This window comes from Lytechinus variegatus, chromosome 9 (assembly GCF_018143015.1).
Source record: "Lytechinus variegatus isolate NC3 chromosome 9, Lvar_3.0, whole genome shotgun sequence".
Taxonomy (NCBI): Eukaryota; Metazoa; Echinodermata; class Echinoidea; order Temnopleuroida; family Toxopneustidae; genus Lytechinus; species Lytechinus variegatus.
Window position 1 is genome coordinate 30,947,760 of NC_054748.1, and position 72,089 is coordinate 31,019,848.

Genomic DNA, 72,089 nt, shown 5'->3' on the forward strand with positions numbered 1-72,089 from the left:
TGCGATCAATTGCAACTCTTTCTGCAACGGGCCCCAGGTATGACTTTCATTGAAAGTGAATTGACAAGTCACAGAATTGAATGAAACATTCCCATATTAATTTATAACTAATAACGTATTTTTCTTTTGATTTATTGACTAGCATGTAGCTAACTAAGTCAGAACTCAATAAATTTTATGAAATTCGATTACAAACACTCACCCGTCGGCAAATAAAACAGACTTTCGGTTTTGCTTCTCTTCTCAGCTCAGCAGGAAAGGCGAGAGTATGATGCGAGCGCTAGTCGAGGTTCACTTTCTACACACAAAGCCGCTCTCGTAAACAGTCGCAGTGTACGGGCGAGGCATGCGCATGTTGAAAATGCCGAGGGTTGGCCCCGGGGATCTCCCTATCGGACCTTCCCTGCCCTGGGAATATGGGCCGAGCTGGTTGGTACTCCAGGGGAGCGTTTCATCAATATTTTCATCCGACAAGTTGTCAGATCTGACATCTTTCCTTGATTCTGATTGGCTGAGAGGCACTGTTCCTATGGTAACTGTCGGATAAACTGGTACTTGTCGGATAAAATGTCCGACAAGTCCTTTCATGAAACGCCCCCCGGGATGCTTTGTCTAGCTCTACGGTCTTAAAAGTCTATGCTAGCGCCCCTAGGCTAGCGCTATACACATCTTCTCTTTTCATCCTCCTCCCGATCCTTTAAAGGACAAGTCCACCCCAACAAAAAGTTGATTTGAATACAAAGAGAAAAATCCAACAACCATAGCACTGAAAATTTCATCAAAATCGGATATGAAATAAGAAAGATGGTGTTTTAAGTTTAACACAAGTGGAATGCCTCTGGCCGTCTCACCTGCATCACGCGGTTCAATATAGCAGCAGTGCTGACTTTAAATACTATTCTAACTCGCACAAGATGTTCAGTGATACATGGTTACTCTTATGTCCACTTTTTATGAACGAAACCAATAAACTTACAGAGATATGATGGTTATTCAACAAAAACCCCAACATGGCCAAAGTTCATTGATCTTACATGACCTTTGACCTTGATCATGTGACCTGAAACTCGCACAGGACGTTCAGTGATACTTGATTACTCTTATGTGTAAAAGTTTCATGAATCAGATCCATAAACTTTCAAAGTTTTGATGGTAATTCAACAGAACACCCAATTCGGCCAAAGTTCATTGACCTTTGACCTTGGTCATGTGACCTGAAACGCGCACAGGATGTTCAGTGATATTTGATTACTCATATGTCCAAGTTTAATGAACTAGACTAATAAACTTTCAAAGTTATGATGGTAATTCAACAGATACCCCCGATTCGGCCAAAGTTCATTGACCCTAAATGACCTTTGACCTTACTCATGAGACCTGAAACTTGCAAAAAATATTCAGTGATGCTTGATTACTATTATGTCCAAGTTTCATGAATCAGATCCATAAACTTTCAAAGTTATGATGGAAATTCAACAGATATCCCCAATTCGGCCAAAGTTCATTGACCCTAAATGACCTTTGACCTTGGTCATGTGACGTGAAACTCATGCAGGATGTTCAGTGATACTTGATTAACCTTATGTCCAAGTTTCATGAACTAGGTCCATATATTTTCTAAGTTATGACATTTCAAAAACTTAACCTCAGGTTAAGATTTCGATGTTGATTCCTCCAACATGGTCTAAGTTCATTGACCCTAAATGACCTTTGACCTTGGTCATGTGACATGAAACTTTAATAGGATGTTCAGTAATACTTGATTAACCTTATGGCCAAGTTTCATGAACTAGGTCCATATACTTTCTAAGTTATGATGTCATTTCAAAAACTTAACCTCAGGTTAAGATTTGATGTTGACGCCGCCGCCGCCGCCGTCGTCGCCGCCGTCGGAAAAGCGGCGCCTATAGTCTCACTCTGCTTCGCAGGTGAGACAAAAACAGTTATATGCACATCCTGGCCTGTATACAAATGAGGAGACTGATGACGTCATCCACTCACTATTTCTTTTGTATTTTATTATATGAAATATGAAATATTCAAATTTTCTCCTCATTGCCAAGTGAAACAACAACTAATTCCTCCCTTAACATGTAGAATCAGCATTGTTTAATACTATCTGGTTCAGTCAAATCTGTCCTTATTGTCAAATTTGTAAAAAATGAAATATTATATAATTCAAACAATAAAAAACAAAAGAAATAGTGAGTGACATCTTCGACTATCTCATTTGCATGTCACTCAGTTGTGCAAATCACTGTCTTGTGAAAAAAATTAAGAAAGAAACTTTATAATGTCTTAACTTTCTTATTTTACATCCGATTTTGATGAAATTTTCACTGGTGTGCTAGTTTGATTTTTCTCTATTCAAATCAACATTTTTCTGGGGTGGACTTGACCTTTAATACGGAAAACAAACTTCTCTTTTTTTTCCTTTTCTTTTTGCCTTGCTTGCATGAGCCATGAGTCTCTGCTTCCACCCCTCCCCTTTCTTTTCCCTTCCTGTTCTTTCAGCCCCTCTGTTCTTTCAGCCCCCCCCCCATCTCTATTTTCCATACCAAATTTTTTAACCCCCCCTCTTTCCTTTGCTCCTATCTCTTCTTTCCTTTATTTTTCTCTGTCTACCTTTCTCTCAACCAGTCTCCTTTTCCTCTCTCATCCCTCTATCCCCCCACTCATGCTTTTCACACTGAACCTTGTTTCCCTTTATCCCGGGAAATAGGTGGGGCTAAAGGGGGGGGGTAGCCCCACCAATTTCCCAGGGTTAAGATTAGCCCACTTTGGTTTCACACTAAGTTTTAGCAAAGTGGGCTAGCAAGGTACCATCTGGCCCTGTAAAAAAGCAGGGATAGCTGGCTTATTGCAGTGCTAGCACCAAATAAAAGCAGGGTAAGCCGGCTTGTAGCGGTGCTAAGAGATGCAGTGTGAAACGAAACGGGGCTAAGGAAAACTGGGGCTAAGCTTTAGCCAATCACAGAAGTAGAAATAGCATGTTAATTACACGCTGTGTGGCAAAATCATCAATATTCATGAGCTTTTTGATAGTCCGGGTTTAAGCCGTTGACCCCAGCTAAGCAAATAGTATGGGGTCAAGAAAGACAGTGCGAAACCCCAAAATATAGCATGGAGTTAAGGATAGCCCGGGGTTGAGGTAATGCAGTGTGAAAAGCATATCTGTCTCACTTCTCTCCTCCCTCTTTCCTCTCCCCCCCCCCCCCCCCCTCTCTCTCGCCTGTTTTTTTCTCCATCATATGAATTTTCACTACCATGCCCACACCATCCCTCTTCCACAAATATATCAGATACAATCCCAAATCATTACCCAACACTGAATTCCAAAAGTTGGCGATTCCAGACAAAAATTGATCAATTTTTAATACCCTATACACATTACAATTTTCATTTCGGCGACTGGAGGGCACGTACACGGGTTTGACTCCACTTCTGCCCAATTAGTTGAACATTCTTTTAATATGGCATATATTACAATTCATGAAGACACATAATAATAATGACAGTAATAATAATAATAATAATATGCAATCGGTTCACAACTATTCCACAGGCCAGCTTGACATAAAACAAAGCCTGAAATAATCTCCTTACAACAAGCATACATTATTTGGGAAGGTACTCGGTTTATACAACGTACTATATAATAATCAATCTACATTTCTTATATTCCAGTAAATATAAATGATTTTTGTACAATAACAAATTCATTATATTGCTATGCAAAGCAGGATGACCAATATTCTACAACAATAAGGTCTTCGTGGTCTAATCTCCAGTTTGAATTCCACGGGGTGTTTCACAAAGATTTACATCAGACACTGGCCCATATTCTATAGTCAGGTTTAAATTTGTAGAATGGGAAGCCAAAAGTATAAAAAATTTTGTTAAGTTTTATGTTTCTTATGTTTACTGTGCTCTTTCCTGATTCATCGATGGTGAAGACAATTATCTATCTACCTTTCCTAGACAATTACGAATGATTTGAGAGCCAAATGAGCTGAAATATGATATCTCTACTGTTAGTGATTTATGTAACAATTGGCTGTCCATACTTAAACCACAACTTTAAGCCCGAGTTTAAGTTAAAACCGACTTCAGAATACGGGCTACTGACTCTCTGACTAAATCATGGCTTTGAATTTCTAGACATAGCTTGCGGTATGTAGCACATCATCGCACTGATCAATTCATGCTCAGTGGACACAATCAATGCTTATGAAATAACATGCGCATTAGAGGACAGATGGCGCTTAAGCATGTCTTACATTTGATCCTTTATGAAACACCCTCAGTCAACGCATTATGAACAATTAAATATTGGTTGGATCAACAAAAACACGCTTGTTGTACATATGTGGAGCTTGATAATGCAAACTTAAGCCTTTTAAAAGCAAAACGTGCAAAAAAAGAAATGAGTAATCGACACCTAACACCAATACGGTGCGCTGCAAATCCCAAACACCATACACCATTTAACACTAACACCCTGGTGTATATCCTTCATTGAAATTGAACTTATAGCCCAGGTGATCTACATGTAAAATGGTAGCTATTTTCTAAACCAAGGACCCAAATTAGCCTGCATGTCATGATTACATTGGATTTCCATCTACGGTATTGTACAAATTCTAAAAAACAAGTACGGTTTCAATCACTCATCCTAATTACTCTACACTTTCGCAAACAAAAATTATAGTTTGAGGTTCTTCACAAGTATGGACGATGAATATGACAGATTAACTTTTGGGGGCAAACAAGAAGTCTTAACACCAAAGAGCCTTAAGTACATGGCAACAATCATTAAATCAATGACACCAATGCAGCAAAGTTTAGTGGTCAAATTCCAAGCACGAGCACCGCGCTCTTGAAAGATGACACTCACGCCGATGATGTCTTTTATAACAAGGAAATCATTTCAAGAATCGGTAACGACAGGCGCACTCCATTTCACTTTATACAATTAAGCTGTGTATACACATTCCACATGTAGATGACAAATTATTTATGACCTCCTTTGCTTTCCATAGGTACGGCTGACTTAAATCAGTTGTAACTCTTTACAAAACGAGTCCCAACTGTACTGAATAAAATGATAGGGATATTACATGGAGATTTGTGAGGACTGCTCAATAAGATAGCTGAAAAGGGATACATAAGACACGCAAAGTATATATTCATATAACAAGATATCTCACTGCCAATTGTATACCTTGGCTAACTAGGAATAAATATTGTACTCATATAACAAATATTATTACTATATTCCCTGCCAACTTCAGACACAATTAATTCTTTTACTACAGCACAGAGAGAGATGGGCTGGATTGAAAAAGGGTGAGGGAAAGAAAGACGAAAGATTGATAGAATGTGAGAAGAATGGAGGAGAAATAGATGAAGGGTTTAAATACATTATGCCTGGTGAAGATTACAAGACAAAGGATCGATAGAATGTGAGATAAATGGAGGAGAAATAGATGAAGGGTTTAAATATATTATGCCTGAGGAAGATTACAAGATGATCGATGATTGATAGAATGAAAGGTAACTTATGTAAGCGGTAAGTTGAAATATTCTAAAGGTATCAATTGAGGATAGAGGAAGGAAGGAGAGAGTGAACAGATGAGAACAAACATGAGAGATGGAGAGAAGGGAAGGGAGAGAGGTGTGAAGAAAAAAAATGTGAAGGGGGACGAGGAAGAGAGAGAAATGTACAGAGGGAGAGAGTAGATTGGGGAGAAAAACGGTGAGAAGATAATAATAATAATAGACATTTATATAGCGCCATCATCTAGAAATATTCTATTCTGAGGCGCGTTGTTCTTATTATTATTACCCCGGCTTTAGCTCGAGCTGCCTCTCAGCGCTCATGCATTCAAGGAATTAATCCTGCCGGGTACCCATTTACCTCACCTGGGTCGAGTGCAGCACAATGTGGATACATTTCTTGCTGAAGGAAATTACACCATGGCTGGGATTCGAACCCACGACCTTCTGTTTCAAAGTCAGAAGACTTATCCACTAGGCCACAACGCTCCACAAGATACATTCAGATTGAGTGTGGGCGGGGGGAGGGGGCTCATTTAAGTGAAAGAGTGCAAAAGGGGAGACGAGAATAGGAGAAAATGAATCTACACAATACAACCTAACAGAAAAAGAAAGATTGAAGCTTTAGAATTCAACTTTGCAACAACCCTAACATTGTATTTCAATAGCCTATAATGGAAACAGAAAAGATGTAAGAGCCTTAATCACCCCTTTAAAAAAGTCTTCACTATTAAATTCTTTATCAAATAAACTTGACTATCACTTCAACAGAAACTTAAATTGTTCTCGTTTTTTGTTTAACTCCCAACTTCAAACAAAATAATTTGACATCTTTGGTGATTCATATTAAAGACAAGCATTATCTCATTAAGATTTTTTTCATCAACAAGGAAAAATTCATCCCACGATTTTATTGAGCAGAGTTGAATTACTTCACATTACAATAACAATAAAGTCAATAGGATCACAAATTTCACAATCTCTATTTCATAAATGTCAAACATACCAATCAATAAATGTTAATTACATATCTGCCGAGACAAGACCTCTGGTATCATACAAAAAACAATAAACATTCCATATAAAAAAAAAATATTTAAAAGTGTAAAGACATATCTCTTCTCAATGCAATTTCATTGCAGTATGTACATATATATCTATCATAAACATAACAAAGTCAAAATCAGACATTCCAGTTAGAAAAAAAATCCTTTTTTGTACATCCTAATCAAGATTTGATGGGAATATTAAAAATTTCAAACGAGATTAACAATTGAATGCTTTAGGGTACCCAAGAATAACAGAGCTAGGGTCTAAAAGGAAATGTATAGTATATAGGAATCAAATTGTGTAACACACCAAATCTATTGTTTTCTATCAGGGGCACATGTTCAATCCATGAAAATGTTTTACTTTTGAGATTGTACAAGATTAACAAAACTAAGAGTTTGATCATCGCTTTACGTAACTTGATTTGATATATCCTGTGTGTGGCGCAAAAGAAGTTAAATTGATATTAATCACATCAGGGAAGCATTCCACTAAAAATTATTTTGGGCGACTTTTGTTACAAGCTACTAAAATCCTTGCATCTGACTGGCTCACAACAAAATTGTTAGTGAAAAAAAAACTGACAAGAGACTCCCATGAAAACCCTCCCCAGGGGCACATAACACAAAGCTTAGCAATGATCGTACAACATTTTTCTACGATTGATTGCATTGACTACAATGTACAATCAATCGTGAAAATCAAGCGTACGATTAATCGCTAACCTTTGCATTACAGGACACTGGTCTACACAAGTCCAGAGCGATCCTTTTCCGCAAGTAGGACACAATATCCTCAACACATTCATATGTCAGGTGTGGTTCCAGTTTTCACAATTGAAGAGTAAGAATGGTCATTTTATCAAAACTTATCATGGGGGGGGGGGAACAATCATATCTCCATAAAGCCCGAAACGACTATGCGCAGCTTACAACTACAACGCTAAATGAAAATGAATGGACACCATAGAATGAAAGCAGCATTTAAGAGTTGCACTTATACATGTATAGGCAGTCCATATGTAGATGATAAAGGGTACATTCTATACATATGCAAAGGAGCCATGAAGCTTTTGTGAGAATTTTTATATAAAAACTATAAAGTCGAAGGAAATTAAAGAAGCCGCTGAAATCTAAGTGACATGAAAAGAAGAGGCAGAAAGCCAGAATGGCAGCAAAAAACACCAGACAAGGAGCAATGTCAACAAAATATCGAAGAGCTCTCAGAATTTGCAGAACCCCTTGAAGTTGCAAATTAAATTGATGCATAAATTGGTAAGAACTGAAGGACAAAAATCCCCATACAGAAAAAAAAAAATACACATCACTTTTCCCCTGTACTTGGTAGTATTCATGTAACTCTATTCTTTGGCAGATACAAGATATGAAAATATGCCATTCCATTAATACTTTGTAGTGGATATGAGTCAATTTTTGGAAGAACTGTTATACCCTATGTATGAATGTGAATGTAAAAATTGTATTATGAAGCATTCATTTCTGGTCAATTCTGTCTCATAATAGTTACATTTGGAATTAAAACAAATGTTAAGATAGGCCACTTGAGATTTACTGCTTTTCAGACATGATTACACTGATGTCCTCTACCATAATATTAATTGTTATGAAACTGCTGCTGTATTAAGATACTCCTAAAATTAAATCAACATAATCAAACAAGGGAGTGATTTATAAAACACAAGAGTAGAAAACATTGTTAGTGAAAAATAAATGAAAGCACATATTCAACAAAACATTGTCATCATCACATAACAATCATGTTGGGGTTTTCCCCCTTCTCAGTACAATAAATATTCAGTTTAATTAATTGAGTTTAAAAAATCAAACATTTAGAAACTATACTATTATTGACTGATTATATGAATTACCACTGAAACAGACAGAATATTGACATACAGCATTAAACTAAAGTATTTGAGAGACTAAAAAAATACATTTTAATATCAAAGCCTGTTAAAGGAGAAAGACTTACAGTTTTAGATAAAATCAAACATAAAATTTAGACTTATAATTTAAGGAAGGATTTTTATTTTTAAAAAATCAAAGCATATTTATGGCAAAGAAGAGGTTTCAGTGATTTTTTGATAAGCTTTTATTTGGGCAATTTTGATCAAATATGGCAGTTTAATTTTTTTTTTCAATAATTCCTATGCCAGCTTTGATTCCTTTGAATAACTTTCCCTACTGAAGCAGACCTATCGATAAAGACCACCTACTCGTAAGACGAATTTTCTACTCTCCATTTGGAGATCTTTATACAGAGTTCACTCTACGATAATATTTTATTCAAATTGAATCCTCATGATCAGACCCTTAGGAAAGGCTGTAAAGTAATTGGGTCATATAGCTGCTTGCTAGCTAAGTTACTAATCAGCATTTATGCTTCCCAGGCAGGCAAATAAAATAAGGTAATGGCTGGAGACAGTTTCTAATATCTTAATCAAGTTCTCCCTCCTCCCGTATATAAAATATTTAACACCTGAGGGCGACATTTCCCATACGCTGGATAGGCCAGACACTTCCTGTTGCCAATAATAATGTAAAGTCGAGAAAAGCAATAATTTTCATGTTACCTGCACAGTTCGAATGGTATCGCCTTGATATTTCACAAACCTAAATACCTCAGTCACATTTCCTCTATGCGAGGAGAAAACAGCCATTCTAACATTTTTTGTACCAGCTAAATATAGGTGGTTTGAATAAGACGGCCATTTTCAATTCACAATAGGGCCGCCGTAGGGGAAATGTGACCGAAGCATCACATATCCTGACATCGGTTATTTCATTTTACATGGCTACATATTTGCTTGAGAAGCAGGATTTAAAACCTTTGTCAAATAATCTTGACTCGACAAGCATGTGCACGTGTGCTTGCCTACGCAGTGCATGGGATGTGTCGCCCTCTATTGTTGAACCTCATATTTATAGCAGGAGAATTACATTTCTCAATGGAAATGTTCTAATAACATTCTTATTGCTGCGCTAGTAAGATACATTTTATAAAACATTAATCTTAGAAGGGATTTGGGGTAGGTTAAATATTACATTGAGTTCAAATGTTTGAAGTTTTACCTTTAGCGTACACACAAACCATACATAACATCAACATGTATAATAGTTTATCAAAAACACAAGATAGGGTACAAAAATGATTAAATCTGTCGTTTGCCTCTAATTTTTTTTTGTCCATATTTCATTATTTTTTCTTCAAAATGTTACATCACAATATCCAACATTTCTTAATTCCTATTTACAATATATACTCCATGTGTTGTTTTTTTCTGTATTCTAGCTGTGAATGGGCCTTCTCAGCTGACAAAAGTTTGAACAATGCTTCTCAATTTAAACATGCACACTGTCAATATCTAGGAATTGATTTTTAACTTCACTCACATAAAACCGGGTCATTGTTTTTTGCTCTTGCCACAAGCAGGATCCTATAAATCTATAAAGGTTACCAATTTGTAAGTCTAACAAATACTACATTTCACCTGTGATATTTCTTTTTCACTCAGTTTCTCTTCAGAATATCAAATATTGCTGTTATTATGCCAACCTAGGAATGATGATTCTAATTAAGCATGCCTGTGTACTGCAGTGTAGAAACACAATTGAAACCACTACAGTCATTTGAATTCGTTTTTAAAAACAGGAGACCTTCCAAATTTACAAATAAATCAAACAAGTTCTGTGTTGTTTTCATGATGTTTTATGCATGTTGGAGCCAGTTCAAACTGGTTTAAAGCAAGTTGAACCAGTCATATCCAGATTCAGCACAGAACACATTAAATCAATATTGGTGATGTGGATGGTGCTACGATACATGTATATAATTCACAGGCAGTACAAACAACTTGACTCGGAATGACCTTATTTCTGAAGATGTCCAGCTAAAACCGGTTTGAAGCAGATATAACTGGTTTGGGCTGGACAGAGCTGCCTAGAACTGGGTTGAGAACAAGTCACACAGTACCTTTGATACAACAGGTTTGCTTGTCCTTAATGTTAGTCTGTACATCTGTGAGAGTAAAGAGAAATACAACACATATTCCGGATTACATGAATGTCTCGCTTATGGTCAGAATCACAATAGTCACCAATTTCTTAAGCATCATCATAATCATAACCATAATCAAAACCATTATAACCATCACCATTATCATCATCATCATCATCAACACCATTATCATGTTCACCATCATCATCATCATCTTTATCATCATCGTTATCATCATCATTATCATCATCATCATCGTCATCATCATCAATATCATCATCATCATAATCACCATTATCATCATTATCGTCATCATAACCATCGTCTACATCATCAGCACCATCATCATAATCATCACCATCATCATCATTAAAATCACCATAATCATCATGATCATCATAACCATCATCATCACCACCATCATCATAATCATCACCACCATCACCATCATGAGCGTTGTGGCGTGCGCCTGTAATCCAAGCTGTGGGGAAGTTACAAATTGATGCAGAGGTTCGAGACCTGATCACATCTTTCGGATGGTGACGTTAAAGGTCGGTCCCATATCTGATTAATACACGTCTTACAAAACTCAAATACGCACGCACGTCATCATCACCACCATCATAATCATCATCACAATTTTCATCATCAGTATTATCATCACAACCATTATCATCATCACCATCATCATCATCATAATCTCCATCCTGATCACCACCACCACCAGCATCATCATCTTCATCATTGCGGTCTTACCCTAGCTTGTTGATTTGGTTCTAAGCGCATCAGACAACCCACTTGTTGGTTCTTTGTGTGGACGATGCCTGCTCCTACAAAATTTTCAGGGTTGGGATCCACACCATCTAGAAGTCCTATACCCGTCCCCATCAGCTGAAAAGAAGAAAATCATTCGATTTTAAAGTTAGGATTTTCCCCCCTTCATTTTCAAACTGAACTTGATAGAAAAAATCAAGTCTTGCTTATTGATTGATCTTAATTTTTTTTTTCAAACTAGGCTCTAATTTGAATTCGTTTCAACAAAAAAATCAAAGGCAGTTAGACACCTCTCATCTCTCTTCAATAATCAATGTCTTTTTTTTCACATTTTTTTTCACGTTTTTAATTTGTGATGTCATACATGAGCAGCACTCCCATGTCATGTAATAAAAATCTAAATTTTGAATGGAACATGATAAATAATAATTTTCTTATCAGAGGAGAAAGAAAAGAAGTGGAAGCGCCATGGTGTAGAGATTCTGATTTTTGCCTGAGAGGGTCGTGTGTTCAAATCCCACCATGGCCTAGCATCCTTTGGCAAGGCGTCAACATGCCAGCACTGATGGCACACAGGTTGTCTGGGACATAATCTACAAAATTGTATAGTAATTTATTTATGTTTAATTTATGCGTAATTAGTATGTGAAATCATACTTTTTCCTCTAACTCCATAAATAAAGATCCAAATGTATTAATTATTGGCATAGAAAGCCTTTGTGGTGTTCTTAGCAAGTTTACATGAAGAAAATTGTGATATCAGATCAATTTCTTATGTATTATATTGCATTTTGCAATTTGTTATATATTTCTTTGTTTTTTAGACCCTTTGTTTTTCATTGTTTTTCCATAAAATTTTGTTGGGGACTCTTCTAAGATCATAAACAGCATATAATACATACATTTAGACCAGCAAAACTGAAAATAATCATACATTTATGATTTTTGGTTGAAAACACAATTTACATTAACTTCGTACACAAAATCACGTTTTTGAGCAATTTTTGGTCTGACATGCACTTACATAATGTTGCGTAATTTCGGAACCGTGTACCCGGGTGACGCAAAATTGGTCTCAAAACTTGCACAAGACTTGAAAGTAAAAAGTCAGCGAGCAGCCCAGTACAAAAAAATTGCCAAAACCGCCAATATTTTCCTCTAGTTTTTCTGATTTTATTAATAGGGTGAACTTTCCCCCTAGTAGTCTCCCCAATCTTTTTCAGCTCCTCTTACCTTGGTCCTATTCACAGATGTGTCCATCGGAAATTGGGCCTCAAAAATATTCTGTGACTCTTGTCCAGGACTGTTAATACAAAATAGAAATCATAGATATTTACATTAAGTACATGTACCTGAAGTTACAGCAAATAATGACATCATGAGAAAGACTTTGAAATTATCGTTAAATGTCACTCTATCATGTTTTGACCAGATCTCTGTCCATTCACATAACCAAACTCCCAGGCCCGTATTCTGAAGTCGGGTTTAACTTAGGCCATGGTCTGACTCTGTGTTAAAATTATTTGAAGCCAAACATGTCAAAACTTTTGTTTACATGGTATGTTTTTCTGTTTACTTTGCACTCTACTTCTTTAATGGTGAAGGCAAATATTTTAGATATCCTTGCCAGACAGTAGTTAAGAATAATTTAGGAGTCAAATTTAATGATTCATTTAACATTTAGTGTAAGGGATTTTACAGAGGTATTTCCTAAAGCCTGGAGCACACTATACAATGCAATTGCATGAAGATCCAATTTTAACAAGATGCCAATCGCATCTCAGTTTAATCACACCGCAGGCCAGCGCACATATTGCAATAGCTCTGCAATGCGCAGCATCTCCATGGCAACTAATCTTTTATACACGAGTCGTCTGCGCTTCAGCAGCACAGCAAACTGGTCATGACATCATTGTCTAGGACCAGTCTGATTGGCTGAAATCATCAAACAGAAGATTTGCAAGAAGAAATGACATGCCATAAGTCACAGATTTGGGCTATCATTCTTCTGCAACGGATTGTATTGCAGTTGCAGCACAACATAGGTTGGCGCACACTGTGATATTGTTGCAATAATGTGCACTGGGGGCCGTTTCATAAAGCTGTTCGTAAGTTAAGAGCGACTTTAAGAATGACCGGTGATCATTTCTTACGCGCTAAACCATCGCCAATGAATATACCATTTACCACAAGAAGGGATCACCAGTCGTTCTTAAAGTCGCTCTTAACTTACGAACAGCTTTATGGAACACCCACCTGGTCTTAAGGTGCAATTTCTGAAACTTGAATTCCTTTTAATCCTAAAATCAGTAACAGTATCAATTCTAAATTCTCTCATGTAGCTAATACAAAATTTATATAGATATTTTACATGTGTATTAGGTGGATTTTCCTCATGGGATACCAGAAATATTCCACTTTTTATGAGGGCAAATATTGCACTCATCTTCAATTCTTGCAATTATCCATAACTCGTGGAATATTTTCTGATATCCCATTCTGAGCCATTCAATAAAACATCCAATACTTACTTTCCGAGTTGCTTCCAGCGTCCAAAGAAGTCTTGAGATGTCATGTTTGTTGACTGAAAGAACTTTGAGATCATGACGGGAACCTTTAAGGTCATGCTCTGAACGGATCCACCAACACTACGCAAAAAATAAAGAAAAATAAAATACTTTTCAAAGATTTTGATTTTTAAAACATGGTCTTGTCCCATCGGCAATGACATACAGAGTGTTTGAATTAATTAGATATGGTGAACTGCCTCATTGGCAAAGCATAGAACAGAACAGGGATTATTGGTTGCAAGGAAAAGATTTCCAGGGGAATCAGGTCGATTTCACCCAGACTGACAACCATGGAAAATACAATAAGGAGCCAACAGCCCTGTTGCAGAAGTTACCATTATGGTATTAACTTTGCGATGAAATGGTAACTTTACATGAAATCCTTGATTCTGAGTGGCTGTTGATCAGAGTTTCCATGGTACATGTAGCTATGGTTTCTTTCAAAGTGATCTAATGCCAATTCGTCCAATTACCAACTCGTCTTCTATCATTTGGTCTACCATCAGTTCGTCCACTATCCACATGGTCTAACTGGCATTTCGTACACTCTCCATTTCACCTAATAACCAGTTGGTCCAATAGCGATATAGTCAATATACCATTTGGTCCAACTGGACTTGGTGTTACATTAATTGGGTGAAATGAATGAAAAGAAAATGGGTATTAGACCAACTGGTTATTTAAACGAAATGGTCATAGACAAACTGCTGATTAAACAAAGTGATTATTGGACCAAATGGTTGTTAGACGAAATGTTGATGGACGGAATGGCATTAGACTAAATGAAGGTAGACTATGTGAAGAGCAGAAGAGTTGGCACTGGACGAATAGACAGTTTACCATAGTTACCATTGGAAGGCAAAGTTACTGTAATAATAATTAATGCGACGGGGCCCTGAAAATTAAAGCTTATCCAATGAGGATGATACAGGCAGTGGGTGGTAAAAAGTAGCCCTCAAAAACGTGTTTTTTTTTGCGATTTCTGATAATCCAGAAATTGCAATTGTTTGAAAGACACTATTTTGGGGTTTGCCCTGGGGAACAATTGAATGGCAAAAAGGGTATTCATCTCAGGCCTAGTATAAATTATACAGGTACTTGGCATCTATGTAGTGTCACCTATCTAGAAATATTCTATTCTGAAGTGCTCAAGAACAAAAATGAAAAGAGAGTACAGTGTCAGAGCACGAAGAACTGATGTTGAGAAAGATACTAATACTACAGTTTAGATGAAAGATGATGACATATTTCTAACTATCACAGCAAACTATTTCGAAGAGAATGTGCTGCAGCAGAGAAAGACTGTTCACCATAGGCACTTGAGATTTGGAGGTCTTCAAACGATGTAGGTGTGATGATCTCAGGCTACAACAGGAGCATAAAGCCTGACAAGGTGTTCTGACTTTGTGGCACCAAACCACTTTACAATTTTCCATGCGAGAAGTATTCTAAATTCTTCACACTTTCAAACTGGTAACAAATACCCTTTTTGATACCAATACTCCCTTTGATACAGTATACTGTAAAACTATTAAGGGCAATTCCATAAAATTTGTACATCCAGCCCCATTTATGTGAGACCTTCATGAAATTTTCTGTCTCTGATTCTGGTTCTTTTGACAGTCTCTAATGCTCTCAAATAATCAGGACTTGGTCAGTTTATGAAGTGAAGTAAAACTTGAGAAAAATGGGTTTCACATGTACAAAAAGGTTGAATATTTTACGGAATTGCCCTTGAACTAGCCATGTTTTTTCACTCTCACATAATCATTATTGAGGTCTAAGGTTTTGCAAATCCCAAAGCATAATAGATTTCTTTTTTTAAGTGGACAATCCATGCCTGTAAAAAAAGAGATACAAAACGACTCTCTATTCCACAGAGCAAAACTATCAAGTGAAAAATAACTATTTTCTAATGAATACAAAATAGTTTCTTAATATAAATACCACATGTTTCTAATCTCTACAGAAAATTTTCAAGCAGGAGTTTTTGTGCTTGGGGACTACAAACAAATAACACATGCATGCAAGTACGCATGTAATGATAAATGCATGTGCATTGTGCAAAGACTAGTCTAATATACATCGAAGTGAAATCTAAGTTGAACAGCAAACAATGCGAATGAATTCTCTAATCTTACATGTAGATGGATGATTTTTTTTAATATATATTTTTTTCGGGAGGGGGGCTTCATTTATATGTGATGGTTATGATTTGGAAATTGCTTCTAGCTCCATGAGATCACAGTATGATGAGGTCAAATGCTTGAAAAAGCCATGTAAAGCCATTCTAAAATTTGGTAAAGGGTCAGTAATGTAAAGTGCATCTATATACATGTCTAGGTCATTGGATGTTTTTCAAGCGGTTAGAATTCAAATTTGTCATCTAGCCCCCTCTCTCTGCAATGCTCTTTTTTTTAATTAAAAATAGCCCTTCAAGCTATTAATAATTGGATACCCTAGAAAAGATAGAAACAAAAATATCCTGAAATTTTCAGCTCGTTACATGCTTGGAAAGGGTAAAAGAGTTAAAAAATAACAGATTTTTAATTCTTACGTAAAATCTGTAAAAACAATTTCATATGATTTCATATCTTTCACACCGTAATCATTTGAGGGCATACATGTACATGAACATGTAAACATTCATATAATGAGATTGGAAAAGTGACCTGCACTTCTGTGAGATTTCTAAAAGTAAAGATAAATCTAAAGATATTCTATGCTTGAAAGTCTTTCCATATCCCAAAACTCTAATCATCTACTTTCACGGCAGAGAACTTGGAAAAATCATGACAATTAGATTTTTTGAGATAGCAAACAGTCATAAAATATTTGAAATTCAATGCATACACCTGTACATGTACAACACAAGGCAGAGTCGTAAAAGAAGGACAGAATTTATAGACTACATGTAAATAGTTAGTGGATGAACAGGTTGTAGAGTAACTATGATTCTACAGACGATGTGAGATTTTGAGACCAAACAGAAAAAGTGGGTGTGCATGTACATGTACATGTAGAACTGGGGCCTGTAAGTGTAACAAAAAACTTAGCAATCAGCATAGAACATTTTTCTACAATTGATTGCATTGACTACAATGCACAATCAATCATAAAAAAAATCTAGCGTAAGATTAATTGCTAATCTTTGTGTTATGGGACCATGGTGGCAATTCTTGATATCAACAATAACCACAAGTTCCTGAATGTAGCGCACAGCATGAACGGCAAATTCAAACTGTACACTGACCTAGAAATTCTACTTCTTATTCAGTGACGGGTGTGACCAAACAACTTCAGTCTAAACGTACCGTAGCCACTAGCTACCGCTAGACTAGTCGCATCCAATTTCGCACCGCGTTCTCAATCTCTTCTTACATTTCGAGAAGGAATAATTGTAAAACTTGCTACTTGTGTTATCCCTCTTGCCGTATTATACTATTACCTTCAAGCTAACAGTAGTTATTGGGTCACACAATTAAACTCTGCGAGCTACATCCGGGAACTTTTGGTTATTGTCGATACCAAGAATATATTGAATGTGCTATCCATATGAACACCCCTTACTCGGGCTAAAGCTTCTCTATTCTACATGAAAATAATCTTCACTCATTCAGAATTATTGAAATCGCTGTTTACCTGTCAAAGGCGTTATTAGCAGATTGGGTCCTAATGATAATAGGCATTGTGAGGAAGGAGAAACAAAAACACATGTACGGGTGATTAGGGGGGTGCAGCATGAGTACAGTAGGGGTACAACAGACGTACAACATGCAATATTATACAAATGATGAATGTTTATGGGTGCAATGGACAGAATACTTCATGAGGTGAATGGATCATTATTTCATCTTTCACCGAATGTTTCTGTCCATTGCATTCATGAAAAACATTCATTATTTGGTTTATATGACACCTAATCAATGATTTTTTTTTTCATATGAAATTGATGAATTTCGAGACGAAACATGCTCATGCGAGTTCGGTCTGTTCAGTGATTGTTACGTCATTACAACATGCGTACTGCTGGTGCAGGAGCGGCAGTCTCGGTGCGCGAGTGCAATGGAAAAAAATCGTATGGATCCAAAATTGCACTGTTGATGACGTCACTGAATGAACGATATCAAGCAACCAATCAAATCACAAGGATCTATCTAGGTGTCATATAAATGATTTTATTTTTTGTGTTCATGCTGGTGTTAATGTTCGAAGCACAGTTTAGATCACCCTCAGTAGCTTAAAGCTTGTGTATAGTTTTGGTAAATCCACCAAAATGCACCTTTCACTATTCCAATTCATTGCTAGCTAATATGAATGGATATGCCCTATAACAGTTATGATGTGGAGGATATGAAATGAAAATGTGTTTTACAGGATAAATTTTGCGATTTTACATGGAAATTTAACTTGATCGGGTCACCCGATCAAATTCAAATATCTGTGTGTTTTTGTCTTTCAATTAAATCCTATTCCAAATCATGGAATGGGCTGAAACTTTCAAGATATGTTCTTTGTCTGTAACTTTTGGATATCTAATCACTAAATCTATAAGATAAGTGCTTGAATGCCCATTTTTTAAATTTAAAACAAGCATTGCCGAGAGAGGGCGCTATATATCCAAGATTTGAATATTTGAAATTTTCTCAGAGAAGTGCAGTTGGAAAAATATCTAACGGTCTCTACGCTTCAGTAAGACTGTCATATTAGATGATATTCTATTATCAATCACATTATTGACCCTTTACCAAAGCTATACACAGGCTTTAAACACCATTTGATTTAATAATCAAATACAAATGGTCCAGATACCATCTAATATTACGGAGCCTTTGTTTTTATTGATTGGATCAATTGTAACTCTTTTAAGAAAGGGCCCAGGGGTGGTATTCTGAGAACTTTCCATTTTATCTCTGTTAATATCAGTGAGATAAAATACCCTTAAAATCTCTCTGAATTGGCATTCTGAGAACAATTTTATCTTCATTTTATCTCTGTAAGACACACCTATTTTTCAATCAATATCCAATTAGAAAGGCACTTTTATAGCTCTCTCATATTGCTCAACCAATGAAAATCCATTCCGCCAGGAGGTGTGGCAAAGGAGTGAGATTGCGTCAATTTATTGATTTCAAATACGCTTGCGCGTCTTTCAGAGATTTCTTTTAAAAAAAAGACAATATCTTTTTTTTAAAGTCTATATGGCATCTTTTCAAGCATCATTTCAAAGACAATATTAGTCAAGAAAAGTCTTATGAAATACTTCCTGATTGCACAGGAAAAGGTGTTATTCTCAATAGCTATATATATTTTTTTCATTTTCATGTCAACATTTGGAGTTAATTCACTTAGAAATAATGATGAAATCAACATCGTGGAGATAAAATAGCCCCTACTCTCTTTTAAGTTTATTTTATTTTTTCATCAAAGTAACATGGGCGCAAGCAAATCATCCGCGTTGCAATGTCCAGATACGCGATGGGTATGTCTACGCAGGCACTGCTTTGTTGGATATAATTTATACGCAAGATAAAAGTTTTAATTTTATCTGAGAGATAAAATGTCATCTCAGAATACCAATTTCATTTTAAGAGATAAAATATTTCAAAGATAAAATGACCTCAGAATACCGCCCCTAATTAGTAGTATTCCTTTCAGTTGAAAGTGTCCCTTTTTTTAGAATCCTTTCATTGAAACTCTTCTTATAAATTAATATATTCACAAAGGAATGATAAAATCAATTCATTCCTCCACTGAATACAAGAATAATGCAACCGAGATTGTATTCGGTCAAGCTGCCAAGATACAATTTTTCTACATAAAACTATAAAGAGACAAGATATAAGAGGTTGGAAAGGAAAAAGATTTCAGGAGAAAGAGGATACAGATTAGCATTGAGAAAGAAAGAAAGAAAGTGGTGATTTACAAAGATGGAGAGATGTGGAAAATGCTAAAGAGATTGAGAATCAAACTTGAAGAAAAAATCTGACAGAAGATATAAAGGAGGAAATATGCAAGATAAAGAAAAAGTAAGTTATATCTTGGTTATAGTAAAAATGAGGCGAAGAAATCACAAATATTAGCATTCCATTCAGAAATATATTGCACAATTCACACTTTCTATTGCAAAGTGATGTTCACAAAAAAATGAATTATATGAGAACGTTCAAAAGAGCAAGGCTGCACACACATGCTTACAACAATATAAAACATTGGTTCAGCAACGGTCTGAAAGTAGGCTGAAGGAGCATGATACGCAATGTGCATGAGATGTTTTGGGGGCTTCATTCACACTTAACAACATTGTTCAAGGAAACATAATTCTTTGCAAAATGGTTTAATTCAACTTAATCAATCCTCTTCCCTCATTTCTATTTCAAAATAAATATGACAGCACAAAGAATATGAATCATTCATAAGCAAAATCTAACAAAATCTAGGAAAGGGGGAAACTTTGAATTGCAGAAGAAACAACTTCAGAATGTGAAAAGCATCCAACAGCACATAAACTGATGAGCTTCTACTATACATGTACACCTTGTATAGCAAGAAATGTATGGTTGGATGCAGGAAATAATGAATAGAAAATCATCTTGCATGCATCTACCAAAAATAATACTTCATGGAGTGCACAAGGAAGGATTTTTAAAAAAAGTATTGGATCCTCAGCCAAATATTCCTAAGGACATAATGATCACACACCATAAGAATTCACCACTCCCCGATTCTATAAATACATGTACATACGGTATATGTACATGTAATATACTTCATGTGGGAGTGGAAAAGGGGAAAGGGAGGGGGAAGGAGGGGAAGGCAGAGGGAGAGGAAGGGATGAGAGGGGGAGGGGGAAGGGGAGGGGGAAGGGGAAGGGAGGGGGAAGGGGAAGGGAGGGGGGAAGGGAGGGGGAAGGGAGGGGGAAAGGGAGGGAAGGGAAAGGGAGGGGAAGGGGGGAAGGGGAGGGGATGGGGGAGGGGAAGGGGAGGGGATGGAGAGGGGAGGGGATGGGAGAGGGAAGGGGAGGGGATGGGGGAGGGGAGGGGATGGGAGAGGGAAGGGGAAGGGAGGGGAGGGGAGGGGATGGGAGAGGGGGGGATGGGAGAGGAGAAGGGAGAGGGGAGGGGGAGGGGAGAGGGGAGGGGTGGGATGGGAGAGGGAAGGGGATGGGAGAGGGGAGGGGATGGGATGGAGAGGGAAGGGGATGGGAGAGGGGGGGGGGGATGGGATGGGGGAGGGAAGGGGATGGGAGAGGGGAGGGGATGGGAGAGGGAAGGGGAGGGGATTGGAGAGGGGAGGGGATGGGATTGGAGAGGGAAGGGGATGGGAGAGGGGATGGGAGAGGGGAAGGGGAGGGGATGGGAGAGGGGAGGGGATGGGAGAGGGAAGGGGAGGGGATGGGAGGGGGATGGGATGGGAGAGGGAAGGGGATGGGAGAGGGGAGGGGATGGGATGGGAGAGGGAAGGGGAGGGGATGGAGAGGGGATGGGATGGGGAGAGGGAAGGGGAAGGGGAGGGGATGGGAGAGGGGAGGGGATGGGAGAGGGAAGGGGAGGGGATGGGAGAGGGGAGGGGATGAGATGGAGAGAGGGAAGGGGAAGGGGAGGGGATGGGGGGGAGAGGACGGGGGGAGGGGATGGGAGAGGGGGGGGATGGGAGAGGGAAGGGGAGGGGATGGGAGAGGGGATGGGAGAGGGAAGGGGAGGGGATGGGAGAGGGGAGGGGATGGGAGAGGGAAGGGGAAGGGGAGGGGAGGGGATGGGAGAGGGGAGGGGAAGGGGATGGGAGAGGGGAGGGGATGGGGAGAGGGGAGGGGATGGGAGAGGTAATGGGAAGGGGAGGGGATGGGAGAGGGGAGGGGATGGGAGAGGGGAGGGGATGGGAGAGGGAAGGGGATGGGAGAGGGGAGGGGATGGGAGAGGGAAGGGGAAGGGGAGGGGATGGGAGAGGGAAGGGGAAGGGGGGGATGGGAGAGGGGAGGGGATGGGGGAGAGGGAAGGGGAGGGGATGGGATGGGAGAGGGAAGGGGATGGGAGAGGGGATGGGATGGGAGAGGGAAGGGGATGGGAGAGGGGAGGGGATGGGATGGGAGAGGGAAGGGGAAGGGGAGGGGGATGGGAGAGGGGAGGGGATGGGAGAGGGAAGGGGAGGGGATGGGAGAGGGGAGGGGATGGGAGAGGGAAGGGGAGGGGATGGGAGGGGATGGGAGAGGGAAGGGGAAGGGGAGGGGATGGGAGAGGGAAGGGGGAGGGGATGGGAGAGGGGAGGGGATGGGAGAGGGAAGGGGAGGGGAGGGGAGAGGGGAGGGGATGGGAGAGGGAAGGGGAAGGGGAGAGGGGAGGGGATGGGAGAGGGAAGGGGAAGGGGAGAGGGGATGGGAGAGGGAAGGGGAAGGGGAGGGGATGGGAGAGGGGAGGGGATGGGAGAGGGGAGGGGATGGGAGAGGGAAGGGGATGGGAGAGGGGAGGGGATGGGAGGGGAAGGGGAAGGGGAGGGGATGGGAGAGGGAAGGGGAGGGGATGGGAGGGGATGGGAGAGGGAAGGGGAAGGGGAGGGGAGGGGATGGGAGAGGGGAGGGGAGAGGGAAGGGGAGGGGATGGGGAGAGGGGAGGGGATGGGAGAGGGAAGGGGAAGGGATGGGAGAGGGGATGGGATGGGAGAGAGAGGGAAGGGGAAGGGGAGGGGATGGGAGAGGGAAGGGGAGGGGAGAGGGGAGGGGAGAGGAAGGGGAGGGGAGGGGAAGGGAGGGGGGGAGGGGATGGGAGAGGGAAGGGGAAGGGGAGGGGATGGGAGAGGGGATGGGATGGGAGAGGGAAGGGGAAGGGGAGGGGATGGGAGAGGGAAGGGGAGGGGATGGGAGAGGGGATGGGAGAGAGGGGAGGGGAAGGGGAGGGGAAGGGGAGGGGATGGGAGAAGGGAAGGGGAGGGGAAGGTGAAAGGAGACGGAGGGGAAGGGGACAGGAGGGAGGGAGAGGTGAACAAAGGGGGGAAGGAGGGGGAAGCAGTGGAATGGACAATATATATTGCTCACTTCCACGTGGGCTGGGTTAAATGTTAATTTCCTGAAACAATCATCCTAGGATATATTCCAATAAAAACAGTTTAAAATCCACTACAAGATATATGGAGGAGCCCTTTTTTTCAATCGAATCCTTTGGTTGGAATAAACACTGACCCTATTAATAATGTCAAAATCAAAATATACATGTATGTAAGTGAGGGTTTTGTATGATCCATATTAAGTACATGTATGTTACATGGGAATACAAAATACAAAAATTTCCTCCCAAGAAAATCCATGTGTTAAATGGGAACCAGAAAAAATCCAACATAATCTTGAGGGAAAAAATGTTAGACCATGAGAGCTCTTGTGAAATCCTTTATACCTTATTGTCCTAGAGGATTATACATGTACTACTTCGATAGTTTTGATGAATAAAATGATCATCCCGAATAAGTATCAACTCCCAGTAAATTTTCCAGTCAAGTTATTAATGTCTCAGGGTTTTTAAATATTTCAAAAATATATAGGGTATCCCGAATCTGTCCTAAACGAATAGTGAGTCATCTTCAATACATATTAAAGCTTAGAAACATAGAGCACACCATACTAGTTGACCAATATATTCATGTGACTATATCAATCTTACCTCGGACTTCCTAAATATCTGATCAATTACAAATTTAACGGATAAAAAACAGTAATATACAGTAAATAAATTGTATCTATCTACTTCATCAACATCTCATAAAGTGCCTCAAAAGTACCAGTGTCCAGGCAAAATTACAAAGGGTGAAATGAGATTTGAGGGTATTTAGTCACTAAATGTTCAATTAGTGCAAAATATATATTTCATGGTCTGAAAATAAGACTACTTGGTCCAAATATTCTTTGCTGGATGATATGCATCATATAAACTAAAATAATAACATACCCCTAACTGATAATAATAAACAATACACTATATTCTGAAATCACTCAATCATTGAGTTTCTAACCACTGATAAATGTGGTATCGCTGCGTAAGAAAGAATTATGTTCATACCAGCATTTTATTTTATCATGAAGCATGGATTTATGATGAACATTCTTAAAAGCCTGTGGATTATCATGAAGCGAGCAGACAAAACTAGATAGAAAGAATGTAGACAATTGCTTTGATTTTCAGAATGCATATTAAAATCAATTGGATAAGTGCTACATGTACTGTACATGTACCTGATTAACAGATCACAATAATAATATCCCATATTTACCCACGGGAGCCAATTCAGTTTCATTAGCTGGTCTTGAAGTGGGTCTTGCATAATATTAATATAACCCCCCTGCATTTAGCATGCAGAGTGCATGGCTCGATGGCAGAAGGTTCTGTTTTCTTGTATGACTCGGCCAGGGATTGAACCCATGACCCCCCTGTTCATGAAGCAGGCACCCTACCACTGAGCCACCATGCCCATATATGCAGGCTAACCCCTAGACAAATAATCTTGCCCATAGCTTTCATGATAATGCACTACATTCAATATGTAGACTTTGTGACATATTATTGATCAATATGAAAATTGATTAATGAGTTGTGACATGCAAGGGCAAATACATATTTGCGACGTGTATGATTGGTTTTTTAGTTAATGAAAGAATTCAGGGATTTTCTTACGAGTATTTGATGCTGAGCGTTGGCGGCTCATCAAAGTCATCGAGGCATTCCAAGTTAATGACTTGCTGGACTTGAGCGCCACCGTCGATAGTTCGTTGAACAGTATCCATAGTGATATTGAGCTGTAAAGGTCAAAGGTCAAGGTCTATAGAAAATGTGTGTTCAATGGTAACTTACTTTAATTACATTAACAGGTGGAAGAAATGAGGAAACAAGAATCATTGGCTGCATCACATAAGCATCATCATTATCACCAACACCATCCTTATCATCACAATCATCATCATCATCACCATCATCATCATCACCATCATCACCATCATCATCAACACCATCATCATCATCAACACCACCTCCATCATTACCATCTTCATCATCGCCGTCATTATCATCATCACCATAATCATCATCATCATCACCATCATCATCATCATCAACACCACCTCCATCATTACCATCTTCATCATCGCCGTCATTATCCTCACCATCAAAATCATCACCAACACACACCTCCATCATCATCACCATCATTATCATCGTCGTCATCATCATCATCATCATCACATCATCATCATCATCATCATCAACACCAACTCCATCACCATCTTCATCATCGTTGTCATTATCCTCACCATCATCATCATCATCATCAACACCAACTCCATCATTACCATCTTCATCATCGTTGTCATTATCCTCACCATCATCATCACCATCATCATCATCATCATCATCAACACCACCTCCATCATCATCACCATCATTATCATCGTTGTCATCATCATCATCACTATCATCATCATCATCATCAACACCACCTCCATCATCATCACCATCATTATCATCGATGTCATCATCATCATCACCATCATTATCATCATCATCATCATCATCACCATCATCATTACCATCATCATCATCACCACTTCAATCTCATCAAAACACTTCATCTCCAACATACGAACAATGCAAAGGATATTTCCTTCTAAAGACGGGAGTTTATTGATCGTGGTTTCAAAGTTAGCAAACTGGTACGACGTCTTGTTGCCGTAGAACAAACAAAGTCGGCCCGCATTTAAACGGTACTCCGACTTCACGCCGATCTGCATCTGATCGCTCTCGTAAAGCACACCATTATTCTTGCAAATAAATCTGAAAGTAAGAAAATGAGACAAAAACATGATTATAAGAAAGATAAAATGGATTCTAACTGAAGGACATATGTGACCTGCCACCCAAACACCAACAATAAGTCAACCAAAATCAGAGCTGCCAACTTGAAAAGGAACATTTCAGTATTTTTTAGGCTGAAAATCAGTATTTCAGTGAGGAAATCAGTATTTTCAAAAAATACCATAGGACCACACATACAACTGAAACTTTAGAAATCAGTATTTTACATGAAACTATCAGTATTCTTCTTACTTTTCAGTACTAAATACTGAAAATCAGTACTACTTGGCAGCTCTGTAAAATGAATATTGAGATTTTTATTGAGCTTGAAGATTCATTCCCTAAGCTTTAAAATGATATATAGTATGTTAAAATTGACCAACAATAACCATTACAAGTACTTGATTGAATGCAGAAAAAAAATTAGCATAAAAAGCTTAAAAAAAAGGAGAAAACAAATGTTTGAAGTTTGGGGTTCACTCAAGCATGAGATGTGCATACTTTGTAATGTCAGTGAAACTTCCAAGCAGTCAGAAAAAGTAGTGTCGAAGAAACTTGTAAGTTGTATCTTTTCTTTTATTCAACTTCATGACTTCAAATTTTAAGAGTATAAAGAAGAACTGTTCTTTCAGATAAGTTAGTTTTTAATTTTTGAATTGTGGAGACTAAATTACTATTTTGGCTATTGATAGAGAACCTTACCTGGCAACTTATTGGTGTTTTTGGGGTGGTAGTTCACACTGCACATGCAATCTTTTTATCATTTATTCATTTATTTTTGAATTCGGAATTTATTCTGACGAATACGCAATTTTACCTACAGCCAAAGAATGCTCATTCATTCCATGTCAAGTACTTTGACTTAAGTCCCCAAATTTCTATTTTCTGTAATACATAATCAATTATTGTCAAAACTTCAAAAATCAATAACTCTTTTATTTTGTCACCTTGATAACATACTTATTTACAAATTACCCTGAATGTGTTAGTGCTAAGAATGCCAGCAAAAATTTTCTTTCATTTCTTTAGCTTTTCTGTATTCTACAAAGAGCATATAGGTACGTATCTGGTAGTGATATGAGCTACATAAGCATGTTGATATTACTGGAGTTGTTTTTGCTGTTGTTGTTTTTTTTACTATTGTTGTTGTTAAAATCAATATTATTATTATTATCACTACAGATTTTCACCAAAACTTCACTGATACATTCATTTTATTTTCTAATTATTTTAATTAAATTAAGGCCAGGGTAAAGTTCCCATTTAAAAGCAACTAATGGGGCGTTGCAAGAAACTTGCGATCAATTGCAAGTCTATTTTCGTTCCTGAAATCAAGCATATGCCAGGCAATTAATTGCAAATTTGCCATTGATTGCTACTCTGCTCCATGAAACAAGGAGTATAATCTGTTTTGCTAGAGTTAAATGTGATCAATCAACTGTAAAACTGCAACAGAATATTTGCGATTGATTGCAAATATTTTCTTGCAACACCCCCCTGAGACTCACTTCCTATAGCTCTCCTCTGCATCAGGGGCCAGGTTGTTTCCAACGGGGGCGGCACCCCCAGCAGGGGCCCCAAAGACATCCACCAGCAGACCGCCGTTATTGGTAGGGGCAGCGGCGGGGGTCTCGCCAAAGAAGGACTGGGCAGTGGTAGGGGGCGCAGCGGGGCTCTCCATCAGACCAAGGAGGTCTGCCGACCCGGAGCTCGCCGACGCAGCTACCGTCGGCATGGCCGTGGCTATAACGGGCTTGGGTTGGGACGCTGCTGACTGCAAGATAGAAGGAAGTTGGAAAGAGAGATTTTCAACTAGATATTTGGAATCGGAACTGAATGGAAGCTGATATTTTTTGTTCAATGGCATAAGATTGAGATGGAAGTGATATAGAAAACTAAAGTGGAATGATGTTTGAATTCAACAATCTTTTACATAGATGAAATAATCTCCATTATCAACCTAATTCTAATGGACTTGATGAAGGAGATACAAAAAAGGTGTAATGGAACTGAAATGCAAATGACAAATAAAATATAAAGTCCAGAAATAAAATTCCAATTCCAATTGAAAGGATAAATCAAATCAAATCAAAACAGTCTAGAAATAGAATTGAAATGACATTGTAATGATCCTGAAACAGAAATAGTAATTAAATTCAAATTAATGATAATATAATAATAATCCACTTTTATATAGCGCTTAATACATCGGAACGACTTGTCTAAGCGCTTTACAGATATATTATTACCCCAGTCATCGGATGCAATCAGTCCTTCCCTCACACGATGTGTGCACATCCTCCACTACCTGGGGAGTATTCCAGTCAGTCGCCGGTGATGCGCACACAGTACTAGACAAGCTACAATGACTTTCACATCATACCAGGTACCCATTTAGCACCTGGGTCGAGAGTGGCAAAGTGTGGATTAACGCCTTGCCAAAGGACACCAGACCGCAGTGGATATAATATATAGCATTTAAGAGGTGGTGATTCTCTAGTTGCCTATTCAATGACGTACTATATATTGAATTAAATTGAATTAAAAGGAGACAAACTAAATAATTGAAAAGTTTTTTTCACCTCCAATGAATCCGTACTGCTCTCTCCTATACTATTGAGTTCTATTCCCCCTTTCTTCTTTTCTTCTGTCCCTGGACCGGCTGCGGAAGGTTTCTTCTTTTTAAGTTTGGCAAGCAACGACGATTCCCTCTCTGGAAATGGCGGCATCTCCTCTAAAACTGTCGCCTGTTTGACGGAAAAATAAATATAAAAGAGACATCTTTTAAGACCATTCCCATGCTAACAATCCCTAGGTTTTTTTTTTTAAGTTTTGCAAACAACGATTCTCTCTGACAATGGATGTCTCACCTCTGAAATGCCTGGTGAAAAAAAAAAAAAAATTTCTAACAACCCTCTGATAACCAGGCGAGGGTCAGAATCACTAAACCATGATGCATTCAAACATTAGCTTGCGAGAAACCTGGGTTAAGATAACGTGCATCTTCAGATAGACACATGTATAGAGGGCTCTTTATAAATGACATGCATTATTTTATTTTCCTCTTTTGTCTTCATGTGGAAAAACAATAAAAAACATGTATTAACAATGTGTACAATTTAATAAGGCATTGATAATTATAAAGAAAAGACTTCTTTTGGTTTGACGACCCTCTGATTACAAGGCGAGAGTCGTAATCACTCCACCACAATGCATCAAAACACTTGCTTGGGAGAAACATGGGATAAGATAACATGCATCTTCAGATAGAAAAATATATAGAGGGCTCTTTATAAATGACAAGCATTATTTCATTTTCATCTTTTGCCTTATGTGGAAAAACAATAAAAATATATGTTTACAATTTATACAATTTAAAACATAGGTAAGAGCCCCTAAAAAAACACATAACTTATTACCAGTGGCCAAAAGATAGAATGAAATGTGAATAAATCAATCACTATTATCAAACAAGTAAGGTGAACACATACCAGTACATCGGCTGAAGTACATACACTGAGTTGAAGATACTCTACCGCCCTCTGTTGAAGCTCAGCATCGGCGCTGCGTAGCTGATTATCATTTCTTAGTACCTGTTACAAAACAAAATAGAAATTTATTGGTTTAGAGAAGCATATAAACTAAATATTAAATCATTGTCCAATCAAGATTAGAATTCATGTGATATATTCAAAGCCAATATGATAAATATCAACCTTTGATGATGATGATGATGATGATGAAGATGATTATGATGATGATGATGATGAGAATAATGAGAATGATGATGACGATGATGATGATGATGAAGATGATTATGATGATGATGATGATGAGAATAATGAGAATGATGATGACGATGAGAATGATGAGAATGATGATGGTTGTGATGATGATGATGAGAATGATGATGATGAGAATGATCATGATGATGATGATGATGACGATGACAATGAGAATGAGAATGATAATGATGATGGTGATGATGATGATGATTATATGTATACTTACATCTTGTATGGTAAGTTTGATCTCTGGGAAGAGGTTGATAAACTTAAAGGCAATATAGGCCTATATGCTTCATCGGTCAGGATCAGTCAATAAAATATATTTACATCTTGTATGATAGGTTGATAGGAAGAGGTTGATAAACTTAAAGGCAATATATATGCTATCTCACTCAGTATCACTCAATATTACATACTTACATCTTGTATGATAGGTTTGATCTCTGGGAAGAGGTTGATAAACTTAAAGGCTATATATGTGCTATCTCACCCAGTATCACTCAATATAATATACTTACATCTTGTATGATAGGTTTGATCTCTGGGAAGAGGTTGATAAACTTAAAGGCAATATACATGCTATATCAGTCAGGATCAGTCAATATCAGATATTTACATCGTGTATAATAGGTTTGATCTCTAGGAAGAGGTTGATAAACTTAAAGGCAATATATATGCTATATCAGTCAGGATCAGTCAATATAATATACTTACATCTTGTATGATAGGTTTGATCTCTAGGAAGAGGTTGATAAACTTAAAGGCAATATATATGCTATATCAGTCAGGATCAGTCAATATAATATACTTACATCTTGTATGATAGGTTTGATCTCTGGGAAGAGGTTGATAAACTTAAAGGCAATATTCATGCTATCTCACTCAGGATCAGTCAATATAATATACTTACATCTTGTAAGATAGGTTTGATCTCTGGGACGATGTTGATAAACTTAAAGGCAATATATATATATATGCTATCTAACTCAGGATCAGTCAATATTACATATATCTTGTATGATAGGTTTGATCTCTAGGAAGAGTTTGATAAACTTAAAGACAATATATATGCTATATCAGTCAGGATCAGTCAATATAATATACTTACATCTTGTATGATAGGTTTGATCTCTGGGAAGAGGTTGATAAACTTAAAGGCAATGTGCTATCTCACTCAGGATCAGTCAATATTACATACATCTTGTATGATAGGTTTGATCTCTAGGAAGAGGTTGATAAACTTAAAGGCAATATATGTGCTATCTCACTCAGGATCAGTCAATATAATATACTTACATCTTGTATGATAGGTTTGATCTCTGGGAAGAGGTTGATAAACTTGACATATGTTGAGAGGAGAAGCCCTCTAGTTGGAGCAGTACACAGGTGGAACTTGGAATGAAGAAGATTGAGCTGAACTTGTGGACTGGTAAAAAGAGAAATGAAACGATAATTAACCCTTTCAGTGCTGAACTAGATTTAAGGGAGTAATAATATACAGTTAACACACATCACCGAAGGAATGAGTAAGAACTACCAATCGGAAGACATGGACGCCCAGATAAAATACCCTCACATTAACTTGCTATAATTTCAATTCAGGAAGGATTGGGGATGAAAGAATGAAAATTAAATTTATCCTAAAATTTAGTGTATTCCAAACATTGCCACTACTTCAAAACACAACGAAAACGGCAACCGCGCATCATCCAGTAATATTGATGTGCATGTCAATAGGCCCTATACTAGGATACCCAACTGAGTCAGCTCACTAAATATGTTTGACCACCGGTAGGTCACGTAAGTAGATCAACTTTTTTTATTATTTCTCATAATCAAGGAATCCTGATTGTCTGAGAAATTTAATTGTTTAAATGGGAATTCGTCCCAGGCCTAGTAACTACTGTTCTTCCGTCTCTTTCAGTATGGAACAGAATCCCCATTTCATAAACACTCGTAATTTCTATGAAAGATTTGCTATTGGCTAATTAGGTTGAATGATTTCAGTAGCTATTAAAGAGGTGGTCCAGGCTGAAAGTAGTTATAGCTTAATAAATAGAGTAGAATACACTAAGCAAAATGCCGAAAATTTCATCAAAATCGGACAACAAATAGCAAAGTTATTGAATTTCAAAATTTAGTAATATTTTGTAAAAACAGTCGTCATGAATATTCATTAGGTGGGCGGATGATGTCACGTCTCCACTTGTTCTTTTGTATTTTATTATATGAAATTAGGTTTATTCAATTTTTTTCCTCCAAGAACTAGAAAAATTGGATCGACAACTGATTTAGTGCAATAGATATTCATTGCTGCAACTTATTTCATTATAAGGGAGACATATTATGCACATAAGTATGAAATAATGAAAAAAAATATGATTTTATGTAATAACATAAGAAAACGGAAAGTGGAGATGTGACATCATCAGCTCACCTAATGAATATTCATGACGACTGTTTTCACAAAATATTGCTCCAATAAACTCCAATAACTTTTTTATTTCTTATCCGATTTTGATAAAATTTTCAGCGTTTTGCTCAGTGAGTTCTACTCTGTGTATTAAGCTATGAATATTTTCAGCCTGAACCACCCCTTTAACTGTCTTTGCAAATTTGTTATTAAAACACGATTTGTGAAACAGGCCCATGACGGGAGTTGGCTTCAAGTTGAAAGGCGGTTCTCACCTGGATCTTTTATCACCTGCGATGAGGTTCCCAAATTCTCCCAGGATATATCCTCCGACCTTGACCATGTTTTCGTGACATGCTGGAGCTTGAAGGGCCTGGAAAAAATACAAGAAAATTTTTTTTTAATGGGTTTGGTAATTTAAGAGCTTGTCAAAGCAGCTTAACAAAAGGAAGCAACTCTGTGGAGTTAATTTCTTAGTTAAGAGTTACTTGCTTTTGAAATCTCTATATATCAGAACCTGGGAGCTTTGTGGCTTCAATTTCTTTAGCATTATGTAGAACATACAGAAATTCCAAATCAAGAAAAAGTGCATTAAAAAAAAATCAGTCAATTCCTTTTGTCATAGGACAGCAGAGCTATGTATATGTATGTAGTTGCAGCAAACAATAATTTCATGAGAAAGTCTTTAAAATCATGGTGAATAGTTATTCTATTATCATAGTTCTAGATCTGGTTCATGTCCAGAAAATAGAATCAAATTTTTTTCACAATACAAAAAAGGAAAAAAAAAATGCTGCAAGGATATTTAATTTAGAGAATTTCAAAAAAAACACAATTTTTACAGGTTAAAAAAAATTGACTTGCAAAGAATAGAGTGAAAATAATTCAGATCAAAGAAAAATCCAATAAACCTCGCCTCCTCACTTGCATAATCAAACACACTCACAAATTTGCATTATTTGTTTTATATTTACCTCTTTGCCCCATAACCCTGTGCCCCTTCGTTGTTGATGACAATCTGTACAACTCTATTCCACACAACCTCACTGACATAATCACATGACACTGACACACTCGCAACTGGGCATTATTTGTTTTATTTACATCAAAGACCATCTTTGCTGCATAACTCTGTACCTCTACCCTGTTGATGATGATCTATATAACCCTATACCACACCTCCTCACTGACATACTCAAACACAAATCTGTGCATCATTTGCTTTATTTTTACCTCAAATACAGTCTTTGCTGCATAACCCTGTAGTGTACCTCTTCGCTGTTGATGATGATCTGTATAACTCTATACCACACCTCCTCATTGACATACTCAAACACAAATCTGTGCATCATTTGCTTTATTTTTACCTCAAATACTGTCTTTGCTGCATAACCCTGTAGTGTACCTCTTCGCTGTTGATGATGATCTGTATAACTCTATACCACACCTCTTCACTGACATACTCAAACACACTCGCAACTGGGCATTATTTGTTTTATATTTACCTCAAAGACTGTCTTAGCTGCATAACCCTGTACCTCTTCGCTGTTGATGACGATCTGTATGACTCTGTACCACACCTCCTCACTGACGTAATCACCAGCAATCCTAATCAGATTGAGGATTGTATCCACATACCATGTGTAATTACTCGCATACTTCTCGGCTAAAATGGCCACTTTGAGTACCTGGGAAGAAACAAATAGACAGTGATATAAGCAACTGTTATAAGCTACTGAAATACTTGCATCTGACTGGCTGTGAACAAATGAAATTAAAAGTAAATTGAAAAGAAATTGAAATGAAAATAAAATGAAAAGAATGTTGAAAAGGTGTAGAAATAAAAATGGAAAATAATAAATAGTTTACGATAACATTAATAATTCTTTTGAAGTTTATTCAGCATTCGTATTGATACAAATCAATAAAGAGTTTTACAAAAAAGGTACAAATATCATATATAATTATTTAACGCCCCCCCCCCAAAAAAAAGTGTTCTTTATTATTTTATTCTAGATTGAAGAGATATATTTGGGGTCTGAAAATTGAAAATAGCAAACATTTCAGAAGTTCCTATACTTCAAATAGATAGAATACACAATAAGCTCCCCAAAAAAGAAAAATAAAACAAACCAAAATAGCTGAAAGCAACTAAAAAGCTGAATGCTCGCACCCTGAATATTTGAGTGCTTTATAGAAGGATTCAATTGTTATACCTTGCTCAAATAGAAAATGTCCTTACCATTTCTTCCCTAATGGAGTAGTCAGCTTTCTCTAGATATATAAGCATCTCACCGACGATCTGGTCTGCGTTTGATTTATCACACATGGCGTAAAGCAGGTCTACGGCTCGTTGGCGCACACTTACATCACGCTCCGTCTGTTTATGACCAAAATCAAAACATTAGAATTAACAGGCAAGCCATCAAGATTTTATGAAACACATGAAAGTGAAAGTTAATGTTCTTAGGGCTGTGTTATTTGGACTCATCTCACAGCCAGGGGAAGGGGGGTAGATTCCATCCTCCCTGAGATATCGGCTTTCGACCGTGCAAGTGCCACAAAATTTGCACAGTGGTAGTGTGTGATGTTGTAATCTGCAAGGCTGCATGGGCTATTTTTCCTAACAATTATTGCAATTGCGTATCTAACGATGACCTGATCATGTACTTTATGTTTATTTCAATCTACTCTACTGCTGTACCTGTGTTTAATCAAACCAAAGAAGTATGATAAAATTACAAACATAGATGTGTGGGCATGTGTAATCATTAAAAATACCAGTCTCTTATAAAAAAGAATACCCCCCTCTTTTTTAACTTATTATTGAGCATTTCCACAAGTTTTCGACAAGGATCACACGGCACTACTGAACAATGATATATAAATGTGAACACTTAGTAGTCAAGGACTCGTATTCTGAAGTAAGGTTTAACTTACACCATAATCTAACTCTGTGCTAAAATTATAGGGAGCCAAAAATTCAAAAATTCTGATTATATTGTATATCTCTTATGTTTACTATTTTGTTTCCTGTTGCTTTCATCATGAATAAAAATACTTCAGTTTTCATTCCCAGACAATTATGAAAAATTTGAGTTTCAAATGACTGAATAAATTGGATGTGTACTGTTAGGGAATTGTGTCCCACTTGGCTCTCCATAGTTAAACCACAACTTTAAACCTGAGTTCAGAATACCAGGCAAAGTATTAGATTCCTCTCCATACACCAAAATACCCCTATCGCTTTACCTTGAGGGCCGTGACAACTGTGTCTAGATGTTTCTTGACTGCTTCTCTTGAGAATTCAGATGAAGCTAGTAGACACATACTCTCGAGCGCAAGATACCTGGGAGAAGAAGGAATAATTAATAAATCTTTGATTCATAACTATGATGGTGGTCCTAAAGTCTGCGCACCTAACAATTTGAGTTAAGATTTAACATGGATTTTCATCTTTTCATATTTTGCCTCACACTTGTATGACATGCTAAGATTCATCTTGCTACTCCAAGGGGTGTGGTAAGAAAATATTTGGAATCAATCGCAAATTTCACATGTGATATATCTATTTGAACTAAAACAAATCTATTGTTGATGCAGGAAAAAGAACATAAATCAATTTCAAATGAAATGCATGACTTTCAATTGATTTTGGGACCTGAAATTGACTTGCAATCAATTGCCAGATTTTTGTAACACCCCCACATAATTCATGACAAAGATAATGTAACATATAATAAAATTAAATTCAGTTTAAACTCATATAATCAGTAAATGATTTTGCCTATCCAACTCGTTCTATGTTTTGTAACTTAATATTTTATTTTTATGCATAATAGTTACAATTGTTTGTGAACTCTTTGACATTTTAACAAACCTTTAACTAGGATTTGTTCAGAAATGCAATTAAAGGTCACTATTCTTTATAAACTTACATCTTAGAAAATATTCATGTAGGATGCATTCAGACTCACCTTAAATTTGTTTCTCTGTGTTGTAGGAACTGACCTAGTTGATTACATGCTCTCACCAGCAAGGAGGGCTCACTAAAAACGTAAAGATGGATAAATACATCATTAGCTGTGTGGACAGGACCTGCAATATCGGCAATTCTTAGAATTGCAATCACTAGGCCCTATTGATCATTCGAAAAACAATTTTAGATGAATGAACCTCTACACAATGTTGCCAAATTGACTTTGGTATAAAATTGATGCAATTACATTGCTGTCCCATGGCCAAGGAAGCACCTCAGATTTACTTCTAATCATATAACCATGGACTTCAACATTTTGCACAAATCATTCTAACAAACTTTTTTAAAGTAATTGGTGCTGACTAAAGTGGAAAGATTCGCTAAAACATACCTATACCAATAACTGTGAAAAAGGCTTTAGGATATTACAAATTCATAATTTTACAGGAATATTTCAAAGTGTATAAACTTTTTTTTTTGATACACGCTATAGTTCTTTCATATTCTTACCTGTCATGATGAATGATGAGGTTAATAGCCTCAAACAGGACGGCATTCTTGGAGTTGGAATGCTGGACTTTTTTGGACTTTGGTGGCTCCTAAATCAAAATCACAACAACCAAAAGAAAGGTGAAATAGTAACCAGGGGAGCCTTTCATCAATATTTTCATCTGACAAGTTGTCAGATCTGACATCTTTCCATGATTTTGATTGGCTGAGAGGCACTGTTCCTATGGTAACTGTCGGATAAAATGGGACTTGTCGGATAAAACGTCCGACAAGTCCTTTCATGAAATGCCCCCCTGACTTTCAAAAACAGATAATGAATAAATAAGAGAAGGGATATCTATCATGTTTTGAGAGGGGAGCGTGAGTTCGAGGTGGATGGTCAGAGAGGAAGGGAGACACGGAAGACAACATGGTAGAAGTGAGTGGTGGAGCAGGGGACGTAGGTTGGATGGAGGGAGGAGGATGCATCGAATTGAATAAATAGAGGGAGGGAGTGACAGTGATCTCTGCAAGTGCCATCCCTTGTAGTCAGGGCTTAAACCTGGTGGGTGTTTCATAAAGCTGTTCGTAAGTTAAGAGCGACTTTAAGAATGACTGGTGATCCTTTCTTGTGGTACATGTAACTGGTATATTCATTGGCGATGGTTTAGGGCGAAAGAAAGGTTCGCCAGTCATTCTTAAAGTCGCTCTTATCCTACAAACAGCTTTATGAAACGGCACCCTGTGCCCCTGACTTACAAGGAGTTGCGACTGATCCGATAACCACAACTATGGATAGCCAGCAACGTCAACATCTAAAATGCAAATTTGTTCAAAATATTTTCTAGATATGATATATATTCATACATTCATTTTTCTTCTGAAGATTCAGTATGGTTCTATGGGCCATATTCTGAAGTCAGGTTTAACTTAAACTTAGGTTTAAAGTTGTGGTTTAAGTATGGATAGCCAATTGTTACATAAATCACTAAATGGTAGAGACATCATATTTCAACTCATTTGGCTCTCAAATCATTCATAATTGTCAAGGAAGTATAAATAGATGATGGTCTTCACCATCAATGAGTCAGGAAAGAGCAAGGCAAACAGAAGAAACATAAAACGTAATAAAATGTTGACACTTTTGGCTTACCATAATTTTAGCACAGAATTAGACCATGGTCTAAGTTAAACCTGACTTCAGAATACAGGCCTATTTGTTAACTAAGGAGATTGTGCAAATTTCCTCAGGAAGAATTTTGGCATGGATGGAGGTCCATACAGTTGAGATTGATTGGATCAATCGTAACTCTTTGTACGATGGGGCCCAGATTGAAACCTGGATGAATGACTGAAGTGGCTCCAGCACCAGGACCTTGGTAAGCCGTTACAAGCATCTTTACAAAACAAATGGTGAGCCTTTCTTGTGGTAAACGATACACACCATATTTTCATTGGTGTTGATTTATTTTATTTCCTTAAAAGGTAACATTTGTAAAATTGATCATAAACTACTAACAGCCAATCGCAATCAAGGTTTCTGTGGCAGTTACGATAATGGCAAAGAGTCTATGTGAATTTTTCTGATGCCTTTTGTGAATCCACTGCATTCTACTAAAAAATCTATTGAGAATTAATACAGTAGATGATAACACTCTTTAAAGACAATTCTATAGAGTGTTAATGATAATCTTACAGCTATAATTAACTCCATATTTGAAGTAACTTCTAAGCAAAAGAGAAATGTTTGTTTTCCATCAGCATATTTGTTTGTCAAAAATTGAATAAAATAAAGCGAAGTCGAAATTTACTCAGGTTGAGCAAATTACTTCATGCAGCATAGAGTGAAGAAATTTTCTTTACCTGTGCTTTATTGAGTATCGTTTCCAGACACTCGGTGAGACGACCCCGGAGAGCTGGGTCGTCTGGTGGTCCATAGAGCTGTAGCAATCTCAGGAGCTTGACAGCCAACCAGGGGGCGGGAACAAAGTAATATGTGTAGTCCTGAAGGTCTGTGTATGATGATGTAACAATCTAGGGGGGGAGAAGATCATTCAATTAAACTCATTTATTTAGCATCTCTATCAAAACACATGCATATACAAGACAAGTGGCAGCCTCACTTGCGTTACCCAATTCAATATAGCAGCAATGGTGAGTTTGAAAACAAGATGAATTACAAAAAGAGCACACTATTAACATAATAATAAATTACTAAGTTCATTGGCCCCTAAATGACCTTTGACCTTAATCAATCATGTAAACCGAAGCTCGTGCAAGACGATCAGTGATACATGATTCCTTCTATGCCCAAGTTTCATAAACTAAATCAATATACTTTCAAAGTTATAACATTTCAAAAACTTCATCTTGGTTTAGATTCAAATGGTGACGATGCCATCGGAACAGAGCCTATGATCTAGCTTTGTTATGCAGGCGAGACAAAAATAACAAAAGGCTGTAACATACAATGAAAATGTAGCGGATGTAGGGAGTCGTAAAAGACCATCAGAGTCAAATCCCTTTGTAAGTGTATATAAATTAAAATGTACAATTACAAGATTACAATAAAAAAAAGAGTGACGTAAAAAAGTACAGTAACAATCATAAAGTTCTGAGTTACCCCCCCCCCCCCTAGATAAAATTGGAGAGAAACTCACTCTACTGAGCCTGGAAACGGCTAACTGAATGCAGCCTTTGTAATCTTCTGGATTCTTTAAGCACAGATCGTATATGAGACTGGATCCTGCCGTAGCAACGCCCTAGGAAAAAAAATCAAGAGCATTACAAGTAGAGGTGTCGTGGTGTAGTGGTTCAGTCACTTTGACTCTTCAACCAGGGGTCGAGGGTTCAAATCCCCTTTGGTGCTATGTCCTTTGACAAGCCATGTTTTCCACTCTCCAGCCAGGTGTTCAATGGGTACCTGGTAGGATGTGGACACCAATATAAGATTCCAATCAAAATTTAAAAAAACACAATTTTAGCAGACAAGCATCTTAGATGTTGGCATTGCTGGTTTTCCATAGTTGCAATTGATCCGATCAATTGCAATTGAACCGATCAATCGCAACTATGGACAGCCAGCAATGTCAACATATAAAATGTATGTTTGCTCAAATTTTTCTCTAGATATGTATGTATATCCATAAATTCATCGATTTCTTAACAATTTAGTTTTGCTTATAAAGGGGATTTTGCAAATTTCCTGTAGAAAAAAATTGTGACACTAATAGATTTCCAGAGAGTTACGATCAATTAGATCAATCGTAACTCTTTGTAAGACGGGCCCTGGTGTATTTTTTATCTTTGGGGCTACTTTTTACTAACTGCCTAAATCTGCAACACTGGATAAGCTTTAACACTGCAATGAGTGAGGATTTTACGAGGCTCCTTTTTTTTTAGTTTCTACCGCTCTTCTGAGCATTTTTGGGGCATTATTGCCCTGAGTTTTCATGTATTTTTTCTCCCCGGTGACAGCACCCTGAGAATTGACTCACCATATGTGAATCACTGATAAGGTGTATGACTCTAGATGTCCATTCCCCGCTGGGTATCGATTCACTGGATGTACGGTAGAGACGGAGTAAGCATAGTGAGGCGCTCTGCTTCACTTGGTCTATGGTGTCACTGGGTGGGGAAGGGAAAGAAGGTTTTATAGCATCGTTAAGAGATTTCATGAAGAAATTTAAACCTTTATACCTTGGTCACGTTTGTTCTATGGCGGCCGTATAGTGAGTCTAGAACAGCCGTTCTAACATTTTTTTGTACCACCTACATAAAGGTGTTTTGAATAAATATGAATGAACGGCTCTTTTCGACTCGCCGTACGGCCGCCGTAGAGCAAATGTGACCAAGGTATTACTTGTCATCATTATCAGAATGATTAGGGGTTCTCCTCCTCTCCCTCCTCCTCCCCATCCTTCATTGTCTCTCCATCCCTCTCCTATCCTTTTTCTTCCTTCCCATGATTTTCCTCTGCCTCCTCTTTTTTTTTTCCTTTTCCTTCTCCATGTCCTCCTCCTCCTTTCCCTTCCACCTACCCTTCTCTTCCTCTCCCTCCACCTATTAAACCTTCCCCTCCTCCCCCATCCCCTTCTCCCTTCCCCTCCTATCTTCCTCCTCTCCCTCCTTTCCACAAATTCCCTTCCTCTTCCCCCCTCTCTATATCTCTACCTTCCCAGTCACCATCCTCCTGTCTCCATTACCTTCTACTTTTTCTTTTCCTCTCCCTCTTCCCTTTCCTTTCACTATTTACATTTTTATACATGATATAAGTGGCCCATTAAATTTTTTTTCTTTCTCTGGTTATGTGACCTAAGTGTTTAATGTAAATGTAATTGATATCGAATTTTGTGTTTCACTGTAATTGTTAATAAAAGTGTTTGTCAAATTGAGAATGATCGAATATGTGCGGATTTTGATCAGTAAATTTTGAAACTTGAAACTATTTTTATTCATTTTTCCTTCTCCCTGTCCTCCTTCAACTCCCCTCCTTCCCCACTCTTCGCCCCCTTCTTCTTCTCCCCTTTCCTCTCCTATCCCCACCCTCCCCGCTCCTCCTCCCTTCTCCTTCTCCCCATCCTCCCCCTCCTTATCTGCAGCTCCACCCCTCCACTCCCCTCCTTCCCCACTTACTTCCTTCTTCTCCGCTTCTCTCCCTCCTCTCCATCACCCTCCTCCTGCTCATTATTACCAATCCTTATCCATCCCCTCCATCCCCCCATAACCAAGAGTACTTACGCTGATACGAGTAGATTTGGTACATCTTTGCCTAGTTTTTCTGCCATGGACTGGCTGCCAATGTTGGCTATACAATGAAGTGCCAGGTTAATAAACACTGCATTCCTACTTTGAAGGTCCTTCTTTATCGTCTGAATAACCAGGTTCATCAGTTCGTTGTTCTCGCTCACGAGCACCGAGATGAACAGGTAACCCTACAAGAAAAGAAAGGATAAGATCTTTATCGGTCTTTCTATCTGTAGCAAAAATCAGCAAAAGTGTCACTCTGAGAACCCTGCAGACACTTCCGACAATCACGTACAATTTCTGAGAAATCAAAGGTACAGCCTTGAATTACCATCATTTTACCCCACCCCTCAAATATGCAATGCCTACAGTTAGAATGTTTTGTACAATATAGCTCGTGCAAAATAACACTGCGATAATAGTAATTTTTTTTGTACATCAGGGGTCCGTTGCAGAAAGAGTTGCATTTAAACACAAATAAAAAAATCAATCGCAAGTACCAAATGCGTGCTGTTGATTGGTTGAAAATCAAGTTGCGCAATGCCAATCACCTAACGACATTGCTTCAGTTCTGTCAAAGAAATAGAAATAAAGACGACTTGGTATTTGTTCTTCTTTTTATAATCATATTACCCGTCACTTCACTACCTTCAAAGCTACAGTTATTTCTTTTTATCCTATTTTTAATAAAATCCTATTTTCTCTAAAATTCTGAAAGCATACTAAAAATCATCATACTTACAAATTTCGAAAATCCTATTTCTAGGGGGAAAAATCATATGTACAATGTAATGTCACTTCCCTCTTAAAAATCCTACTATTTGGCAGCTCAGGGGCCTAATGCAGAAAGAGTTGCGTTTAAACGCAAGTCAAAATATCAAGCGCAAGTCCCGAATACGGGTGCTCCATTGGCTGAAAATCTATTGCTCAAGATGTTTTGAGTTGTGTTTGATCGCAATTCTTTCTGCAACAGGCCCCTGTTTCTTCAAGAATGATAGAAAAGAGAAATGAATACTAACTATTTGTTTTTCTGTGTATCTGTTTCCACTGAGTAAGTTGACTGCCTCCATGTGACCAAAATCAATATCATGACCGAGCAGGAATATGAAGAGGAGTTTGCACACATATTTCTTCTTCTGATACCCATCCAGCGTTTTGTCACCTGAAATGAAACAAAAAGAAAAAAAACGATCATTGGTCAACTGCTTTCTAAGGAGCGTTTTATGAAAGGAATTGTCAGAATGACTAGGAGGTTTTATCCAAAAGTAACAGTTTATCCGACAGTCACTATCGTAACAGTGCTTCACATGAAATCAAAATCAGTAAAAATGTCAGGGCCCCATCTTACAAAGAGCTGTGCTTCATCCGATCAATCAAAACTCTGGAAAGCCAGCAAAGTCAACAGATAAAATGCATGTTTGTTCAATTAAAATTTCTAGTTATGAATGTATATCCATAAATTCATTGATTTCTTGACAAGTTGGTGTGTCTCCTAAAGTTGTTTAAAAGGACATTTTGCAAACTTCCTGGAGAAAAAATGATGACACTGATGGATTTCCATAGAGTTACAATACGATCAATCGTCTTGACGGGGCCCAGATCTGACTTGTCACAAAAAAGTAGATGAAATTTTCCCCAATTCTATTTGCTCTCTCTCTCTCTCTCCCCTCTTCCTTTCTGTTTGTCTCCTCTCCTGATCTACTATCGAATACATTAAAAAACAAAATCTCATCAAGGGGATTTTCTGAAGTTAATTGGCTGGTGTATGAATTATTCATGATATTCACTACATACAAGCATGCTCTCTATTGTAAAGGTACTCGATAATTCCTTGTGGAAGCGCCGTGGTGTAGCGGTTCCAGGGAGTGGAGAAGGTACATACATTGTATGTGGGCATGCAAGGATCCGATGACCCGGATAATAATATATTTGTTAAGCGCTTTATAGAGACGTCGTTCCGTTTTGTTTAGCGCTATATAAATGCGGAATATTATTATTATTATTCCACACCCAACAGATCGAAAAATACTTGGTATTTTACAAGTGAGAAAGCAAAGTACATCACTTGTAACACTCCACAAAGAAAATACCCACAACCACAAGTGTACTTTTCAAACTCATAAAATTGTTACAAGGATTTCTCCAAAGTCAAAGGAAATTCTAGTTTGCTTTAAAATGTGCAGGTTAACAAAAAAAATGTTATGCAATAAAAATGCCCATAAGACTTTGAAAACAAAGGAAATAGTATTGTTATTTGGCTAAAAAAAATATGGGAACTGGGCTCTGTTTCATAAAGCTCCTTATATAACAAAAAAAAAATTAACCATTTTAAGCTATAAATGAAATCATTCAATATAATTGGCGTATAGTGCATTCTTTGTTTTATTTATAACAAGCCTTTATGAAACAGAGTCATGATCAGCCCGCAAAATGCTTCAAATAAAATATTATCTTTCTCTAAAGAAAAGCTTGGAAGAACTCCATACCATTTTTCCTGGACAAAAAATATCAGAGTATGAGACTATAAGTGTTGTATTAAAAAAAACGGAAATTATCTCTAATTCTAGTTGGATTATATTTTAAGACATCATCATGTTGCATCCTGAGTACTGAGGCCATCAAGAACTTTGGCTTTTACAAAGTACTCCTTTTAAAATTAGAGACGGACTCAGAGAGATACAGTCAAATAAATTTCTCTTGGGGTGTGCTTCCCCTATAATGTACATTATGATAATAGGACGAGGCTGCATTTTCTGTCTAAACCTGTAAAGCCTCTTGAATATTCATGTTCATCTTGGGTGTCTGATTACCCCCGACATAATTCGGCATGTAATTGATTTGCACGGATGGAGATGCGATCCTCGCAAACAACGAGGCAAGCCACCCTCGTGCTCCAATCCGTCCCAGTCATTTCGGCCTTTGTTCTCCCGGTATTGATTTTGTCTTCACGACCATTTAGACTGCAATTCAAGCAGGCCAGCTGAAGGCATTTTCCATTATGATGTTGCGTGTCAATTTAAGAAGAGGAAGATGTCTTGCACGCCGAAAGGAAATTTGACATTTCTTGCTTGGTTGGGTTTGAGGTCATATTAGATGCATTTATGGACACACATGTAGGAATCTGCGTATTATTGAGCCCAAGACATGAATTGATGAAAAATGACAAGAGGGGAGTGAGGAGTGGGTGTGGGGAGGGGGACATGGAAGGACAGGGGAGAGGGGGATGGCAGAGATGGGGGAAACCCGGAAAAGGGGAAGGGCAAGGGGAGAGGGAGTGGGAGAGGGAGGGAAGAGGGGAGTGGAAAGGAGAGGGGAGGAGAGAGGGGAGGAGAGAGGGGAGGAAAGAGGGGAGAGGAGAAAAGATAGGAGAAAGGAGAGAGGGATGAGGAGAGAAGGGAGGGAAGGGAATAAATGGGAGGGGAAAGGGGAGGAAAATGGGAAGGAAAAGGGAGAGGGGGGAAGGGGGAGATGAAAAAGGGAAGGGGACAGGGGAGGGGAGAGGGGAAAGGGGAGGTGAGGGGAGAGGGGAAAGGGGAGGGATGGGGAAAGGGGAGAGGGGAGGAGAGGGGAAAGGGGAGGGGATGGGAAAGGGAGAGGGGAAAGGGGAGGGGATGGGAAAGGGAGAGGGGAAAGGGAGGGAAAGGGGGAGGGGAAATGGGAGGGGAGGGAGGAAGAGGGGAATGAAAAAAGAGAAGGGAGGGGAGAGAGGGATACAAATAGGGGAGAGGAGTAGACAGGTGAGCAGACACGAGAAGGGGAGGGAAAGAAAGGGAGGAGAAAAGGTGTGGGTTGACAGAAAGTAAGGGGGTATCGAAATCAAAGTATGGGGTATCAAAAATATTAGCTAAAAGTGGAGGGAGAGAATGAAAATAAAGAAAGGGCAAGGGGAGAGAGACAGAAACGCAGATAGTGATAGTGAGCACATTTTACCCTAATTATTGATTAATGTGAGGGAACCGGTACAGTACATGTACCAGTAAATTGTAATTCCTATTCCCTATGTATTACATTTGAGTGTTTAAAACATATTGACAGACATTACCCGGAAGACAGAAAAAAAAGATTGGCAGCAAAATAGGAAGAAACGAGAGGAAAATGCTGTAAGGGAGAGTGAGAGAGAAAGAGAGCTAACAAAATGATATATGAACAGCTACGATACATGTATGCTTGGTATCATGTTTTCCAAGGGATGGAACCCAAGCCGACTCTTTCCACTCTAAATTATCAAATGGTTCCTGAAGGGCTTAACTGACAAAATACATGTCTTGTAGTAGTGTCCTGTTTCACAACAAGATGGATATTACATGCAGGTCACTTTCACACTGGAAAATGACAGTCGCCACAATTAAAACTTGTTACTTGTATCCCTTCTAGGAGATCGCCATCCGAAGCTTGGTTGTAAAATTTTGAATTACTGAAAGGGTCGAGTCAAAATAGTCCACTCTGTACCACATGTATTTCATATCACCACATGAGCCACATATTTTAATAGTCTTCCCGAGCACCCGAGACACATGTAAATGTGAATGGGCGGTGATATGGGAGAAAATTCTCTCTGGCCCCGCCCAAAAAAATAGTATAAATATGGTGATGTATTCCCCCCCTTAATCCTCACTCTTTTCCTTTCTCTCTCTCTCCCTCTTCCACCAACCCCATCCTCGCTCCTTAACTCTTTCCCCCTCTCTGTGTCTCTCCCTTTTTCTTTCTCTCTCTCTCTCCTCATCCTTTCCAAGTAGTCACCGTATTTCATTAAACCATCCATCACTTTTTAGCAAGAGTTATTTGTTTCAAGCAAAGGAGGCCACTTCATGAGCTTCTTATTTGATGAAGCAGCCACAATAAGAGTCTATTATTATCCATTCACATTGCAAGAAATCATTGCATTGCAATACATGGTTTTTATCATCTCAGGTAAAGGGGACCGCACACCTTACGATTGGTCTGCGACCCGATTTCAGAATAAAATGTAGCACAATTTGATGCTAATATTGAGACTTGGAACATCTTACTGTGTAATGTTCTAAATCATGACATTCAAATCTGTGACTATGCTATCATCCTTCTTAGAATAAGAGCGAATTTGATATCAAGTCATAATGACATCATAGCAGTTGTACAATTGGCTACGATTTGATACTAATTTGGCCTTTACCCCGAAATAAAGGATTGCAATCTTTCAAATGGTTATATTAGTGTTCTTTCAATTAATTCTAACCTCAAATAAAATACATGTTCCATTCTTAAGTTCAGAAAATTAGCAAAATGCGATTTGTTCCAAAATCGGATCGCGAACAGTCATAAGGTGTGCTGTGGCCTTAAAGCACTTAGTATAGCAGTGGCACTAGCCATCAAGAGATATTAAAGGTAAATGCTAGTTTTGGTAACGATATCAAAATGAGTTCGTACAGAATCCAATGAAATGACCACCAAAGTGTCTGTTTGTATAAATAACATGCATGTGCCAAAGGATTCTGGAAGAAATTGTGTAATTGCTGTAAAAGCACAGGATTCGGGTAGAGCGTCGGGCCCGACGCTCTAGCAATAATTATACAGTGTCCCACGTGCGCTTATCTGTGTTGGGGATCTTCGGTGTGAACATTTTTCATCGTAGATTTCAAGATTCGCAAAGTTCGGTTAATGTAACTGTACCAGATCTAGATCCTCGATGATATACTGACAATTAAGCCTTGTTTTACAGACTTTCTCATGAAATCAGTGTTTACTGCAACTACAGGAATTTCTCTTTAATAGTGACTTATGGAAGATTCAAGAACAGACAATGTATATTGCCAAATTCCCTTCATGACAAAGAACAATCTAGAAGTCTTTGTCCAAAATCAGTGTATCAAAACAGCAGTACAGTCCTTGACTCTGGACAAACAGACCTTTTTTATCAGTTCTGAAACTTCGGACGAAACTGCTACACCAGGGGACCGATTCATGAAAGTTGTCAGCACTGACAAGTTGTCTATCTCCAACAGTTACCACAGTAACAGTCAGAGGCCAGTGCCTTTCAGCCAATCAAAACCAAGGATTTCACTGAAATTGTCAGTACTGACAATCTAGTCAGTGCTGACAACTTTCATGAAATAGGGCCTACCCATCAGTTCATCCATTTTTGACAAAGACCTTCCAGCATCTGTTCTTTGTCATTTGATGGGTAATTTCATCACATTGTACGTGAATCCTCCATACGTCGTTGCAGAGCAAAAAAAATCTCCCCTTCTGATCCAAAGAGCACAGTTTTTCACACGTTTTTTGGAACAGAAAGTAAATACATGTATGTTGAACCATATTAATTTAATAGCATTGTGGACATGCATGAAAATTTTCAGAACATAGGCCTTCGTTGCCGTATACATTCACCCTCACAAGTATACACAAAAACAAACCTTATCGAAAGGTGCATAGAGTATGGTCCTCTCAAAAGGAAAACCTGAAACCAAATCACAGGTCAAAAACATTTCTCCCATCAATCCCAACTACGCAAAATCATAGTAGACACATTCATACTAGCCCAATCAGGCAAAATACCAATACAATTACAAGGACTTGTTCAGACCTCAAAACATCCAATAATTATTTCAAACATTCACAGGTGCCAAGGCCAGGGAAGGTTTCAGCAACACCTATTTCTGACAAGTTGTCAGATCTGGTAACTTTTGCTTGTCTTTGATTGAATCAGAAGCACAAGAGAAGATACATGTAGGCAACTACATGTACATGCAGGCATCACTGTCAGAAAAAAACATCTAATAGGTCCTTTCAAGGGTATATTGCCAACTCGTCCACTCAACACATGGTCTACCTTTATTTTATAGTAGTAATGCCATTCCATCCATCAGCATTTCGTCTAACAACCATCTGGTCCAATCATCACTTCACCTAATCACCAGTTCGCTTTATTATATGACCATTTTGTTTCATAACCAATTGGTCTATTAAATATTTGTTTTATTTTCATTCAATTTGCCCAAATAATATAGTCTAGTAATAGACCAAATGGTATATGGACTCAATGGCTCTTGGACCAACTGGTTATTAGACAAATGGTGAGTGGAGGAAATGGCAATTAGTCCAAAGGGATATTGGACGAACTGATGGAAGACCAAATGATGGTAGACAAGTAGGTAATTGGACAAATTGGCATTGGACCAAATGAAAACACACCCTTTCAAGACACCAGGGTCCCGTCTTACAAAGAGTTACGATTGATCAGATCCATCGTAACTCTATGGAAATCCAACAATGTCATATTTTTTTCTTTCGGAGATTTGTTTGATGTCCTTTGAAAACGAAAAAAAGCAAAGTGAATTTTCAAGAAAACAGATAACGCACAAGTAGCCTATGTCATTTCTAGTAATAATTTTGAACAAACATGTATGTTAGATGTTGACATTGCTGGCCTTCCATAGTTGCACAGATCAGATCAATCGCAACTCTTTGTAAGATGGGCCCCAAGATACGCAGATTGTTCTTGTGGTTTATGTTTTGATAGAGGAACAACCAACAGGACATTTGCATTTTTCATTTTAAAGGTATTGTTTAACTTTGTGAGCAGCCGATTTAAAAAATTCTCAAACCAAGATGAAACATGTGTACAAGTGCATGTATTATAACTAATAAACCCTGAAAACAACCATTATTGAGAATGAAATCCTAAAACTACAAGGCAAACCCCGATTTGTAAGTAGGCGTCTACAAGACGCCTAAATAGTACACATGAGTGTATGGGATGAAATTAAGATGGTGTTTCCGGTCACTTTATATTTCAATTTTTGAAGCACTAAATAATTCTTTTCGAACGCAATTTTTTCTGGGATTCATTTTTGTAACTTATCACAGACACAGGTGACAAGTGTGACCTTCTAGCTCAGATTTTTAAAAGTCAAACCAATGTTATTAAACCAATCACTTTAAAACATACATGTACATGTAATATCACAGAATATACCAAATATTATATCTTTAAATTGGGGAGGTGTGAATACCCCTACATGTATATGTATAGCACCTTGCAGACAAAGAGGAAAACTAAGTTTCATTTCTTATAAAATACATGTAGGAAGATATGGTACACTATAAACACAGAATATTATTAAGGAGGTGTGACTATCCCTACACACTACTGTGTACAGAATCTACATGTACATGTAGGTCCTCTCGGCACAGGTGGCAAACTGGTGATTTGAATGCAATCAGCTTTATAGATGGCAAAACTGGCACTGCAAAACCAAAGAAGGCAATTTATCACGCAAAGGCCGCTACGGGATTCTCGATGGCAACCAACAAGATACTAGTAATTTGATTCCGTTTCTTGGGAGAGAAAGAAAGCAAGAGCATGAGAACAAAGTAATGATTTTTTTTGGGGGGGAGTTTATTATTGTGGGAATTCTCTATCTTCATAGGGGCATACACAGTTCTTCTTTTACAATTACAGAATCTAATGTATAAAGGTTGGATGAGCCTCAATTTAATAATGTTGTAAGTGTATAATTTTTCTATTTTGTTGCATTTTCGAAGATCACTTCACTTTGTTTCACTATTTCCTATATTTCTGTGATATATATTGTTCAATGTATTACAGACATTTTTTGTGAATTTTCGCATTCCCTGAATGAAGAAAATAAGCAAACAAAATGAACCCCCCCCCCAAAAAAAAAACAACCAAAGAAGAGGCCCAGACAGTGTAGGACTAAATGTACATGTATGTAATTTACCCCCACATATTTTAAACCACAATATATACTTTTTGTAGTTCATTGTATCCTTGTCATGACAGAATCCATAGTTTTCTTTATTCATTATTTATTAAAACACTGAAGTCAAATTGTTGCAATCAACAACTTCTAGCTATAGAAACATGATGGAGAGGGCTTTTTGTTATTACATCCCTGTCTACAGGTGATCCTCTAACCGATGAACAGCAATACCGACAGTTAGATGGATGAATCTTCAAACTATCCTGATTAAGCAAATAGCAACAGAAAGGGAAAAGAAAGATACTGTTTGGAATACAGGAAGAGGGGAGACCAGGGAGGAGAAAGAGGGGTTGATTTGAACATGGCCCTATACAGTTGTAGAAGGTCCATGAGCACTTTGAAGCTTTGGAAGCTTTGGGTGAAGCGAGAACATCGCTTCCGGGGAGGAGGGTCGGATCCTCTAATTCCTCTAGGATATTTAATGTTTAAGATGGGGAGAAAAATAAAAGATGAATACAAAAATAAGAAGAAAAAAATAAAGATAATAATATGCAACATTTATGTAGTGCTTTATACAAATTTCTCTAAGGGCTGCATCCTATTATTCCGGCTTTAGTATGGTTATCATGATCGGACGCTCGAGCATTCAAGGAATTCCTTCCTACCGGGTACCCATTTACTACGCCTGGGTGGAGAATGGCAAATGTACCTCGACCACTTGCCAAAGGATGCGAGTGCTGTGGTGGGATTTGAACCCCGGACCTTGTGGTTCAAAGTCCGGAGACTTATCCACTGAGTCACATCACCTCTCACTGAAGATGAAACACAAGGAAAAAAGCAAATGTATTATATACAAGTACGTGGTCATGTACCAATGTGAGTCTAGTTTTGTCCTATCGAAGGGGCGTGGCCGAATTCATATCACACTTACAACTATCACTCTTGCCCCCTCCCTCCACTTGGCCGATTCAGTGCATCCTCCATCCTCAACCCAAACCTCCCGACTCTCCCCCTCCGCTCACGTCTACCATGTCGTCTACGTGTGTACAATTATAAAAAATTCAACACATCTTTGGGTACTTATCGATCTCAAACCGTTCTTATATACTATCATACCCTGGGCCGCCCCTGTTTGATTATTAAAAGGCGCTCTATAAAGCTGCAAAAAAGACAGATGTATTTCATATCTAAAATGTATCATAGATGATGATGGAACTGGGAAGACGTGAGAAAAAAAAAGACAGAATCCAATGCAGCATAAGGCAATGCTTTGGTAACCCACATATGGTCTTTTCATAAATCAAATTTTCATCTGTGACAAGTTTTTCTAGTAATCATTTGAGGTAATTACCCCTGTAAAGCCTATTCAACATTGGAATAATTTGCTATTGAATTAAAGAATTATATCATCAATGGAGACTTTCAAATCTAAACTAGTCATATTTTTTCTAATAGTATTTAATACATGTAGTTCTTGGCACCTTGACACTCATCCATGCTCTCTCATTCTTTTCTTGGGTGCCTCGGAATTGAAATTCTCTAGAAAGTTGGTGCCATATATAATGCCTATTATTAATATCTGTCTCTTTCAAATTCAGGGTGCATGGCATGTCCACCCAGATGATTATATTCAATATTTTAATCAAAACAGGTAATTTAGAACTGAGTTGATGTATACAGTGTAATTTGATCAGGGAATTGTTGATTCCCTGATGTGAGAGAACTTAATAATTCTCTAGGAACATGAGACCTTCAAATCTGAAATAAAGACCAACATGGACCTTTTCCAGTGCTGAACTCTGTGTAAATGGTCAAATAAAATACTGCTCATCATCATTGTTATCCTCATCATCATCATCATCACCATCATCATCACCACCATCACTATCACAATCATTCATCATCATCATCATCATTAACATCATCATCCTCATCACCATCATCACCATCATCATCATCATCACCATCATCACCATCATCACCATCATCATCATCACCATCATCATCATCATCACCATCATCATCATCATCATCATCACCATCATCATCATCATCATCATCATCACCATCATCACCATCATCATCATCATCACCATCATCACCATCACCATCACCATCATCATCATCATCATCACCATCATCACCATCATCATCATCATCACCATCATCAACATCATCATCATCACCATCATCATCATCATCATCACCATCATCATCATCATCATCACCATCACCATCATCATCATCACCATCATCACCATCATCATCATCATCACCATCATCACCATCATCATCATCATCATCATCATCACCATCATCATCATCATCATCATCATCATCACCATCAATGTCATCGTCATCATCATCATCACCATCATCACCATAATCATCGTCATCATCGTCATCATCATCATCACCATCGTCATCATCATCATCACCATCATCATCATCATAACCATCATCACCAACTTCAATGCATAAATTTAGTGCTTACATAAAGCGTGCATTAAAACAAATCAAGTTCTTTTTCATGATTTATATAGCCAATTTTTAGGGAAATGATAAACTTCTCTACATTCTCTTTCATATTTTTTTTCTTTTCAATACATATACTTTTTTTTGCTTTTCATATTACAGAGTTATAGATTCTGATGAACATATTTTCTGCATGTATTTTGATGTAAAATTTCATTATTAAACAAGACTATCATATTACATCTGGCCCTCGTCTTACAAAGAGTTGCGATTGATCCAATCAATTGCAACTATGGAAAGCCAGCAACGCCAAGACCTGAAATTACATGTTTGTTCAAAAATATTTTCTAGAAATGATGTATATTCACACATTCACTGTTTTCTTGACAATTCAGTATGCTTCTCGTTGTTTTCAAATGACATTGAGCAAATTACCTGAAGAAAAATTATGCCATTGATGGATTTCCATATACTTGAGATTGATCGGATCAATCGTAACTCTTTGTAAGATATCTCGAAAAGCAGAAAAGTGAACTTTGAAAGAGGAGAGCATGTGAGAGATGATCTAGAGAAGAGGGAAAAGACGGATGAACAAATGAAAGAACAGGCTTCTGTAATCTCCTTTAATATATCAAAGACATTAATATCAACTCCTTGAAACGGTTGCAAATGTGCTGGTAATCCAACACAAGAGCTCTCGGCATCGAGGGACGAATTTCATTCGGCAGGAAGGCTTTTTATTGCATCGTATTGCTCTTGATGAAATCGATGACGGTTTGCAACTCTTCAAATCCAAGGCCTGCGCAGGCAACATAAAAGCTGTTCAACCTCATATGAGCTGCAGCTCTAGCAAATATCCTTTATCTGAAAGATTAGTGCAATTTTAATATGACTTGGCATTTACTACACTAGATGTTCATTCATGTTACTTTAATAAGCAGTTCTCATGCTCCCCGTCTTTTCCTCTCTGTCTTTTAAGGTATTAATAAAGACTTTGAAATCATCTTTCATGTTACTTTAGGTGGTTTCAAACCGCCTCCATCATAAGAATCCCTGTTAAATTATGAGAACTTTCTTAGGCTAAAAAATGTTCATTTTTATTCCTGCATTCACATCGGCCCGAAACATACCCTTTGGGATAAATTCCTGAAGTTGCGCAGTATGGTCTGATAAGCAGGCAAGGCGCGAGATTCAAAATCACTAGCTCAGCAGCCACCCACGGCGCCCGCGCCCAACTACATGCTGGGCTAAAAGTTCCTGTAAATTGCTTTCACATTGCCAAAATACCTGCAACCTTGGAAAAATCCTCGCGAAAGTTCTCGTAATTTTGCCAAGTACCTACTATTTAGTGGGTATTTTCTTTCGGGGATATTATATGTAATTTGCTTTCACGTTGCCAATATTGTACCTGGTATTTTCTGATCGGGGAAAATTTCCCAATCAGAAAACACCTGGAACTGACGAATTTCGAGGTGGTCTGAAACCACCTTTTAAAGCAGCTCTCAAACTCTCTCATCTCTTGTACTGTTCACCTTTCTCTCTGTATTCTTAAGGTATTAATAAAGGCTTTTGAAATCATCTTCAAGCCGTCAATTTTCATTTCTCATGGCCAAAGACACTGAAAATTCTCAGCACAGCTCTGAATACGTAACTGTCGGTTAAAAATTCAATAATATATGTACAATGTCTAAACTTCACTTTTTTTCTCATATTCACGTCAAATTTTGTATGTCACATCACATTTCAAAGAAATTTTCAGCTTTGTGCATGATCGATTTTTCTTCTTTTATTCAAATCACCTTTTTGTTTGGGAGGACTTCTCCTTTCAAATGTAGGCCAAGATGCGGATGCGGCCCTTTTCCACCATACTGTATGCAAGTCTCCATCTTGAATTTCTTTCCTTTTCCTAGCTTTCCAAAACCTGCTTGACAAGATCACAACTTCACTAATGTACATACATTGGCCCTCTTTTGGGAGACGGCTTTATTTGGACGTCAATTTGGTTGCCATGGCAACGGACTAATGGATGGGGGTATTTTCTTTGCATTTTTTTCCAGGAGAAATTCACATCCAATCAGGTGAGGGTGCCTAACTGGATATTTCAGCTAAAAAAGGCCAGTTTACACAACAATCAAAACCACATAAAAACTCAATTGTTTTATGTACCTTTTATCATAAATTAATCAATTGTTACATATATATATATATTTGTTTTTTCTTTCTATTGTTGAATCGAAATATGTCAAACGAAATCTAATCAAATTTTACCAAGACCAGGGTTCCTTTTCATAAAGACTTGGTATGATAACAATATCCATTACAAGTTTCCTATCAGCCAATCAAACTTAATACTTTCAGTGGCTTTAAATGGTTACTTTAAAAAAATATGACAAGTTTTATGAAACAGGCCCCAGGAGTGCACTAGAGAAATCCTGAAATATGTGTAACACTTTATAGGGTAGACCTAATTATTCTTTTTATAAGAATTTTAGATTTGAATAGAAACCAACATGTTTGCAAGCTGATGCAGAATATTCAAGACAAGATCTTGAACATCTATTTCCCTTCTAATCCTTTTCTTAACTAAAATTTCCTGATCCCCCCCCCCAAAAAAAAAAAGAATAATAATAAAATAATTATGATGATAAAATAAGTTCACCAAGTGATGACATGATTATTTCACTCTCTTCCAACAATACAACTCTGGAATTCGATAAGAAGAAAATGAAGGAGAAAATCAGCGTTAACTGGAGAAAAGCTCACTGATTCCTTTTTAAAGTTTTCTGATGACACCTGTACATAATTAAAGGAAAATTTAACCCTGTCACAATACAATGTACATGTAGTCTGCAAAAACAGAAAAATTAATAAAAAAAACTTTTTCTTTCATTTTTCAGTTTTTGCACAAGCTAACCTGTTCCCATTGTTTCATTTTATTTTAAACAAGTTTCTTTTCATTCAAAAATATTGTTAAACAAAAAAGGCCTTAATGTTCATGTACAGTATAAACCGCTCTTGAGGTTCATCATCTTGTCTGTATGTATAAAGTGAACCAAGGAAATTCTCATTTACATATTCATGCTTCCTAGATTCGCTAGCTTGGATTTGATTTCAAAGAGCAGCACAGCACTGCAATCTACTTTCAGCGCTCCTCGACCCAGTTTTCACAAGGTATTGTCACTTCGTTAGAGCTTGAATAACAGGCCAGGCTCTTTAATACGTAAAAGCTTGAAATACAGATCGCTTTTCTTTCCAGCGAGAGCCGACTAAACGGATATATGCATTGAAAGCAAAATAGAAGCAATCTAAATGTCAGCAATGAAAACATTGAAGAATTTGTTTTGTGGGGTATATGAACCAAACCATGTAGGAATAACAATCCTCCCCCCCCCCTTCTTTCCATTTCTATAAAATGAAAAGTAGAAATTTAGAATACATTTACAAATTTGTACACATGTACTGTATCCTAGATACAACCGTTTTTTTTTCTAGACTCATTATGTACCATCCACTTTAATCTGAATGGGGGCTTTAATTGTTTTACCATGACATTAAAGACACAGAACTGCATGATGGATGACTAATAGACGAGGAAAAGAAAAACGGTAGCTCTACCTCCCGCTCGCTCGCTGCCTGGTAACCATAATTACAGTGTAGCTTGTATTATGCAATGGGCGCATCGTGATCTAGTGGTTCTCGCTCTCGCCTTTCAAACAGGTCGCGGGTTCAAATCCCAGCCATGGCATGTTTTTCCTTCCGCAATAAATTTATCCACACTGTGCTGCACTCGACCCAGGTGAGGTGGATGGGTACCCGGTAGGAAGAAATTCCTCAAATGCTCAAGTGCCCGATCAAGGTAGCCGGGTATCATGTTTATAGGGCCTGCTGGTAGAACAGTTTTCAAAACTGAAGTGGCTTCCCTAGGCTTCCCTGGGTTGAATATGACATTATCATTATTATTACTTTATTAAAGTAATTTATACTTTGACTTGTAGTAGAAATTAGTTACTTTTTATGTTCATATGGTGAAATGCTTTTAATACCCATAAAGAATTTTTTTTATTTCCTATCAGGGCTAGTGTTATACTACATGTAGCATACAGACTTTTAAGGAACACATTCGCCCGATTAATTGCACTAGGAGATTTTGATTATAAAACAGGAGATGACCTACTGTGCATTAATGTATCTCATTCCATCACAGATTAGCTCTTTATTACAAAACAAAGGTAGGTCATTAAATCACTTCCTTTTACTATAGAAATAATGCTATACGATTACCCAGCTCATCAAAAGGTCAATTACTTTTACTGCTACTCTATCATTAAATTTTATGTCTACTTTGTCCTTTTTTGTGTATGCCTACAGTGTACTGTATAATAAATTGTTGCATGTCAAGATACGTACTTTTGAACAATAAATTGGAAATTTAGCTTTCTTGATAAAAAAAAGAAATGGAATTTATGTTTCAACCTTGTGCAGCGCAGGAATAACCTTAATGTAACATAGTGTTTGAATTAATTTGAAACTTTAGTTTTATCACAGAGATCCGACAAGAGAAAGAAAGTTCATTCTGATAAATTAATATTACTGGCAAAATGAGCGGGGCAACCCCCTCTCCTCGGCTATCATTTAGAACAGTCCCCCTAACCCTTAAGGATATCATTCATGAATAATTCTGCAACCATTACAATGATTAAAACTAAAGGACAAGTCCACCCCAACAAAAACTTGATTTGAATAAAAAGAGAAATATTCAACAAGCATAACACTGAAAATTTCCTCAAAATCGGATGTAAAATAAGAAAGTTATGACATTTCAGAGCTTCACTTCATTTCACAAAAAAGTTATATGCACATCTCGGTCGGTATGCAAATGAGGTAACTGATGACATCACTCACTCACTATTTCTTTTGTATTTTATTATATGAAATATTTTGATTTTCTCATCATTGTCATGTGAAATGAAGTTTCATTCCTCCCTGAACACGTGGAATTCCATTATTTTAATATTTTGTGCTTCAGGCAAGGAGGACCTAATCATCAAATTTGTAAAAATTGAAATATTGTATAATTCAAACAATAAAAAACAAAAGAAAAAGTGAGTGAATGACATCATCGACTCTCTCATTTGGATATAACTGTCTCATTCATATAACTATTTTGTTAAAAATAAGCGAAACTTTGAAATGTCATAACTTTCTTACTTTACATCCGATTTTGATCAAATTTTCAGCATTGTGCTTCTTTGATTTTTCTCAATTGATTCAAATCAACATTTTTCTGAGGTGGACTTGACCTTTAATCACATACCAGACATTTTTTTTTTCATTTTGATCAATTCGATGGCTACTTTCTTTTCAAAATTTAACACCTAATACCCTTTTCATAAACCTATCCTCCAATTAGCCGCCTAAGAGTAATGCGGATAATTCAATAAAAATTGCGTTCATAAACTCCGAAAATAAGCCGCATTATTTTTATGAGCGCCCGTCCTGAAAAAGGCGGATAATCGCCATGACAACTGGACACGCCCCCTCCGATGCGGTTGTGTTGGAAAAGGGTGACCTTGTGACCGCACCATGGCAATTATCCGCATTATTTGGAAATGCGTTCATAAACTCAAAATCTTATCCCAATGCCGCTATTATGCGGATAATAGCAGCATCAGAGTAATGCGGATAACTCTTGTCCTCCTCCAATTTTACGACCAAATTATGCTGCTATTAGCCGCCTAATTCATAGTAATTGGGTTTATGAAAGGGGTATAAATGTACATTTATTTTGCAGTGAATGGGAATTTTCCGGGCTCTTTTTTTTTCAGGGCTCTTTTGGGCATTTCAATGGCGAAATAACCCAGAGCCCCTGGCTGTGAAATTCCCCCTTTACTGATGTGCAATGAACATGTAGACTAATGTATACAAAAAGCAATGGCGAAATGAACGTATGATCCCAACGTATCATTCATCAACGATTGTTTACAGAAATGCCCGACTAATAGAGATCGGTACCATAATGATCTAGCGAGGATTCTTTGTTTATTTTGGATGTCTATGCCATGGACTGTTTGTTCAAATAGCAATTAAATGAATTGTGATAGAGAGGATGAACAGTATAAGAACCAAGGCGGGGTGATTATATCATGAGGGCTTAATGGGTACTCTGACCTGGATTTGATAATATATAATTTAATAGGGTGAAGTTAAACAAGCAAAACAAAAAATTTCACCAAATTCAAATGAAAACTGATCATGGTGGACAACATGGATCTGATATGAATCTAATAAATTTTAATAAAATCAAGCAAACAATTCAATGAATTTTTTTCATCAAAATCAGATGAAATATAGTGTGTATTTATACTTTATGTAAAAGCATTTATTAGAGGAAATTTAAATCTATTTTAGGTATTATGTCAAACAAGCAATACAATGAAAAATTTCTTTCAAATTAAATTGAATATTTCCTTGTCGGAGCATATACTGTGGAAGTTGAGGAGGCTGTGTGCTAGAGCCGACAAGGAGTAAAAAAAAAGTGCATCAGTTCAAAACTTTTCTTTTTGATATTTACAGTGATTATTATGTAAAAAAAAAACATCCATACTTGTTCGAAATAGACATACATGTAAAATGAAATACTCAGAGAATTTGCTTGGCCAACTTGACCGTAGGCCTGGCAACCACTGTGCAGCGCCAAACAGGGTAGCAGCAACTCCCATCTTTTAATATATTTTGCTCTGCCGCGTCGAGGATTTGAACTCCCGACCTCCCAGTTGTGAGACGGGCATTCTACTAACTGAGCCAACACACCGGTTATCAATTGTAATCAATGGATGTATAGGGCATGTGAAAAGTCAGACCCGTGGCTGAGGGCTCTATGTACATGTACATGTAACTGCTTCCCATGTAAGACAATTAAAGTTAATCTACCTCATTTTATACTTGTACTTGCATGCATCTGGTGAAAAGTAGCGCATTACATGTAGCATGCACTGTGCATAATGAGGATATTGTGCCAAATCTGTACATCGTTTGTCACATGATCAGTCAAGAAGCACCAATCGTACACGAGTATGTAATCAACTTAAGAATATGTGCGTCACGCACCCTCACAATAAGCATTTTATTGCTCATCATAAACACACTTCCCTGAAGTATTGTTTATCACGCTTTTGTTTCTCGCCAAGCTGCATTACACATGCTGCTGCATGTGTAATTTGACCTGGAAGAAAATGTAAAGATGCACAATTTTTAAAGAAAGTATCGATTGATATACTGTACTCACACCACAAACATACATGTTTATAATTATTGCATTTTTTAAAAAGGGTGATTAAATTTAGGTTTCGGCATACATGTATGCTCCCCTGGAGAATCTAATTTGAGAGAAAAGCATAATCATACGCACCCCTTTTTGTGAGTTAACAGTGTCTACGATCGGCAGTAACATGTAAAATCGAAAATGAATTGAGGAGGCAACCATGTTAAGAACTTCAAAAGCTGATTGTGTTAAAAGAAAAATGCAAGTATTATAAAGAGAGTTGAGATCCGTGTATTAGAAATATGTCCATATTTTTTAGCTAAGTTTATAATATGCATAAAAAAATCTGATTTTGGCCTGAAAATGGGAGGTGTAAACGCACTTCGTAAAAACAATCTCAAGATAGCACGAAGAGTTTGCCTTGCCAGGGAAAACAACAAACACATGAGAAACCAGAGGTAAACCGAAACCACACTCGTCGTCATTTGAATTTGTGATGCTGCGACCAATCATGCCTGAGATCAAAAGGAGATTGCCACAAATTACGGCAGACCCTCGGTTCCCGGCTGAAATCCAATTTGGACTTGATAAATTCTCCTTCATCTGGGTAGCGGTCCTTATCACGTCTAGTCTTGACAACAGACGCTGATCTTATTTTTTCCAGGGGGAGAGTATCTTTGGCATTTTCCTTTTGGGTAGCTCCTAGGTTTCCCATATTGTAAATATTGAAGGTTTTAAAGTCTTTGGCATAAAATTCAATTGCCGATCAATTTGCATGTTCACATCAGTAACTCAATCACATACCAATGAATGTTTCTGGGTGCCCAACAAATGACCATGTATAGATGGTACAGATATCTACAGATCTAGACTACTAGTACAATGAAGATCTATCAGGTGGTATCTGTCCGAATTAAAGCTCTCTACTGTATACAGAAAATGAGATCCCCATAAAGGTATTAAAAAGAAAGTACTTAAAGCAAACAATTATTTCATGAGAAAGCTTTTAAAATCAAGGTTAATATAGCATCATAAATATTGCCATAAATCTATGTCTGGTACGTTGAAATCAACTCATCTTTGTGAAATCATGGAATCTTAGCTGAAAACTGACAACACTTCTCACTAACACAGAAAAGCACATGTGGGACAATGTCTTAATATTGTTTATGAAATACCTGACATTTTATGGAATTCCATGCTTATTTTGCTCATTTTTCAGCAATTTTTTCCAAGGGCCAATAGGCCGAGGCGAACATCCGGGCATTTTCAATCTCGAGCCCTACATGTACATGTAGCAACTGACTGGTCACTGGCCAATGAAAAAATGCACTAGTGACCAGTACAACAGCGTGGGGTTTTGGCATGACTACACGTACACAAACATCGCATTCATACTTTGCGCCAAACTTAGTGATAATCAAGTTTACCCATTTCGCTATCTCTAATCTTTCTGAAATTTTTAGTGCTTTTCTGACATTATTTCATTGTTTCTTATACTTTGTTTTCATTGCACCAAGGTCATCACTGACATCACTCCGCCCTCTCCTCTTGGCACACAGATGTATAACAAACACTTGGGTGGTCATTTTAATGCATTCTGTTCGAACTCATTTTCAGGTCATCACCACAACTGGTAAATTTATCTTCAAACATTCAACAATGATAAAATAGTTCACTGGGTGGATATAGTATTATAATGGCATCCAGTTTATTATAAACTCTCTTAAAATTAATCTTTTTGAGATAAATTTTGTGGTATCGGCAACAAGAAGTACTAGAGAAGAGACTATCAGTCAGTATCAGCATAGAAAAGGTAGTGCAATGATCTGATAAATTGATTAAAATGGGAAGACACAAGCGTAAGAGAGAAGACTGTGATATCTTGCAGCCCCAAAGACGGTAAATTGCCAATTCGTCTTCTGCCAACTCGTCCACTCATCACATCATGGTCTACCTTCATTTTAATTGTCTAATGCCATTCCGTTCATCAACATTTTGTCTAAAAATCATTTGGTCCGATCGTCACTTTGTCTAAAATCACCATTTCATCTATGACCATTTCAACTCATAACCAGTTTATTTCATTCATTTTGCACAATTCCTCCAATTAGACCAAATGGTATATGCACTACATGTAAATGGCTATTTGGACCAAGACTGAATGGCAAAGACTAAATCAGAGCTGCCAACCTGAACAAGAACTTTTCAGTATTTTGAAGGCTGGAAATCAGTATTTTGGTGAGCAAATAAGTATTTTCACAGGAATGCCATAGGACAACACATAAACTGAAACTTTAGAAATCAGTATAATGTATTTGGCATGAAACCATCAGTATTCTTCTCTATTTTCAGTATTAAATGCGGGAAATCAGTACTACTTGGCAGCTCTGCTAAATGAAAGTACACCATGTGGTGAGTACATGAACTGATGATAGACCAAATAGTAGTAGACTAGATGAGTTAGCAATTGGGCAAATTGGCTTTAGATGAATTGGATATAAACCATTTCATCTCATAACCAGTTGGTCTACATCCATTTCATTTTCATCCATTTTGCACAATAAAAATTTAGTCCATTTTTTGGTGCATCTCTGATGATTCGGTCTGGATTTCAAAGCACAGCATTGTCAAATATTACCACTTTCCTTGCTTAAAATTAATCCAGATTGGGTGAAACACAGCATAAAAGGGTTGGGAAAAGGTGTCATTTTGTTGATTCATGAACACAGTGCCAATAATGGACATTTTACCTGTACATTGTACTGTAATTGTGATTCTACACGACACATACAGTAAATGCTATACAACGTCCTCATTTTCAATCTATTCATCTTGATATTTTAACCTCCACCATCATCATTTCCATCACCATAAATGTGCATGGGTCTGACTCTTCATTGTCATAGTCACAATGATCCCTACATGTACATGTAAGAGGCTGTTCTTTCTACGTTCCTAAAACTATATCTAGTTTAGTGGAAACTAGTTTAACGCGTAGTGAGAACGGTTAAAGCGGTCTTGGAAGCTATCTTCCAAACCAGTTTGGAAAACCACCTCGCAATGTAGTTTTTAAGATCGCTTTGCCTCGTTAAACTGGTTTTAACATACATGTAAGTGAGGACACAACCGTTCTTCGGGAAGCGATCTTCGCATATTTTGAGCGCGCTACTCCACACGACAGGCGTAGAATGCCTATGCTGCTGTTTTGAATTTCGCGCAAAACAGGTCACCCCACTGAGAGCGTTTCCATAGGAACAAGAGCGCTTTACATGAAGTGATTTACAAAACCACTTTCGTGTGATCAAGTGGGAAGACTAGCAAAGCGATCTTCCAAACTGGTTTCCTGAAACGGTTTCCAGTAAACTAGTTTTAGAAAGCGTAATGAGAACGCCGTCAAACTGTCAACAGCATCTTTATTCTATCAATCTTTATACTTGTAGGAAATAAAAATATAGAATATTCTGTCTCTATACTATGGAACTTCTTAAAGCCTGTGTATAGCTTTGGTAAAGGGTCAATAATGTGATTGATAATTGAATATCATCTAATATGACAGTCTTACTGAAGCGTAGAGACCGTTAGATATTTTTCCAACTGCACTTCTCTGAGAAAATTTCAAATATTAAAATCTTGGATATATAGCGCCCTCTCTCGGCGATGCTTGTTTTAAATTTTAAAAAATGGGCATTCAAGCACTTATCTTATAAATTTAGTGATTAGATATCCAAAAGTTACAGACAAAGAACATATCTTGAAAGTTTCAGCCCATTCCATGATTTGGAATAGGATTTAACTGAAAGACAAAAACACACAGATATTTAAATTTGATCGGGTGACCCGATCAAGTTAAATTTCCATGTAAAATCGCAAAATTTATCCTGTAAAACACATTTTCATTTCATATCCTCCACATCATAACTGTTATAGGGCATATCCATTCATATTAGCTAGCAATGAATTGGAATAGTGATAGGTGCATTTTAGTGGATTTACCAAAACTATACACAAGCTTTAATATTGCTCAGAAGTGATAAATTTTTCAGTTAACTGCATAATAACATAACATTTCAAATCACTCTGAAAATGCTCCTTAATCTAGTACTTCCATATGCCTACAGTACATGAAAAGAAAAAAAAGGATATGCAGCAGCTTTTTATTAACCAAGTGAAGAGCACTCAAAAACATCACTCACGTTCCTACCCTGGAAATTCACTGAAAAAAACTAGAAATATATTTTACTAGAAATGAAGAGAAATTGTCCCACATTCCAACTATAATTGCCTTCAGGAAATGAAAAGAAATATACCCTAAAACCATGTCATCAAAATGATTACAAAAAGGCATACTGCTCATTCTAAACAGCAAATAGAAATGGCCAATTTTGATTCATTACGGCCAAATTTCAACAATATAACGTATTCATGTTCAGTGGTATCATGCATCTAAAGTTTAAAATCCATTTATTTGTATAGTGCCATTTTATGTTTTTCAGGGGATTACACGAGAGTATGAAAATGTCAGTTACACGGTAGACAGTAATCCTAGCTCACATTATACTAGGAAATTATTCTTTCGAAAGGGTGGGAGGGGGCTGCAATCCTGCAAAGAGCCAGAGACTGACATGTACATTCATACTGTAGATTATTGAAAAAATGATTTGAGATATAAAATTTGATGATCCTCTAAATTGATATTTGCCTTTTCTTCTTCCTCTCCTTTTCCTTCATTTCTATCTTTCTTTCTTTCCTTCTTCTTCTTCTTCTTCTTCTCCTTCTTTTTCTACTTCTACTTCTACTTCTTCTTCTACTTCTTCTTCTTCTTGTCCTCCTTTTTTTTTCTTCTTCTTATTCTTCTTGTGCTTTATGTTAGCATAAAACATTTTCATCATCATCATTACTACCAAAACAATCATCTTCATCACCACCATCATTATCATACATGTAATCATCATTTTCATCCTCCTCCTCATAGTCATCAATCATCATCATCATCTTCATCATCATCACTTATCAGTTATTTGTTAACATCACCATCATCGTCTACACCATCATTATCATCATCATCATCATCACCACTATCACCATCATCATCACCATCATCATCTACACCATCATTATCATCATCATCATCCTCATCACCATCATCATCACCATCATCATCTACACCATTATCATCATCACCACATTCATCATCACCATCATCATCATCATCATCACCATCATCACCATCACCATCATCATCATCACCATCATCACCATCATTATCATCATCGTCATCATCATCACCCTCTTCTCCTCCCCATCATCACCAAGTTCATCATTCACTATCATCACCACCATCCATAGACTAAAAAAAATATTGGATTTTTTTTTCTTCATCACCTTCCATAAAGAAATACTCCTTTTTTTCCCCATTACTTCATTCTGCTGCACCAAATCCCTTTTTTTCCTGAAGCAATAATTGAGGTGAGTGGGTCTTGAGGAAGTTGTCAGGTCTAAGCGCATGACCTGAATTTTCTCTCTTATCTTGGCCCCTGAGAGGCTGTGACAAGTCATGTCCAAGGCTTCTTGCACTCTTAAAACAAATAAATGAAGGGTACATGGACATTTTAAAGCTTAAATCTATCTTTGATCTACATGAATTAGTGCAATAAAATTGGATTAATATTATCATCATTATCATCATTATACATGTAGTTTCATTACTTTTTTAAAATCTAAAATGTACATGTAATTTTAACATAAATTACTGAGCTAAAATGAATCAAGAGCTACAGTATGTACGACAGACTGGTGTACATCATAGATTAAGCTTTTAGTATTGCCCCTAAACTAAACAAAGACAAGCAGACTTAAGACTTTAGTATAGGGGTCAATCCACGTCAAATCAACCAATTTTCAGACAATTTGTCACCCGACCCTCTTCGATTTTCTTTAAACTCGCACCAAATGTTGCCCCAAGTGTCTGACGGAAAAATCTGAAATATTTTGCCCCAAGGTCAAATGGTTGCTAAGATATGGCCTCCCATAGCAACCAATGTGCACACAACAAAATTATTTTAAATAAAATTGCCTATTTTTGATTGACTACTGCAGCAAAGTTTGATTGATTACAGTCTTCATTTTAAGTAAATTGGAAGAACTTTTTGGTCTAAACATGCAGAGTATACTGTAACGCGGACCTGTCAACCGGATTTCGCACACGAGGTCACCGAAAATGGCGTTAAGCATCCGTGTCAATGATTTCAGAAGCATGTTTGGAGGCTCATAAATCCAAAACTAAATTAGCTTAGAACCAAATATTATGCACACTTATGGACTTTCAGATACTCAACAGAATTACAAAAAATTGACCCAAGAGTATGTGTCGTTTTCCTGTAGGGCGCCCTCAAAGTTGGATTTTTTTCAAAAGATGCCAAGTTCAAGGTCACGGATCACCTCCCGTCCCATCGAGGAGGGGGACCAATTTCTGTGTTTTGATAGACATTTACCCATATTTTCAAGTGTTACTTGAGAAATTTTGCTACCGGAATGTTAAGGGGCTGATTTGCGCATTCCAAAATGGTCGTAAACACCCTAAAATTGATGCTAATGACACATACATGCTTTTTAACACTTTTCAAATTGTGATAACTCAAAGATGAAGAGCCCAAAGACATTGATCTCTTCTGTGATGATAGTCTGTAATTAGTATTAAAAGGATATATCTTCAAAAATAGTTTGTATTGTTGGTAATGACCTTGAAAACACACCTAAAATTCAATAAAAACAGTAAATTGGCTAATTTTCCAGAATCAAATGGCATTCAAATGGTGTTTATATTGACTTTCAAATGAGTGTCATTTCAATACAAAGGGTGAGCTTAAGCCAAAACTTGGAGGACATGTTCAACTTTTGGTCTACTTTAAGCACCATATAATATTTGAACTCAAAACCATATCATTTGACCTTGAAATTATTCCAAATACAGCTATTTGTTGCTTCATAAGTAGCATATTCAAATCGCGCGTGTACATTGTACTTTGCAACACATTTCAAAATGGATTTTCTCATAGAGAGAATACCTGATCAGGCTGATATTTGCAGTATAAGTAGTCTGTAATGGGTTCTTGGAGGATCTACAGATTAAGTACCTATTCTCTCATGACAATGACCTTGAAAATACAGCTGAAAATCATGAAAATCAATAAATCATACAATTTTCATTAATAAAAGTGTTTTTATCCACTTTTAATTGTGTGTTATTCCATTTTAGATTGTGAGTCCATGCTGATAATTGCAAATCATGTTCCACTTTTGGTCTACTTTAAGCTAAATGAAATATTTGAACTCAAAACCATATCATTTGACCTTGAAATTATTCCAAATATAGCTATTTGTTGCTTCATAAGTAGCATATTCAAATCGCGCGTGTACATTGTACTTTGCAACACATTTCAAAATGGATTTTCTCATAGAGAGAATACCTGATCAGGCTGATATTTGCAGTATATAGTCTGTAATGGGTTCTTGGAGGATCTACAGATTAAGTACCTATTCTCTCATGACAATGACCTTGAAAATACAGCATATTTTCATTAGTAATCAAGTGTTTTTAACCCACTCATGTCTTGATAGAATAGTTACCTAAACTGTAGATTTTCCAAGTACTCATTACAGACTACTAATACTGCATATATCAGCCTGATCATGTATTCTCTCTATGAGAAAATCCATTTTGAAATGTGTTGCAAAGTACAATGTACACGCGTGATATGAATATGCTACTTATGAAGCAACAAATAGCTATGTTTGGAATAATTTCAAGGTCAAATGATATGGTTTTGAGTTCAAATATTTTATGTTGCTCAAAGTAGACCAAAAGTTGAACATGTCTTTCAAGTTTTAGCTTAAGCTCACTCTTTGTCTTGAAATGACACCCATTTGAAAGTCAATGTAAACACCATTTGAATGCCTTTTGATTCTGGAAAATTAGCCAATTTACTGTTTTTATTGAATTTTAGGTGTGTTTTCAAGGTCATTACCAACAATACAAACTATTTTTGAAGATATATCCTTTTAATACTAATTACAGACTATCATCACAGAAGAGATCAATGTCTTTGGGCTCTTCATCTTTGAGTTATCACAATTTGAAAAGTGTTGAAAAGCATGTATGTGTCATTAACATCAATTTTAGGGTATTTACGACCATTTTGGAATGCGCAAATCAGCCCCTTAACATTCCGGTAGCAAAATTTCTCAAGTAACACTTGAAAATATGGGTAAATGTCTATCAAAACACAGAAATTGGTCCCCCTCCTCGATGGGACGGGAGGTGATCCGTGACCTTGAACTTGGCATCTTTTGAAAAAAATCCAACTTTGAGGGCGCCCTACAGGAAAACGACACATACTCTTGGTCAATTTTTTGTAATTCTGTTGAGTATCTGAAAGTCCATAAGTGTGCATAATATTTGGTTCTAAGCTAATTTAGTTTTGGATTTATGAGCCTCCAAACATGCTTCTGAAATCATTGACACGGATGCTTAACGCCATTTTCGGTGACCTCGTGTGCGAAATCCGGTTGACAGGTCCGCGCTACAGTATACTCTGCATGTTTAGACCAAAAAGTTCTTCCAATTTACTTAAAATGAAGACTGTAATCAATCAAACTTTGCTGCAGTAGTCAATCAAAAATAGGCAATTTTATTTAAAATAATTTTGTTGTGTGCGCATTGGTTGCTATGGGAGGCCGTATCTTAGCAACCATTTGACCTTGGGGCAAAATATTTCAGATTTTTCCGTCAGACACTTGGGGCAACATTTGGTGCGAGTTTAAAGAAAATCGAAGAGGGTCGGGTGACAAGCATTGGTTGATTTGACATGGATTGACCCATAGATCCTTCCATTGTACACTGTAGCAACAATGTGCATATGTCAAAAAATGAAATTAAAAATGTCTACGCACTGCCCAGGCCAGATTATCTTCCCATACTGGGATTACGGTGGACATCCAAAACAAATCTTTCATGCATCGAATTGGAGGCAAATCCGTCTGCAAACTAAAGGGGAAAACATGCCTGGGGCCGGTAACATAGCGCAATAACGATTGATCATGGAGCAAATTTCAATGATTTATTTCAATGATTATTTTATGCGATCAATTGTAAAAATCAGGCCTATCATTGATCGCTAACTTTTGTATTACCGGCCCTGCTAACTCTGGGTGACATTTACTTGATAAGCAGCTGAGGATATTCCTTAAATTCAAGCTGACATCCCTCGAGGATGAAAACGGAGTTATAACAAGCGTGATTGCGTGGAAGCAGAGAAAATGGATTGTTTTTGTCAGAGTAATTGCTGTTTTCTAGTACCAATGTGTGCAAAGAATTTTCATCTGGTTTTCTTAAACCATGTCTCTTCATACATGCAGATCTCCTAGGCAAAGCCACAAATTGAGAAGGCATTTTCTGGATTGAACTCGGAGAAGATTGCATCAGACACATACTTTTTGTCAGGATTTCACCCCCCCCCCCCCCCCCCCTCATTTTGGTATTAAACCTCCAAAAGTATTAGAGAAAAATTAAAGCCAAGGTCAAAATGTCGGCCTGCTTTTACATGTACATTCAAGGATAAGAACAAAAGAGATTTCATTCATGTGTACTTTACATACTGTAGGCTACTCTGAATTTCAACAGAAATTGGATTCTTCAATCACATAGGGAGTTCCACAGGGCTGGAGTAACAACTCTTTCCCCTTTATGATTTCATAGGTAAAGTTAAAGTAATGAATGTAGATCTATGAAGAAGAAGATCTGATTGAGGCATCATGTGGTGTGGGTTTTAGTATAATGATCTGAAAAAAGTTTAATGCACATTTCTTTTAATAGAAACACATGAAAAAAGGACAAGTGCTTTACATATTTGCTCTGTTTAACTGAAATGTACAGGGTGTATGCTTAAAAGTCTGAACACACATCAGTACATTTTGTACATAATGCACTTTATACATGTACACTGCACTCATAGACATTCAACAACAGTAAAAACGCATCACAAGGCAGCCGCCGATCTTTACGCCATTTCCTTTAAAGAGCAGCTGAGGTCCTGAAATTAAGAAAACTCTTGCCTAGCTCTGAAGCACTCTCTCCCATCGCTCTCGGTAGATCAATGGCCGAGCCGAGTCCCATGTGACAGCGGTACTGCGGTGACGCTGACACGATCCCTTTCCCCAAGAGAGACACATTTTTTAATCATTGCATCCTACTCATTTCCTTTCGCATGTCCCGCAGCAGAATCTTGCTTTTTAACTTCAAGACAAAATCATTTCCGATTTCTCAAATTGGCAACATTCAGGTTAATTTCTGTTGAAACGTGGTCATGAAATAATTGGAAAATGCTCACTATTCTCAATAATTACATGGACATGTACATGTACATGTATATATGTCAAAGTGCTGATTCAACTACAGCACATAGCATAGAATATCTATACAATTATCTTTTTCTTTTCTTTCTTTTTTTTATACTATAGTCTTTTCTTTTTCCTTTGTCTTTCTCTTTCTTTATATCTTTCTCTCTCACCGCCCCCTACAGTACCATCCTTTCTTTCTTTCTTCCTTCCTTCCTTCCTTCTTTCTCTCTCTGTCACTTTCCCCTTCACTCCTCACTAGTAGTTTGGATAACAGGATACAGTGTCTTATTTTCGTATAGGATATTGCCCACTGGAGCCTGATTGGTGTCAACTCATTTTTAATGGCAAAGTTAATGTCCCCTGGCTCCTGTCATGTGCGCATTTCATGAAACGATTAATAAGTGATTTTCACCGACTATTGTTATAAGCTACTGCCTTTCCTTGCAATCTGATTGGCTCAAAGCAAATCAGTTAATAGTCAGTGAAAATCACTGACACAAGATGCTTCATGAAGCATTCCACAGGAAATATTAATGTCTTGTTCAAGTCTTCACTTCCAAATGTTGTAATTCTCACTAAAAAAAACCTGTGTCAAAAGCCAAGTGTAGTACATGTACATGTATGTACACTGTAGATGTACATCAAATATAAAGTCATCACTCATAATGTTTATGATTAGATTATCTATAAAGTGTGCTGCTTCATTTGTAGTGTAAATCATGGTGTGATTGTAAATGGTGATGGTGGTGGCAATGAGGAGGATGATGATGGTGATGCCTGGTGTGATGATGGTTATTATTAGTGATGATGATGATGAAGAATTGATGATGATGAATTGTTGATGATGATGATGATGACGATGATGATAGTGATGGTGGTGGTGATGATGATGATGATGATGATGATGATGATGATAATGATGTTGGTGATGATGATGGTGGTGATGACGATGATGATGATGGAGGAAATGATGATGATGATAATGATGGTGGTGATGACGATGATGATAATGATGGTGGTGACGATGATGATGGTGGTGATGACGATGATGATGATGGAGGAGATGATGATGATGGTGGTGATGACGATGATGATGATGGTGGTGGCTCAGTGATACATGAACGGGAAGACAAAGAGTATGGTACTCATGTAAACCAAAGACTTGAAAATATGGAACCTGCTTTCTTGCCAGGTACTCAGCATACTAAAAATAAAACTTTGTTGGTAAATCGTAAATTTATAAGACAATTCAAAATCAAACCTGCTCATATGTTTAACATTTATACAGCTCTCCAAGTTGTCAGAAATTGTAAACAAATAAATTTTAATCTCTTTGACTCTTCTATTCTTCAATGACAGAGCATATCAAATCCTTACTATTTCATTCACAAATTATCACATTTTCAGTTGACAGTTGCTTTTACTAAACTCAGGGGTGCGAGTGGTCACAAATAAAAAAATCTAAAAAAAAGCTGAAGAGTGTTGAAAAAGTCTGAAATAGAAAGAGCTCGCATACTTTTTGTACAGAGGAAAACCCATAAAGCTGATTGAATATTAAGCTGAAAATCAAAACAAATTGAAAAAATCTGAAATCAGATAAAAATCTGAACACTCACACCCCTGTAAACTGTATATGTTTGGCATTTTGAAAATAAGCGTTGCCTGAATGGAGTATATAGCTTTTAAAACTCCTCCCAGGTTCTCCATGCTCCAGTCACTACATGTACATGTATGTTTCTTCCCAGTCAATAAAGAAAGATGTAAATATTGGAAGAGTTTTTAAAGTCTGCCATTTTGGAGGGGAGTGTCAATATACATCCCTCTCAATCTCTATCAGCCGTCACTGCGCCACGTGACTGAAATGCTCAGGGTGCTAAGGGCCCTGTAACACAAAGCTTAGTGATTGATCATTACGCTGATTTCTACGATTGATTGCACTGATTATTGTGTATGATCAATTGTAAAAGTAAGCACTATGATCAATTGCTTAACATTGTGTACCCGGGCCCAGACAAAATGAACAAGAATGACTGCAAAATA

At 37.5% G+C, this 72,089-nt stretch overlaps 1 protein-coding gene across 4 annotated transcripts; it reads right to left on the reverse strand.

The window, feature by feature from the left end:
• Window positions 1-10,140: 10,140 nt before the first annotated feature.
• Window positions 10,141-42,394, reverse strand: LOC121421734 (AP-2 complex subunit alpha-2-like). 4 transcript variants are annotated; one of them, XM_041616523.1, is made up of 23 exons: window positions 42,233-42,394; window positions 41,208-41,401; window positions 39,965-40,094; window positions 39,128-39,229; window positions 38,331-38,501; window positions 36,489-36,577; window positions 35,977-36,048; window positions 35,252-35,348; window positions 34,242-34,379; window positions 33,505-33,687; window positions 32,275-32,372; window positions 30,883-31,012; window positions 29,290-29,391; window positions 28,381-28,545; window positions 27,307-27,572; window positions 25,605-25,777; window positions 24,626-24,749; window positions 23,618-23,635; window positions 17,613-17,642; window positions 13,932-14,048; window positions 12,634-12,703; window positions 11,383-11,517; window positions 10,141-10,647 (listed from the first exon to the last, which is right to left on the reverse strand). In XM_041616523.1, exons 1-23 carry the CDS (start codon window positions 42,281-42,283, stop codon window positions 10,570-10,572), a joined length of 2,733 nt encoding a protein of 910 aa, XP_041472457.1. In that variant the 5' UTR covers window positions 42,284-42,394; the 3' UTR covers window positions 10,141-10,569. The 4 variants fall into 4 exon arrangements, with proteins under 4 accessions (XP_041472457.1, XP_041472454.1, XP_041472455.1 ...); XM_041616520.1 differs by lacking the exon at window positions 23,618-23,635 and having other exon boundaries at window positions 42,233-42,371; XM_041616521.1 differs by lacking the exon at window positions 17,613-17,642 and having other exon boundaries at window positions 42,233-42,371.
• Between the last annotated feature and the right edge of the window lie 29,695 nt (window positions 42,395-72,089).

What these genes read in the sequence shown, in the direction of transcription:
- LOC121421734 (XM_041616523.1), bottom strand. Translation starts at nt 42,283, where the DNA reads ATGGAGGCAGTCAACTTACTCAGTGGAAACAGATACACAGAAAAACAA. An exon ending in CACAGAGAAACAAATTTAAG is followed by an intron (nt 35,349 to 35,976) that starts GTGAGTCTGAAT and finishes TTCTTCTCCCAG; the next exon opens with GTATCTTGCGCTCGAGAGTA. An exon ending in GCTAATAACGCCTTTGACAG is followed by an intron (nt 14,049 to 17,612) that starts GTAAACAGCGAT and finishes TTTTTTGCGTAG; the next exon opens with TGTTGGTGGATCCGTTCAGA.